Source organism: Symsagittifera roscoffensis, chromosome 4 (genome assembly GCF_963678635.1).
Source record: "Symsagittifera roscoffensis chromosome 4, txSymRosc1.1, whole genome shotgun sequence".
Lineage (NCBI taxonomy): Eukaryota > Metazoa > Xenacoelomorpha > Acoela > Convolutidae > Symsagittifera > Symsagittifera roscoffensis.
The window spans coordinates 13628403-13695719 of NC_087065.1; the positions used below are offsets into that span (position 1 = coordinate 13628403).

Sequence of the window (67317 nt, forward strand, 5' to 3'; positions counted from 1 at the left end):
AATTGCCTCGCAAAATTAAAATAAAAGATTTAGCTAGAGGACCCTTCCTAGGAGCCTTGACTGAGGAAAAATGAGAAGTGCATTAGCGTGATCATGAAACAGGAGTGTTTGTGGATTGAACAGAGTGGCTTTCTTGGAATTCTGGTTCAGGGAAGACTTGAGTGTCGCAGACAGGCCTGAACTGACAACTGATGCACGAATTTCTGGAAAAAACTGACAAATGCGAGGGAAGGATGAGCAAACTTCCCAGGATGAGTTATGGGAAGAAAGACTGGAAAAAAGAAAAGTAGCTCAGTATGTCCAGTCAAGAGTACCAACTTAGCCAAAAGGAAACAAACAGAAGCCACGGATGATCTAAGAGTGGGCGACAATCAATCGCAAGGTGCCTCAAAATTAACCAAGATTAAAAAATGCCTCTTATTCTTGTTGCCGGAAAGAATTCTGCTATTACGAAAGGGAAAATATTCATCTATCATGAAAAAAATCACTGCCCTTCGAAAATTTGTTGCTCGACAGCTCACTCATCAAATGGAAACATGACTCTTTTGCTCTTCCTATGTTTGGTTTTTGAGGACCGTCGTCAGTCTCCTTCTCTAAGTCACCCACCCTCATTACCGGATAAAAACATTCATCGATCCGTCGACCCCAAACCTGACTTGAAACTATGTTGGCGGCAGGAATGAACAATTCATAAGGATCAAATTTTTTTTACTTATAAGATGTTTCACAATTTCGTCCTCTAAGTCTGGATGGGCCTGGCGTCATCTGATTTATCTATCCCAAGACGCTCAGGCTTGTTAGGTCGTTTTGGACGACTACTCTAGCTCTATCATTCAACTCCAAATCTGGTTTCGATCGGTCTTTTATCGATGCCTAGTCCTGAGTGTCGACTATGTATACTTCCGTGACGCAGTTAATTCTTCTAGACTCACTAATTCCTCTTCATGTTTTTTGAATCTATCCTGAGTACCACGAAGTTCTCTCTATGTTTGTTTTTTTCTTGTCATACCTTTCTCTACTGCTCTGTCGCGTCTGCATTGTGATAGACAGATCCTGTTCAGTATTTTTGGGGATTTTGTTCTGCTCGCATTGTTCCAATCTTGCACAATTTTCTGTATTTTGAACAGTTTACCTTTTAAATTGAGACTAACATTCGGTTCTGTCTCTCTACTGAGCCATTCGTTTGTGGGCAGTATTTTGTTGAATGATCTTGCGCTACTTGAAAACGCCTTATCACTCCTTGGTCAGTTCACCCACAAAGACGGTGCTCTGTTCCGACAAGAGCGACCGCGGTTATCGATGTAGGGTAATCCAAACCTGGATCAAATGATCAATAGATTCTTCAAATGAGACAGCTACACAAAGAACAGCTTCTGCATACTTTGGAAAGCGTTCAATCATAGCGAGGAGCTGATTATAACCCCTGTCTGTCATGCAGATCTTTTTGATGATCTTTCTGCATCACTTAATTGAGTTACGATGACTCGATCGACTGCAATAGTTGTTTCAGCTTCCAAGATCTTCTACCTCTTGACAAGATAAACAGGCTGCTGCGATTTTTTCACATGCGTGCCTCAAACTAGACCACTCGAAGCGTTTTAAAATTCTCTGGTACACCTTATCTAGTTTTTGATGATCCATCTGATCATGTGACCTGAACAACACTTCTTTTTGGTAGGCTTGCGGCCAAACTATCGCGTTGTGCCTGTACAGAACTTTTTTCTACTCTTTCATTTTGCAGGTGACGGTTTCATCTTTGTGCAAATAAAATTGCCCTTTCTTCTCAATGTAGTTTTGTCTCAAAATCCTGTAACTAACCTCCTCAAGGTATTCTTTATCTGGATCTCCTTTTAATCCACATTTTTGGGCTTTTTCTTTAAGCCACTTGTCTGCTCTCTTCGTGAGTCTGAGAGTCTGTGGCTTGCTTCCAAAAAAAGTTTTCATGATCTTGAAGTGACAGTTAAGCTAATTTGATGGATGAGAATTGTCTTCTATCTTGACACATATATCTGTGCTAGTAGGCTTGTTTGATGCTCAAATGGTTTAAGATCGTTATTGATTAATGTCTGCTGTAGTAGTAGGCTCGTGGGTTGTTTTGACACCGCTATCAATTGGCTGCGTTGATAGCAGCCAAATTGTAGCATATAATTGGCTGAGTTGTCCAGAACCATTTTCTTGAAGGTAAACAGCTATCACCGTCAAGACTTCAATGTATCTCTCTGTCCAAGTCTCTGTTCCTAGCTTCCACTAGTAGTGAGTGGATAGCCAGTTGCGACACCTCAATTTTGTGCGCGAGTTCCAGATTGAGTAGGTGTTTCCTTCTGATTTCCTCGAGGATTTTTCACTAGGTGAGTTTTCCGTGGCGCACGTCTCCATCCCAAAACCCAACGTGCCAAATCTATTCATGCACCTAATCTCTTCGGACAAAAGCTTGTACACCGAGTGTTCTCCGTGCGTGTTTCCACTCATTCCGCTGTCCGACTCCCCGGATAAAGTTTCTTCTTCTGAGACTTTAGATGCAGCGTAACTAAGTGGTTGATCGTGCATCTCAAAATTGACGGCTTTCCTCTGGTTCGGGAACCATTCTTACCTTGTCTTGTATGATGCCCTTATCAACATGATGTGATGAACAGGTGAGACTAAATTTTGACCTACCGTCTTGCAATCCCTCTCGCTCTCTTGATGCTGACGTCGTGATGTTTTGATCCCAACATTCTCGCCGACCGTTAATGAGATTATCGCTACCGTCCAGTCTGGTTCGTCTCTGGATGCCTCTCTCTCGCTCTCTCTATCTCTCTAGCAACTGAAATAGCTAGCATCCGCATCACCTCTGGTGTGACTTCCACGTTTTTGTCTAGCACTGAAAGGGTGAAAAGGTGTTGATTTCCATGCGGCTTAGCTCCTGCTAAACCAAGTTTGAACGTAGTAGGAAGTCCAAGGGTACGGGTACATTCTTGACAAGATATTGGTTTCAGCTGCTTTCTCCACTGGTATTTCAGGATGCTCCAGTCTTGGGTGCCCCGGTTTGTCTAGTCATCTTGTCAAAGGCAGTGCTTCATAAGTGTTTTGGTCTTTGTCTAGAAGCAAGAATCCCTCCTTTATCTCCGCCTGGTTAGCTTGCTTCTCCAACGGCTCGCAGTATTCTGTCTTCGTGCTGAGGCTTTTATTGTTTTGGTGTTTGTCGCGCAACCTATGCTCAATTATCATTCAATAACTATCCAATCGCGCAACTTATATTCGATTATCATTCAATAACTATCCAATCGGAATATTAAACGCCCAATGTTCAGGAGTAGGCTTTCAACCAATATAAGGCTCGGTTGTCTACTCGCACTTAAAATGAAGGGCTCCCCAAGTAAGTGCGACATTTCTCAAAAAAAACGTGACTTCCGCTAACATATAGGCTTTTGGAACAACATTTTTTTCTCTGGTTCACTTAGTACCTTCTTCAGCATGTAATGGCACGGAGAATCGTTCTTCCAATTTCTTTTTGTTCCTGATGCATTATTCCGGAATTTATTGAGGTGTACATGTTTAGAACATAAATATCCTTTTTTTGTTGGCATGGCTACTACTGGTGCCTCGCACATCCTGTTTGAAGTTTTCAAAGAATATTTTAGCCCTCTTGTTCCAATCTACAACCTCCCTTCTGTTGCGCATCAAAAGATGCATTGTATAGACTTTGTATGCTCATCCCCCCACAAACTCTTGTCAAACTGTAAAATTTCATGAATCCCAACAAGTTTGTCATTTGTGCGTTTGACCTGGGGGCTTTCCACATCAGTATGGCTTCCAAAGCATCGGGATCCGGCCCAGGTTATCTACCATCCTGCCCAGGTACTTTATTGAAACCCTGAGGATTTCGCACTTTGAGGGTTTGCTTTTTAAGCCTGCTATTTTTGAAGTAATCAGAAAGTTGATTCAGCCAAAACACACTCGCAAAACCCGTCTACTTCTTACCCCGAGTTCGCAATGGTACAAACTATCAGACAGAACCAAGGTTCAACGTGGTGAAAAAGTTGTTAAGCTTCATGCGTCTGGCTCCCTTCTGGTGTGTAGCAGCTTCTGCTTCTAATTATATACCATACTCGACAAAATTGAAAGAACCGATGTCCGCTGTATGTTTCGAAAAAACGTCTGCGCTCTGATTTAAGACCTCACTAATCATTTCAAACTCCATATTTCTGTCTTTCCTTTTGATGGTTTTTTTCTGGCAAAAAAAATATGACGAAAGGCTTTCCGGAAACTTTGAGCAGCTTGACAAGCCATGAACTGTCTGAGACTTCATTCAAAACAATTTACTAAAAAATTTCTATTCGGAATTTATTTTTAAAACTAAGTCTCTACTGGCATGGTTAGGACAGTTCTTGAATCGATGTTTGTTGAGGTTTGAAGTCATCTCATTATCTAAATGCAACGACAAAGTTCAACCAAAATACTTGCACGCTGGTTCTGAACCGTTTTGTCCAGCGAATTAAACAACACACTCTCGCGCAGTCAGTCCGCCGCTTGATGTGACGGAAAAGCTCAAGCTTAAAATACTGAGCTTTGACTGTTAGATTTGGGTTCCAGCCAAACCTAATAACTGTCTTTCAATGCGTTTGAGTTTCTAACCCTGAAAGTTTGATTGAGAATGAAGAGTGATTTTGTCCTGAAAAGCTGACTCTTCCACTTGAGTGAGCATCCACGTCGAGCGGCTAGTTGCAGCTGGCGTTTTGCCAGCTGAGCTTGCTCTGGGATCGTTTGCTCTAATTCCAGGCATATGAGTCCCAAAAGGATGGCTAGCTGAACATCCCTTTACTCGATTGGACCCACCTGTCGTTCCCTTACCCGATGGTTCATTTTAATTTACAATAAGTTTTCTGCTTGAGCCCCCATGAGATCCTTTTACTGCTCCCTGGTCTTCTTCCAGCATTCAAAACATCATCTAGCCTATCCATTATGACTTGAGTGCGTCTCTTCATCATGGCTTCCTGCCTATTATCTTGAGTTCCGTGAGACTGCTCTTGCTGACTTCAGAGATACTCCATATGTTCTCTCAATCGTTGCTCCCTCTGCTTGGTTTTAACAGTAATTCGCGGCCAGTTCTTGGCAAGGTAGTTATTTGTCCTCTCCATCAAACATCTCCAGTTTCGGTAGTTTTTTTGTATTTATATTTTCAAATTCATTCATTGTTTTATTTAGCAAATACTCTCGCTCAAAGTGAACTGTTCTTCTTGTTCACTCATTCTGATTGAGACCTGCTGCTCTTGTTCGTCAATCCTATCTAGTATCATCGTCAAGAACTCATCCACTGATATCTTAACATTGACTAAGAGCGTTTTGAGAGGTGACAGGCAATTTGGCGCTAGTCGAAACTCGCGTCGAATCTTTTTGTCTTGAAGACTTTTTGTATTCCGTTTCCACGTCCCTCAGTGCCGTGTCTGACCTGATTGCTGACGTCATGGTTAACCCAACATGTTTACTGGAAGTGGTTGTCAAAAACTAACTTACGCCCTGCTTGAAAGGTACTGGTCGTTCTGACCCACCCAATTTGGTCTGAGGAGACACTTCCTGCTGTTACTTGTATTTCATCTTCATGGTTCAAGCTGCCGATGCTAAGTTGTGATCTACAAACCTCATTATCTTCTCCATTGTTGTTGGCCTCTGCGTCGGTGCGAATCTTATCATCAGCTCCTACTCCCATCAAGAATGAAAAAATATATCCATTGTGTTCTTTATTCTATCCGCAAAAGAAGGAAGTGTAGCCACATTTTCCAGCATCCTCTATCATCGTCCAATCTGTGGATAGTATTTCAATTGCTAATTTTTCGATGGAGATGTCGAACAACCCCGGAGTCTTTTCCGATCTAGTGTTCCGTTTGAAGTCGCGAAGTCATGTCCCTCTTTCACGGAAGAAGATTCTTTCCTTAGTCGTCTTTTCCTGGTTTCCTTAGTTCTGCGTTCTTCAGGACCTTCATCAAGGACTGGACTCCCGTGTATATCAACTTCCAGTGTTGCTTGTTTTTCCTTTTTTTTCAGAGATTTTTTCTTTTCTGGTTGAAAACTAAATCTACCGAAACTTTCTCCCTTTTTTTCCGAGCCTTTTGTTGCCTAATTACAAAATTACACTCATTGAGGTTTTCACATGTTCGCTATAAACTTCCTAGAATTTTCACTCAACTTAGGTATCCTTGAATTGTCTCGGTTTTTGCCAATTGATTTGATTCCCTTTAAAGCTCATTTGTTCTAAAAACTCATGAAACACTACGCAAAACTCAGTCAAGTACTTGAATTCTCCGACTCAAAAGGCACTTCTAAAGAGAAGTTTGCATATCTGCACCAAACGAACACGTGGAGGTCAATTTGTCACATTATCCGCAATCAATTTTGGAGCAAGAAGATGTTTTAACGTCATCTTACCAGAGCAAATTTGTCCTTGAACAAGAAATTTTTCTGGAATTCGAAGCAGTCTCATGAGCCATACAGATTGCTTCTTGGTTGTCACTAGACAAGATAGGCATAGTAGTATTGTAGCGAAAATGTTCAAAAACATAATTCAAGAACAAAAGTTCCCGAGCCATTATGATAGAGCCATATACTTGACGATTCACATGTAGATAATGATACCAAACGTTGTTTGGCAGTTGGCCAAATTACAGGTGAGTATGACTCGTTTAATTTAACAAACATTCTAGAAACAGACTTTAAGATTCTTACATTACCTCCCCAGTCAAAAAATGAGCGTATGAAAGTACCCTTGAAACTACCTCAGCCTTAAATTGTACTATTGAACAAAAATAAACGGGTTTTTCCAATGATGATTGCCCGAAGCGAATTATGGATCCTCTCAAATACAAAGAACATTATTTGAAGGCTATCGTTTCTTTGTTACGATGCTGGAGGGCTATAAATGGAACGATCCGAGCAATTAGACAGAGAATCCGTTGATGTTTTTACCCTTGGTTACATGGATTTGCCAATTTTTTTAAACAAAATCTAACGAAACAAATTTTTTAAATGTATTGTTTTTCAAACCTTGGGAAATTGTTAAAAACAATAGAGCTGAGTAAAAATCTAGCACCGAGCAATTCAACTTATTGCTGAGAATGTTTCACATAACAAAACAACTTTATTATGATTTTCGGGAAAGGTAGAAAAGAAGAGGAAAAGCTTCAGACTGGAATAGAACTATCAATTTGTTGTAAAAAGTTTTTGAAAAATGGTGGAGGGTAGCTCTTAACAGTAGCTTTTAGTTAAGTGCAAAATTTCGTTTTGGATTAAAAAGGTATGCAAAATTTTGTTGTAAAAACATCAGAAACATTTTCCAAATCTTCTTTTAAACCAGTTTTGTAGAGAGGTCCTTTCTATCTTTGCACTTCTTTTTGTCAGTGTATGTCAAATTCAATCAAAAATGATGATTTTCAAAAAAATATGTTGTTGATTTTTTATTTACACTTATTTATGGCCATTTTTTTGCCTTGAGCTTGATTTATACGTTGTGACGCAGCTTCAAAATTTATGTCAATTAAGTCAATTATAACTATTTGAGGACAGTTTGAGGCGTTGCAACCATGTTTTTGGCAAATGGTCAAAAGTATCACATTAACCCAAGTAATTGAGGACCTTCATCACATATTCCAGTCAAATTCTTAAGATTTTTCCAACTCCATGAGCGTTTTTGATCAAAGGAGATAGAAGAACTTGAAGTTCGTAGGAAAACTCAATACGGGTTACGTTTCAAAAAAGTTTAACTCGATTTGAGAAAAAAAACAATGTTTTATGTATTAGAAAATAATGTATTTTTTTTCGGTCTGAAACATTTGCAATTAAAAACTTGAACAGAAGATTAATTCTTGACAAAAAATCTCAAAACTTGTCGGCAGAAACACAACGCTGACAAAATACCAAAAATGTCCAAAAATGTTATTTTGCCCATTTGTCCAATCAAAATTTTATAACGCAAACGTTATAGCTTATTACATAAAGCGATTTTAGGTAGTGTACCATTTTTATCAACTACGTTATTATTGTGAAGTAAATAATCTTTTTAGCCAATGTTTAGTAAATCTTCAGGTTTGAAAATTGAATTAACTTTTAAACAATGATCAAAAATCATAAATTACAAAAGAATCAAATTATTACATTACATCTACTATGCAACTAATTTGTTAAATTCCTGTCAATATGTTGCTGCGTTGTCTATTTCATTTTTTTAGATTCCAATTTCCGATTGGAATAATGATGTTAAGCTCACAGTTCAGTTCACAAAAAACTGATGATAAGACGGACAAATATTCTATTTTTAAACATTAAATTCAGTATCAGCTCTCTGCTTCTAAACTCTTTTCGTGTCTTTGTCCTGACTTCTACCTAAAATGCAGAGCTTCTGTTTTTAACTTTGTTTTTATAGTTTCCATGAGATTGATTTTCGTTTTTGATTCTGATCTTAACCCATTCGTGCCACTCGACAGAATGCCGCTCAATTTTAACTAAAACGAAGCGTACGATTCAGGACGTTATTTGCAGTATGAGCCTCAAACGTTCTTCATGCAAATAAGTTCATTTGCATGGTTCGGCCGATTCCCTTTAACTGATTGATTGGTCCGATCCTGAGAAAAAAAAACAGACTGAATTGACTCTGTTGGAGACGGTTAGAAACACAAAAGACTCTACCTTGACGCTGGCCAAATTTTTTAGGGTTTAATTTTTTCCATTGTTATTTACTTTTCGGGCCATTGTTACATATGTATTTTTTTACTATACTAGTAGGTCTCGACGCTTGAAAGTAAGACAAACTTCTGCTCATTTATTTACCATATAAGTGTGTAAAGTCAAAATCAACAATTTATGTTTAACCGCGATATTGAGATGTGATTTAAAATTTACAAAGCATTAATCAGTTTTGATTGTTTCGCTTCCTTCTTGAATATACTACGATATAATAATTTCGAGCAGTTTCTTTGGTTCTGTACAACTTTTTAAGTTTTTGTAGGCAATTTTTTTGCTTCTAGAGTTTGACCAATCAAAGCCAAGCATTTCAACATTTCCCCTCAAAATACGCTTTCAAAGATAAACTTGCATATTTGCACCAAAGGAACACACGGAAATCCTTTTGATAAAATATCCGTTACCATTATTTTGGTAAGCTAAATTTTTTTAAATTTCATCTTACTAGGGCAAATTTGTTCTGGATATCGAAGCTGTCTCATGAGCCACAGTGATTGCTCCTTGGTTGGCATTGAACAAAACAATGATAATACTTTTATAGCTAACTCTCTCAAAAACCTGTTTCATGAACAAAAATTTCTGAGCCATCGACGATAAAACAATATACCCGATTAACATGTAGGTAATGACACTGAACGGGTTTTAGCTGTTCGTCGAGTTGAAGGTGAGTATGGTACGTTTAAGGTAATTAACAAACCAGAAACAGACTTTCTTATCTTAATGTCGCCGGTCAAGTCGGCATCACAGCACACAAAAAAAACCTAAGCCACTACCATGCCTTAAATAAATTTAGTAGTAAATCGTGCAATTTAAAAAGCGTAATGTTCTTTTTGCTGCATTAAAATCTCGCTTTGTTGGACTTTTGCATGCTTGACAAAGAAAAAACAATAGCAATTTTCAGCCTATTTGTTACAGATAAGACACTACCGCTCCCACTAACTTCTGAAAAAAGGAAACATCAGCTAGATCCTTTTCATCAGTTGCTTTTCTAGGGGCAGCCAGTGGTTCTTGAACTGGTTTGCAGTTTTGCTGATTCCACGGCTTAGATAAAAGTTCTAATCTTTATTGGTTTTGAGAACCTGTTTTATGTCTGTCACTAACATGAGCGCTCATACCTGAAAACCATTCTTGAACAACTTCTCCTCAACAACATCAAAAATTATCCTGTCATTAACGTAAACAGCACTTATTCTCATTCTTCTGGGTTGATAAAACAAACAGGTGCTCACAGAGCTTCTTAGGTAACTAAGTTCCAATAAAAGAGTTGCTAAAACTGATTCCAAGCTCGACTAGTTTATTTTAAAATGTAAGTACAATTATTTAGCTTGCATACAGAGCTTTCGCCAGACACAAAACCACTAAGTTTTTTTAAAGAAGATTCCTAATCTCAGGTAGAATTCATTTTTTTTACATCAATTTGTCGCAATTTTAGACTATATTGAGCTACAATCGCGAGTAATGAGCGAATAACTGGCATATTAATTGTAGGTGAAAAATTATCTTTATCTTTTTGACAATAAACTTGGTTAAACACTTAGCCAGTTAACGAGCCTTATAGCGTTCAATTGAACCATCAGTTTTATGTTTGGTATCAAAAATTTAATTGCTGGCACTTTCCTACGTCTTGATACAGCTGTAACAAGAAATGCTAAAACGGCAAAAAAACACTGCCCAAAAGACCCGCAGTGTGTTAGCTTCAAGAGTATGAAAGCTTGTGCGACTACCTTTTCCAGGAATGGGCCAACTTTTTCCAAAAAAAGAAACCGTCCTCAAAATATAAGGTCAAGCTCACAAGAGAGATATTTCGAACTGGAAAAAAAATAAATACTACTGTTTTAATACCTCTGAAGTTTTTGTTAAATAAGATAGCTTCAATTGTGAGAAAAGGAAATGCCTACCGTCAAAATGGCAGTACAAAAATTACGCGAGCGTACCCCCTTCTCCAAATTCTTTTGTGTTATTTGATTTTTTCGGAATTCTTATTCAGTATTTTTTCATTCTTTTACAAATTTTGTTTTCATTATCTAATTTTTTTTGTTTTTAAGAAATGAAAATTATTAGGAAACTTTGCTGGGACAGTAATTCTTTTTTAAAGATGAGCATAAAGCTCCTTAAACTCAAACTTTGAGTTTTTTGGATAATATAATGATAAATTGTTTCCAAGTGAAGTCATCACACGTACAGAATTACAAATGAAGAGTTTTTGTTACAAAAACATCACTTTGGAGAGTGCCGTGAAATTAAATTTAGCCTGTTATAGGCGTCTCAGAGCGAGAATCGAAATTGTTTTTTTTTCGGTGCCCTTGAAGTTAGGGTGAAAGAAAATCATGGCATGAGAGCTCAGCTTGATCACGAAAAAATAATAGCGAAAATTTTTTGAGTAAGGCCATTCAAAAATAGAAGGATTCGGAGGCTGAGTTATTTGAAGCAAAAACATTTAAAGAAGGTGAAATATTTTGCTGTCAAAAGGTTTAACCATTGAAATAAATGAAATGTTGAATGTCTTTAGTTTATCCGATGTGGTCTTGAATCTATCCGTTGATAACACCTGCTTGGTGGAAAGAAGTTTTGTCAGGCTTCGGTCGATTTTTGTTATTCAGTTTATATTCATATGAGTGGTTGGCAAAGATGTTCGATTTGTGAGTGATGCTTTTATATGATCTTGATTTTTTTTGACCAGAGTTTTTGGGTTTCCAGCTACTGCATGTTTTCTGAGGTGCAGATTTTTGTTTTGTTTTCTTCTCAGTCAAATTGAATGACTTTCCGACGCTTTGTTGCGGCACATGCAACTGCAAGGTTCCGTGTATTGATTCGTGCAATTCCTTGTCTGGTTCTTTTCTTCATTTCACATTTAAGTGTCAATTTTGAAAATTTATTTTAACGTTTTCACGATGTCATGAAATTTTGCACGGTGAACAAACTAACAACAGCGAACACATCTTTTTATTACATTGATTCGTAACTTCACGAGCTTAGCCATAATGATTTGTGAAACAACTGTTAAAATAGGAAATAGAAAAAGGTTGGAGAGAAGGAAAAGCCTAGAATTTAATATTAAATCTTCGTTGTACTCCTCGTCTGGATTACGTCTCAAATGGCATAATTCCCAAATGGCATAAAAATGAAAAATTTCCCAAATGGCATAAGTTTCATACAACAGTTGCATTGAAAAAATCGAGACCAATTTTTCCGCGAGTAATATGAGAAAATAAGTCAAAATGTCAATTCAAATGCTGATTGACATTTTATCGTGAAAAAGTTGTAGAATTTTTTATCAAAAGCAAGAAGCATAAACTTGCGGTTATTAATAAGCTTCTTGTGGTCAATTTTTTTGACAAATTTGTTGCGTAAATTTGTTTGGAAGCAATTAATTCCAAATTTTGTTCGCATGCTTTTGTTACTGACAAAATGTTAGAATAAGAAATTGATAGAAAACGTTTAAATTACAATGAAAACTTGAATTTTAGGCTCTTTTCCAGTTCCCCCCTTTCAAATTCAATTTTGAAAAGCTTATTTAACGTTGTTATAATGCAATGAAATTTGGCATGGTGAGCAAATCGACAACTGTGAACATATTTGTTCTTCATACTTTACAGCGTAACATCACGCATTTAGCCGTAATAACACGTAAATCAAACATAAAACTCGGTATTTTGAAGGGGGGAACTGGAAAAGAACCGAAATTTATGCCATTTGGGAAAAAATTCCATTTTTATGCCATTTGGTAATTATGCCATTTGGGAAGTTACCCTTCGTCTGCTATGTCATCTCCATTAGATCTATGGAAACAATAGTTAGCTAAGTTAAAGTTGCGATCAACTTTTTTTTTCAATGAGCCAGTGAATGTCTAGCCATTGTTTTGCTGTTTTGTTTTTGCTCCTCTGACTAAAAACATGATTCATATGTAAATTTAGAAATTGGAAAATAAGAAAAAAATTAATAGAAAATTTTTATAAATCATTTAGGGCATCAACTTATAATTGCGACGCCCTTTGTATGTTCGTCTTTATATCCCAGTTCCATATCTTTTAAGTTTTCAACCAACCCGTCAGTTTGAGGTTGGATCGAAACGTAGAGCCAGCCTAGAACCAGAAGCAACGCTCTGCCGATGACCAGATAGCTGAAAACGTCCAGACTTTCGTCACCAGTAAAATTATGCACTGATGAAGTTTCGGTCAAGTTTCTGTCGTAAGTATCCCCGTTTTCTGATTTGATGAATGTCAGGGAGTAGTTTCCGTACCACAGATTCGGAAAATTGTTGGAGAGCTGTATTTTGTCCTCGTATGTCGAAATGACACATGTCAGTCCCAGGGCTAGAAAATAGGCTATCGAAGCCCAAAGTCCAGCGTTGCATCTGACCAAAGTGCTGAAATAACCTCTCCTGGGTTTTTCCAGGTCCCATTTATCCAGGGTTGTCACCAAACACAACGTTGTGAGGAGGTAAAATGAGCACAAAAACGGGAGCCCCAAGTTCTCGTAAATCTTGACAAACTCTTCGTAACTGTGATCGATTAAAATCATTACAAAAATAGCCTGCATAACACCCAAACCCGCTGTTAGTCCGTACATAAACACTCCCAGTCCGTGGAAAAATTTTTGGGTCCAAACTGCAGCTTTGACTGTTGCGCCTTCAAATGTATCATTTTCTGCTTCATTTTCTTCGACATCTTCGAACGCCATTGTCTTACGAAGTCCGCTTGAGGTGAAACCAGACCTCGTTTCGACAAAAACTCGTTTAGATGACATCTTATTTGTATTCGGTTTCACGAGCTGTTCGTTTGACCGATCGGTTTCGGCAGCTTCAACTGGTTTTGCATTGGGCTCAATGAAATCATCCTGCAAGCCTTCGAACTCTTCGGGTAGCTCCCCCGAGAAATCGAACGTCTCATTGAGTCTCGAAGTCGGTTTTGATTTCCTTCGCCGCTTTTTCACTGCTGTTTTTGTTTCCGCCAGACCCGATTCATCGTTTCGTGTCTCGTCCTGAGTGTTTTCCAGGCCCTCGGCATTGCTTTCTATCGTTTCTGCTTTCGACTTTCGTTTTTTGCGCCTCGGTTTTACTGTCGTGTCTGCCTCTAATGTGGTTGTGCTATCTAACGTCGGCTGCTCGCGATTTTGTTCACGTACATCGCTCTGGTCTTCGCCGGCCTCGACAGCTGGTTTTGGCCTTCGTTTCTTTCGTCTAACTGGTTCAGTGGCTTCCGGTTCCAGAGGCAGAGGTGGCAAGGTTGGAGGCATGAGTAATTAATTTTTGACAAATTGTTCAGTTTTTTGGCACTAATTCTCAATTTTGTTTTTGTGTATCAATGTGCATAACCAGAAAAATTAGAAAAAAGAGCGGCCTAAACGTATGTTTTCGTAAGGAACGTTTTGTTGTAAAAAGCACGTGCAAAAAGATTAAATTATGAATGTATGTAAATAAAACAACATAATATCACTGATGATTATTTAAGAAAACGCATGATGTTTTCAAGTTAAAAATACGTAAATATTTTGCGTGCTAAAAACGTAAACATAATTTACCAAACATAGGCATAGGTAGCAAGGGTTCTTTTAACGCCCGCCCACCCCCTCGTATAACTTCGCAATAAAGCTGATTAACAAATGACATGGCAACTTAGATTTAAAAAATCTGCTGTTCGAATATGATCAATCTTTCACGCAGACATGTTTTATAGTAGTTTAGAATATCTAAGAAACCTCTAAATGCACTATCGAATTTTTAATTGCAGAAAAATCAAAAATAGGGAACTGGAAAAGAGCAGAAACAGGAAGTCTTTGCTCCCATGATTTCGCTTCATTGTCTCTTCTTCTTGTTGAACATCTTGGCCATGTCTTTGTCACTGCCCCCTCCCCCTCCTTCCAATGAGGATCTGCCCCCTCCCATCTCGCTGAACACGTCACTGTCCTCGTTGGAGGAGACCATGCTGGGGGCGATCGAGGGCTCCGAGCCAGACCCGAACGTGGTCAGCTTCTCCATCTCTCGTCTCATCTCCTCTCTCCTAGCTTCAACCTGTGAACAACTCAACAATCGTTAAAAATCAAACTCCTACTTTTACCATCGAAAATAGGCTCTAACTCGCCAAAAACATATCTGGAAAACTGAAGTGGAAAATTTCATTGCATTTTTACATTTAAAACATTTTTTTTTTTTATGAAACTCAAATGTGCGGTTTGCATTCTTCCTGCACTGGAGTTCCTTGGATAAAAATTGACTAAATTTGTGTTTTTTTGTCAATGTTAATAAAAGTGAAAAAAAAGTCAATTATAATCAAATTAAAAAACTTTGCTTTTAAACAAACTATACAAACGTATGGAAAGTTTGTGAAATAGATATAATCGATATAATATATCCACAGAAAACGATTAAATAAAAAAATTGAAAAAGAGAAACTCAATTTTTTTTTTCAAAATTGTTTTCACAATAAATTAAGAATTTTTTTCAAAACAAATTGTGCTAAGATAGCGCTAAATTAATTTTTGCCTCGGAAACGCTAAATACTTTTCGTTAAAGTAAAATTAATTTTTCTTAGCCTAAAATTTTCTGATAACGACGTCAATCGATTGCTTTACATGCTCAAAACTAGACTGAAACTCAAAAATTTCAAACTGGTTTTTCTCGACTCTAGGAAAATTTTAGAATTTTTTCTTAAATTCGAATCACAGTCAAAAGGGCTTTAATATGACATATCACTCGACTTATTCCGAGACCTATTAGGATTATTTGTGGTACCTGATTTTACGTGGAAAAAAATGAAACACACCCGAATCCAAAGTTACTCCTCATTTTCAATGATCGGAACAATGATTATAAAAACAGACCTTTTTCTCAAATGCCTCCATCTGCGCAGTGAGCGAGTGCTTCTTGTCATCAAAAGGCGTGGCTGCTCCACGACTCACCATCAGCATAGTGGGTGACATTTGACCTCTAGGCTTCTCGGGACCCAGAGAAGGTGTTGGCGAGATTGTTGGCTGCGGCGTGCGTGATTGCGGTGACATCATAGAATGATGCGGCGATGTGTGATGTGGAGGCGGATGATGCGATACATGACGTTGTGACGAGACCTGCAATGACTGTCGTGTCATCGGGATACCTCGCTCACTTCCGCTACTCGAGCTGTTGCTGTAACTTCGAGGCATTGAATCCCATTGTTGGCTCTCAAGAGTAGATCTTTGATGTCGATCGAGCGTCGGAATTCCTGTGCGTCGGTCCATCGAAGCCCATCTGTTGCTTTCCCGGGGATCCATCGAAGCCCATCTTTCAGATTCTGCATGGTGTCTGAATCTTGGATCCGACACATGGTAACCTGATCTTGGATCCGAGTCTCGATACCCGGTCTGGGAGGACCAAGAGACTTGGTCTATTGATACTTTGGGCGGAGTTCCGCTCGTTTTAGATCCGAACGAAGACTTTGCAGAAGGAGGCGAATGTCGAGTCTTGGACATGTAGGTTCCATAGTAGTAATAAGTGTCGTCTCCTAATTTGGACTGCGTGACTTCGTGAGTCCTGTCAAATGCAATTTCCGGTTCCTCTTCGTCTTGAAACAATGACGACATCACAGGTGCAACAGACGTTTTTTCGCCGTTCTCGAATTTTCGAACGTATTCAACCTCGCTTGGCTGTGAATTGATGGTCCCGATTCTGTAATCTTGAAAAGTGTCAGCCAACATTGCGAGGACGAAGTCTTTTTTGATTTTTGGATATCCACGCTCTTTGTAGTCTGTGAAAAGTCCAATTCCCTGAAACTCAGACAGAACATCGGAAAACTTTTTGTCCAGGAGTCAATTATTCGAGTTAATCAAATTTCCTGCTTTGAAAACAATCTCCATATTGAAAAAGATACAAAAAGTTTTGTTCAGTTTAAAAAAACAATAGCTGAAATGATGATATAGCCAAAATGAACTTCAAAACTCATTCTTATCAACAGATTGATCTTTTGCTCTTGAAGTTTTAGGACATGTCTCGACAACCTAAACAGCTTTTTTTGCATAATTTTCTATCACATAAAAGAAACCAAACTGAAATTCAAGTAATGAAAACAAGTTTTATACTGACTTTGCGATCTCTGCTGATGATGAGGGATCCTCCAGCTGTGTACTGGAAGTAGAGTCCAGTAGCCGTCATCTCCGGCTCATAGAGGTCAAACACGTCCACATGTGCCTGTGAGTCAGCAAATTCTTTTCAACTTTTCAAAATGGGGGGGTGGAGCTTTTAAAGAAAAAAGCGGCAGAAGATTGGAATCGCGTGCACTATTTACCAGCTTTTTTCAAAAAGGGCGGAGGTTTGCTAAAAGTTACAAAAATCTCAAATTCTTAACGGTTGAATAGGGTGACAGTTCTTAACTCTTTAAAAGGGTGACAGTTCGTTACCAAAGAGGGGGAATTAGTTAGAGAAATGCGAAGATTGCACGGCATAGTGAAGACTGACCTTGCATTTTGTGGTGCCCCTGATGATCAACTTCTGCTCGAAGGGGGGCTTGTGGGTGTGCAGTTTGAACACGAGGAACTTCACATACCCGTCTTCAATCCCAATCCTCACATTCTCCACTTTGCGTAGTCTGTAGTTCTCTTCTAACAGCGGATACTCTTCTTTCATCACGTTGAGTGAATATGTGAGTAAAATCAAATTTTAAAAAATACAATCAAAAATTTAGAAAAAATAAACTAGAAAGATTTTTTTTGTTCGTTAATTTGAGTGGGCAAAATTGACAGCAAAACGCAAGTAATTTTGACTTTCAAATAGACTAAAAACCCACGATCTGTAAAAAAGTTGACTTTAATGTAAGAGTGATAAAATTGAAAAATAACGCACCGAAACTTAATTCAGCGCCGATGAGTTAAATTATCGTTTGGGAAGAAAAACAATGAGAATTGTTAACATCAAGCAATCATTATTTCCATCATGCATCGGATTAACGCGGCTATTCCTACCAGCCATTCTACCGCAAAAGTTCTCCTCCTGGGTTACGATTTACAACATCGAATTTGCGCCAATCAACTCGGCGCCATATTACGCCGACTCAAAGTTTGAAATGCCCTATTATGCCGACGTCATTACGCCGAAGCTCTTCCGTTATGAAGAGGTTAATTAAAAATTTAGTCTCGATGCCGTCTATATTTTTGTGAAGTTTTCTTTCAAATAATTTTTTTTTAAATAATACCATCAAATGAGGGACTTTTCATTTAAAAACAGACAGTATTGATAATTTGTTAAAAAAATCAATTTTGAGTTTAACTACTGAAAAAAAAAGAAATTATTTAAGACTTTTTTCCGTTTTTCTGACTTAAATATGAATTTGACTCTTTCCGCATGTTGAAAGTAGCAATTTTTGACCAAAATTGAATTGCAACAGATTGTTGTTCCGACCATTGAAAATGGGGAGGAACTTTGTATTCGGGTGTCTTTCAGTATATTTTTTTCGTTTTTTTTGTTTTCCACGCAAAATCAAGTACCACAATTAATCATTGGAATGGATCGAATGATTTTTCATAAAAAAGCTTTTTCAATCGTAACTCGATTTAAATTGAAAAATTTTGAAAAAAAAATTCTCCGTGTTGAGAGAAACTGGTTTGCAATGTTTAAATTTTTGTCTAAATTCAATCTGATTAATAGCTGGTCACCGTGTAGGCTTACAAAAGCTTATTAAACTCAAATAAAGGTAGCTTTTGAATTTTTTAGCGCAATTTCGGTAATCAAAAATTAGAAAAATCAAAACATTTCGACAAAAACGTTTGAAAAAAGTTTCGAAATTTTTCAAATGTTTTTAAGACTTTTTTTTTCATTTTTCTAGTTATTTTTCTTCAAATTTTTCTGCTAATTTCCAATTCAGTTTTGTTAGTATGACTTTCAAATATTTCTATGTTTAATTCTTTTGTTCAGATCTTTCCATAACAACATGCAGAAAAAAACGAAACCAATTAAAAAAATTTTTTTTTGTAATTTTTTAAGACTGGTTGGGAATTCTGTGCTACTTGCACAGTAACCAGCTATTTTTGTTTCATAAGCCATTAGAAATCTACCTCAGATAGAAGTTATTGTTTTACTATTTAACAAAAAGTATACAGCTTTGAGTTTTTTTTTCACTTTACAAGTTCAGAATTGTATAACCTGCAAAAGTAGGCAAAAATGAAAAAAGAAGGTTCGAAACAAAGCTTTAGAAATAAATACTTTTAAGCTTGGGGAAAAGTTTTTTCAAATTCAAATTGCAGTTTTTTAACTAAAGAAAAACCAATGAGGTTGATATACACTTGAGAACAAAAGAAGGTTAAACTTACAACTTTCATTTAAGGTAACTTATGATTTTGTTTCAATTTTATTTTTAAGTTAGTTGAGTCATTTTTTTTCCATATCGGCCATTCATTATCAAATTTAGTTTACTGCGATATCAATGTGGTTTATCTAAATTGTTTTTATTAAACATTGTGACAAGACTCAATATCTTTATTTATAGCAGAGTTTTGATAAAATAGCAGAGTTTTTTGTTGGCTCAGAATTTAACTCGTTAAATTAAAAGTTCTGATCATGATTGTATCTTTTTTTCAAATTTTGCAATAAATGACTACTTGTTTTTCAATTTGAGGCAAAATTTGAAAAAAATCAGCCAACCAGATTGCAAAATTCAAGTTTTGTTTAAAAAGAAACAAAGTAAATTTTTAATTCGGATTCGTTCCATTTGCAATAAATCGATTTAAAAAAATCAGGTTGGTTGATAGGGATTGTCAGAAAAATAAAAATTTGATTCTGAGCAATAGTAAATGATTCGCTACTTTAATATATACCAAAGAAAGTGTTTTCTTTTAGGCCGATTGATAGTGTTGATTCATTAAAATTGAGCATTTTCGGAACATACCGAATAAACAACGCGAACTATTAAGTCTGCGAATCTTAAGTTTAAAAGTGTTCTTTATTTCCAGATTTGCTATATTTCTATTTGAAACATAATTTTTTCAAAAATAAAACCATGTTTTTTATTCGAATATGTTCTAATTGCAAAAAATCAATAAAATTTTTGAATTTTAGGCTAGCTAATTGGTCGTAGTAATTTCGTGCGACTCTTTTACACATTGACACTGTTCAAAGTTTATAGATTTTCAGTAATTTCTTTTCCCAAAAACTATTCGAATTGAATTAAGGGACAGTCGTAACAATCAGGGTTTTGCCCTGATATACGAGCAGTTTTGTTCTGATGAGAATTTTACTATATAGGTAAAAAATGGAACACAGAAAGCGGCATGTGAGGCCGAGGGATAAAGAGCCGATAAATTGATTGTATACTGCTAAAAAAATCCAGTATTATCAGATTATATCCATTAAACTCACAACGGGTTGCAAATTATTTACGAGCTGACAATCAATTCAGAAAAATAAAGGTGCTTTAAAATTTTTAGACGTGAAATGCACTTCAGGGTTTCGAATGGATCTACTTAAAATTTCCACCCTTTTTAAGAAAAAAGTAAGCAGATCAAAATGGTCGATTTTTTGACCAATCAGAATGCAGCAAAATTAAACTTCTCAATAGAAAGCTCAGCGCTCTTATACTCTATTTATTTATAGGGGTGGAGATTCTTAAGTAGGTACCATACAGGGGCAGATTGTTAAGTAGATCCATTCGACCCGCTGCCGACCCAAAGGGTCCCCCTTTGTACTATTTTGAGATATTCATTTTTGGTTGACGGACCCTAAAATTTTTCTAGAGGCTTCTCGGCCCCAATATATTCTAAATTTGGGGAGGGGGGAGCGCGCGCCACAAAGCGCAATTTTTTGGTCAAAATTTTCCTTAAAGTGCCTAAAAACGCTTTTTTGGCCTGTTTTTTTTTTCAAAAATTTCCCTACGGCGCAGAAAATTTGGTTAAAACGGGGGTCTTTATAGTGACTTGGAAGAGCTCCAAAAATCAGTTTGGTCCACCTAAAAGAAGTCAACTTTTTTTTGAAAAACTGCCCCCCCCCCCCTCGAGAAAAGCGTAGATCCGTCCCTGTCCGGAGCAAAAATTGTTGAAAAGTTTGGTATTTATAGAGTTTTGTGTGTGCTCAAAAAGTCAACTTGATCGACTACGAAAATTGACACACTCTTCGAACGTTTTTTCTTTCAAGAATTCGCCCTTACCTCCTCGTGAAAATCCTAGATCAGCCCCCTGAACGCACTGAAAATTTTCGAGGACAAAGATTTTTGCCCTTTAATTTGTGAGATTTTTTAAGATTTCATTATAAATGCAGGAAAATAGGCATCGGGATGTCATGGAGCATCTTTTCATTGAATGAGAAATTCCGTCTAGACATGTAATTCCTGCGTCTGCTCTAAATCAAAAACGCATTCTTTTCCAATTAAAAAACATAAAATAGATTCCAAATTTTGAATTACTGAACTCTACAATGCAAAACATATAAATGGTTTTGATTTATTAATATCAACAGAAACAGGTTATTGAACGAATAGACGATAATTTTAATGCTCCATCTTGAACAAATGCGCTCTATCCCGGTCCCATCAAGTTTACGTGAGAGGTGCGAACTGCGTTGTCATACTTTTCTCCGAACTCTTTTTGGATCTCCTCAAATTGACGCCGTGCCTCAGACGACTTGTTTGACGTCGGAGCCGAAGCTGGCGTCGCGTTACTCGGGTTTCGTTTCTTCAGAATCGAAGTCGGCTGCGACCTATTTCCGGGTTGGTTCGTATGTGTCGGACTGTTCGACGCTACGCTACTCGGGTCCTCTGAAAGGTGACTCATAAGTTGATTTTGATTGACAGGCGACTCAATACTTCGGCCACTGCCTCCGCCGAGTTCGGTGTACGAAGGGGCCCCATAAGTGCTCGGGTTCTGTTCGGTGGTGTGTGTCGGGGAAGACACCCTAGAGCTGGGCTGATTTGGGACGGGTGACATTAGGCCTCGGTGGGTGGGCTGAGAGGGGTAATTAAGGGCACCCATTTTGGGCTGCTGTGAGTTGGAATGGTTCGGCATTTTGGGTGTGCTAAGAGGAATAGCCTGGGGTCCGTTTCCAGCATACGGAAAGCCTGAAAAAATCAAAACAAATTAGAAGCACAAAACAGAAATTCTTTGAATAAAAAAAAGTTTAGTACTGAATTGATCTAGAAAGTTCTGATTGATTTACTACATATCCAAATTCAAGTTTTATTCGGATTTTTTGAGTTCAGTAAACTACGACGTCTTTAGGACGGAATTGAAAGTGCTGCCCTACTGGTGTAGCTTTGAGAAAAAGATGCTTATAGTGCTTGAAAATTCTAGAATATTCGAACTGTACCTTGAGAAGATTGAGGATAAGGCGGTGAATATTGTTGCGGTTGTTGTTGTGCTTGTTGTTGTTGTTGATAGTGATCCAGGGTATTATCGTGGCAATCGGAGTCGGTGGTCCGATGACTGCTGGCTAGTGCAGGAGTATTGCTATGGAGAGAAGAAGAGTGATTATGTAATAGTGGCTGATTGTTGCGTAATGTCGGGTTCGTGCCGCCCAGAGGAGCTGTTCTCTGCTGCTGGGTGAACTTGGCGGCTTTTTCGAAGTCCACGTAAGGACTCGGGGATGTCATGTTGTCACGACTGAAATGATTTCACAATGACTAGCGATTTATTAAATGATCCAAGTAAATCTTTGCAAACTTTTGTTCCGACCATTTGAAAAATGGGGAGCAACTTTGTATTGAGGTGTTTTAGTTTTTTTTTGTTTTCCACTCATCGGACTGGGTTGAGTGATATATCATAATAAAGCCCCTTGAATTGTGATTCAAACCACATTTAAAAATTTCCAAAAAATGTTCCCAGTGTTGAGAAAAACCGGTTTGAAATTTTTGATTTTTCGTCCTAATTCGATTAGCGAACAAAGCAAGCGAGCAGGCTTACAACAGCTGAATTATGCCTAATTTAAGTCTTTATAGCGAACTTTTAATCAGTATTACTAGTTTTTGGAGTTTTTAGCATCATTTCAGGAGCCAAATACTTCAAAAAATTCAAAATTTTTTGTTCATTTTTTTAAGTTTTTCTAGTATTTTTTCTTCAAAATTTTTGTCCATTTTGCCTTTGTTACTATGACTGTTTAATATTCTAATATGCAAAAACTATATTCTTACGTCAGATCCTCTTATCACACTACGCAGAAAAAACTGCACTAATTTGAAAAAAAAAACATTATAAACCGTAGTTTTCTAAAGACAGTGGTCGGAACATTCTGTGCTGCTTGCACAGTTACCGTCTATCCTTGTTTATCATATGTCTTCGAAGTTGAAAATTCTCGTTAAAAAACTTGTTTGGAGAAAACTATGCTTGCTTCAATCTGCTTTCCATTTGTTTTTTTTCTCCAAGCTCGATCTCAAATAGTGAAATAGATGCGATGACCAAGAAACTATTTAAATGTTGAGATAACGGTGCCAGGTCAAGTTTTTATTATTATTATTTTCCAGTTTTAGAAAATTTGCAACACGATGAAAAAGAACTAAGAAAGTTTTGAGACTCACTTGATTTGCATCTCGTGCATAAGGTGCACATCTCCACACACGTGGTCCACGTCCTTTAACTTCACCGCAGACTTATTCTGTTGAAACTAAAAATGATTTGCTTCACTTCAAACATGAAAAAAATGGTGTCTCGTTTTTCCTGATACTTTAATTAAAGAAAAAACTAAGATTTGTCCAATGCTAAGCTTTTTCTACTTTCGCCTACATTCAATTAATGTCTTTTTTACATGTTATTAAAATGAAAAAGCCATTAAGAAAAGTTCTGCAAGGATCTTTTTATGAATTAATCCCAGAACTTTTCTAAATTTTGGCATGACACGAAAACAAAATGATTTTTCAAAAATTTCATAGATTTAACACTAATAGGCAGCTAGGCATATAACTGGCCTTTTTGGTGCTCTTCCAATCATTATAGGCATTTTTTAAGTTAACTTTTGTAAATTATGGACACATTGCTTCTATCTTGAAAACCAGTCATAATGTTGTTTTCTAAACCAATCAAATCATCTTGATCCAACTTACTCTTTGAGTTAAGGTGTCACTGGCCCCACAAGAGCATTGATGTTGATAGTGTGGGGTTGAAGGTGTCATATAGCCCCCCTTCAGCTGGTGGGGGGAGGACGGAGCATGTGCAGGTGGAGTTCCTCCCCCTGCTGCCCCGGAAGCGGACACTATGGACCCATTTCTCTTCAGGTCTTCTTTGAACACCATGCGAGAGAACTGTCTCTGTTTGACAAGATTGAAGACATCTTTGAACACTTCTTTAGTTTTCACGTGCTCTTCTTTGTTCACCGCACGATGAAGTCTCTGAAAATGAGAACAGAACAAGGTGAATTTTCTAGTGTTACATTTGCTGCCAAAAAAGCCTGTTCTTATCAAATCTAGTTTACACGGTTTGATGTTTTTTTAAGTAAAATCCCAGATTAAATTGACAAAAAATGCGTTTCCATAAAAAGTCGAACCACTTCTATTTAGGAAAACCCCATCTATTGTAAGCTTTATATTTTTCTATTTTCTTGAGTCGTAGTATTAAATGCTTTAAAAAATTTAAAACTATGTTTCAAATTTGTTTGTATTAATTTGTTGCAACATGCAGTAGAAGTGAGGCAGTACCTGACTGTAGACCATGAGGTCTTTCCACTTGCTGCTGTGTGGCTTGTTGCGCATGTATGGCACCAGCCATCTGTAGGTGAATATCTCGAACAGCAGACAGATCACTGCGAATATCACCCCACAGCTGAAGAAGAAGAACAGCCCCATCGCGTGGTTCAGACCTGAAAAACCACAGAAAAACTCATTGAGTGTCATTCGCTTGAAGTCCAATGAGGTAAATTTCAAATTTTAGAGGGCAAATTGCAATCGACTGTTGCGCGAGATGAAAATTCAGGGGTATAGATTTTCAAAATAATTTTTGTAAAAAATTTCTGAACTTGTCAAAAAACAGGCGAAAAATTGCTGGGTATAAGATAACGCAAATGGGCAAACCACTTCAAAAATAATGAGCGCGCACTAGTCTTTCTTAAATAAATTGTTTCTTTTTTGATATAACCAAAAAGTCAAAGTTTTAAGTTGCATTTATGTTCCCTTCGGCTGCCTTACTGTCAAAGATGACGCCCTTAGTTAAATTTTATGTAAAGGACTATCTGTTTATCATTTTACAACTCAAAACTTTTTTTAAAAAACATGATGTTTGAAAAAAAAATTCAACCGTCTTGCAAAAGATGTCCAAGAACTTTGTAAATGCAATATCTATGCCTAGAAAGGCTGCATGGCCTTTCATTAATCCTCCGCGAATCAAAGGAACACAAATAATTATTATTAATATCTAATTAGCATGTGAAACGCATTGAATAACTGACCTAGCCCCTCTTGTTTGTTCCTGGTCGGTTTGAAACACCCTTTTGACCCAGCCCCTCGAAACCACTTCTCCGTCAACTCTTCCATAAACGTCCCACTGGTGTAGTTCTGAATCAGAGTGGATATAGCTTTGTTCAGGTGACTCCCCTTGGGTAGTCCAATCCCGTAACCCTCCCCTCCGAAGGGAGCCCCGACAGTTAGGAGTCGACAGTCCGAATCGGTCGCTACTTCGTATGTGATAATTGGGCTGTCGTAGATGAAGGCCTGAATTAGGTCGCTCCTGAAACAGTCAAAGTTGTTCTGGAATTACTTTTTAGGAAGAAATCAGGGGCAAATTTAGGGGGGGGAGAGGTTGGGTGAGGACACCTTTTCTCAGGGGTTCGACCCCCTACGGACCCAAAGTTTCCGCACTTTGTACTATTTTGAGATATACATTTTTGGCTCGCGGACCCTAAATTTTTTCTAAAGGCGCCTTAGGCGGCAATATTTACTAATCTTTAAAGGGAAGCTCGCGCCAAAATTTGATCAAAGATTTCCAAAAAGTGCCTAAAAACGCCTTTGTTGGCCTGTTTTTTTTTCGAATATTTGCCTGCGGCGCAGAAAATTTTTACCAAAACAGGTTCTTTTTACTGCTCTGGGAATGCTCGGAAAATCAAATTAGTCAACCTAAAAAAAGGTCGGCGAAATTAAAAAAAAATTTTGAAGAAATTTTAATTATTTTTCAGTTCTACATTGTGAAGTGCCAGAAAACTGATTTAAAATTTGAACGCCAATGTGCACTTATTTTGGGAGATAGAGAGGGGAGGGGCAAAAAAAACTTTCTTAAGCGTTTTTAGAGCTGGTATAATCTAGTAATGCTAGCCTCTCAGTAGCAAAATAAAAATTGAGACGAAGCATTTTTCTTATTTTAGTCTGGCATTTTTTTTTATTTCAGTGAAGAGAGGTTTTCCAATTAGGAAGCATGATATTGACAAATATCCCGTATCTATTTAAAAATAGTCATTCACAGACTAGAATTGACAGCAAGTGTGGGCGGCAGGCTTAGAAAAAAGAAAAAGAGCAAGAGGAAGACATTATTTATTAATAAAGGAGACTTTGAAAGTGAGGTTTCATTGATTAAGACGCGATAAGAAAGGGAATAAAATGAAAAAATGTACTATGTTGGGTTAAGCATGGCGTCTGTTAATATCAAAAGATTGGATTTTCCAAGGAAAATTTTTTTGATCATTATGAAGCATAAAATTTTTGCACAATTTGATACCATTATTAGAAAAGCCCACGAAAAAATAGCGAGTTAGAACTATAATGAGCGATTCATGGCTTAATAAGTACGAATATTGAGAGCAACTAAAAAAACACACAATTAAATTAAAAGTCAAGACAAAAAGAACAGAAAGAAAAATCTGTATTCTAAATAAGAGCTTATTTGAATAATTTTGTGTATATTTTGAAATTGTTCATAAATTTTTTTCTATCAAATTCAACGAAATTTTTTAAAAACTTAATCAAAAGACTATTTAGAAGAATAAATAGACATTAGCGCTTTAAAAAATCTATTAGCGAGACAAAAACTTGAATAACCCCCAACTACAGCACCAACGTATCCATATATTGTGAGGGGTAAAATGATTTTGCTGCTTAAATTTTGCTAGCATTTTTCTAAAAGTTCTTAACTTTGCAATATTTCAACTTAAATTATTTCTGTTTCATATTTTTAAAGATTGGGCAACTTGAGCCGGCTTTTTTTTAAATATTGACAAATCCGCACACAGAAAACTCGCCAAGCACAGTTCAGCCACAGACAAACTCTTGTATTACTCGGCACTTGAGTTCATTTTTAGCCGAACAATTTGGGATTAAATTGTCTCTATTTTTTGGCTGAATTGTGCGAAGTTCAAATCGGCCGAATCTTTGCCGAGTTGTCAGGATGCTTTCCAATTTCCAGCCATTTTTCTGACCAATTTGTTTTATCGAAAAGAGGCATTCAAAATGTTACATATTTGACGATAACGATTGAACATTCTAGCATGACATTAACATAAATCCAGATCAATTTGAAAAATGCCATTCACATGCTGATAAATAGACGACAAGTGTGTAAATGTGAGACAAGAAGAAAAGAAAAAGAATCAGAAAATACATGTTTTATTAATAACTGACACTATGAACACGGACGTTTTCTCGATAAAGACACCATCGGAAAAAAATCAACATTTTTTTTACGCCAGAACGAGTTTGGCATAAAATAGTAAAAACAAATGATTTTTTTTTTCAAAAATTATCAGAGTAAATCAGATTTTTTTTTGCAAAACAGCGTACCATTAAAATAATTTACCGGTATTTTCAAAATAAAAATCAGACCTGCAAAATACGGGTGTTTCAAAATTGCTTTAAAGGAAATTTGGAACATTTAAGGCAAGATATGTTTTAACTGAAGCGTAGCTTAAGCGGCAAAAATTTGGCTCAAAGCATTTTGATTTAGGTTGCGGAACAAGGCTAAATGGTCCCAATAACGCTTTCAAGGGGAGAAATTTTCACGTTTGTTTCTATTATAGCGTTAGCGTTAGATTGCTGGGTATTTACCAATAACAATTTTTGAAACAGATGACAACAATAATTTTTTTTCATTTGAATTTTCTATAGTATCGTTTTTTTTTTTTACAAAAATTGCTCCTTATACTCTAAGAGACAACCAAACCATTCAAAATTTTGTCTCCTCACGAGCAATTTTGTATTACTTTAAATCCCACGGTTGTTCATTATATTCGCACAAACTTTACATTACCTTTATTACTACTGATGAAAACATTTATGTTTCATTTATATTAATGAGACTAAAGAATAGCAAAAAAATTATATCAATTTTGAGACTTTGAAAATCGGCCGGAAATTTTTACGCTGGGGAATCAAAATCTGGAATTTGAACAAAAAAATTGAGAAATCGTTGATAAACTCGGATAGAAGATGGCGCGTTTTTCATTGCTCCGACTTCCGGAGAAAATGATAAGACATTCTACATGGCGTAACCTTTTTTCCAGAAAACCTCAAATTTTTGAATTAACAGTTATTGCTGGAATTTTGTATAGTCCGGAAGATTTCAATACTTTGAGCTCAAAATTAAGAGTTTTTTTTGCTTGTATCTCTTATGTACAGTTGTTGAAGATCTATTAGTTCATAGCGTAAGCAGCGAATTTATACGTTTCTCAAATCACTTGAACTTGAATCGAGGTAAAATAATGATCCAAGAAGTGGTTGTTAGACGCTGCATTTATCATTTTGTTTTTGTTCCGACTTTCGATACGAAAGTAACGGAATATTTGTGCTCGGGTGGGTTTTTTTTTTCTTCAGACAAATTTCGACTTTTTAACTAGCCATTTTTGACGGAATTTTCTTATATCACTCGAAAGGTATTGTTGTACTGAGCTTAAATTTGAAAAGATATTTCACCTGTGATCATTTTTCGTTAAGTTATGAGGGTTTAAAGACTGCCATTTTGGCCATTTTGACCAATTTGGGACAATTAACGCGCGATATAATTCGCGCTATTAACGCGTAAGCGGAGATTTAATCCGTCTTATAAATCGTTCCAAATTGGTTGAACGAAGCTTATTTGCCATAATTGATTTGAGGAACGAAATCTATCTTTTTGTACTTTATATGGCGTGTGGGGGGATGATTTTCATTAAAAAATTTCAAACTTTAGAAAAAAAATTTCATTTTTATTTATTTCAATTAAACTTTTAATGTTATTACTGCTGCTCCATAAACCTTAAAAGGCAGTCGGAACATTCAGGGCTTCGCCCTGATACGAGCAGTCTTGTTGACATTGCGTGTGGTGGAATGTTTTTCTGTTTTTAAAAAAAGTAATTGTCACCATTTTTTGTCAAATATTAAATTAGAAACGCTTCAAGGGGCCGTCAAAAGATACAGGGCTTTGCCTTTATACGAGTCTTCTTGATTAGATTGCCTCCTGATTTACTTGAAAGAAATCATTATAGACATTTTAGTTCATTAGAAGTTCTAACTAATTCAAAAAAATTCCTTTCATTTTGCTTTTATTTCGAAAAGCAGGTTAAAATTATCATTGCTCCGATTTTCACAGAAACAGAGAAATATTTAAGCGATCGCTGGTTTCTTCTGATACTCAGACCAATTTTACAAAAACTGTTTTGGCATCTTGGGAATTGAGCCTAGAGTTTTTGGATCCTCAGGCAGTTCTGCAAACAATAGCCTGACTCCGATTAGAAACTTCTCAGTTAATCAATACAAGCTTGAAATTGCGATTTTTTTATGCGGGCAAATTTTATCGGCACTGATAATCGTTGCAAATCATTTTGACAGCAAACTGAATTGGTCATATTAGTTCCGTATACGACTCAAAATTTAGCACGTAATGTTCAATATTGACAGTTCAAAATATATAATTTACCAAAATTATCTTTACAAAAAGTATTCGAGAACAGTTAAAGAGCAGTCGGAAGATTCAGGATTTTTCCGTGATATGCGATTATTCTTGTTTCATATAGCGCGGAAAAAGAACTTGCACAACATCATTTTATTTTTGTCAATTTGATTTGGTAGCGCTGTTTGGAAAAAGTATCGGGCCATTTAATCTTTTCATATATTTGACGTCACTCGCAGCAGTTGAGCGTGTGGAGAAAAAAGGAAATGTCCCGTAAACCGCAAAAAAAAATCCTTGTGACGTTCGAAGAAAAGACCCCAATTTTTTTTTGTTCTAACAGGAAAATTTTACACATAAATTACTTTCTAGCCCTTTAAGTCAGGAAGTGATTGCGCAATTAACGCCGCCTACTTAGTCGTTTAACAAAAGAGTTTGGTACTAGGAGAGCAAGAGAAAATGAGATTGACAAACCATTTTTTGATTTACTCAGAAACGAATCCCGTCGCTTAAATTCAAAATCGAATCTGAGACTATAAGGGAAATGTTTGTGTAGTGACGTGGTCTTATAGTCATGCAGAGATAGTATTTAGATTGCTTAGATCTCGGTCTTTTTTCAGCAAAAATGTATGAAAAAATAGTGCTGTCTCGGGGCAAAAAATGCACTTTTGCTTCTGGCTTCTGGGCGCTACTACCCCCTCCCCCAGAAAGAATTGGAAATTAATTTTAGGGTGATTTGGCCAAAAATCGTCGTCCTAAAACAGATCCAAACGGGGTACCCTTTGGGTAGCGAAGGGGTCAAACTCTGAGATAGGAACACGTTGACTTCTCTGCCCCCGCCCCGCTCCCAACCCCAATTCTTCACTGGAAGTTTTTTTTTTAAAAGTAGGTGTAAACTTTTGTGCATACTTACTTAACGCTTGCAATGCTACTCTCGATGGAGTCTGTGTTGAAGTCCTTCATGAACTTGTGCATTCGGTCCCAATTAAGTTTGATGTAGTTGTCAGTGCTGCTCCCATTCACTGTCGCAAACTTGGTCATCCCGTCAGGAGTTTGGAACTGAAGCAGGATATCAGAGTGAGTTCAATTTAATAGAAAAAGTTAAATCCAGGAGTGTTTTTAGGAGGGGAGAGCTCAGGAACTAGTCAACATTAAATCCAAAATTTCAATTTTCGGTTCGATACTATTTCACGACATAACTTAAAGCAACCATTGATCCGCGAAGAAAACGACCAACTAACCAACTTACAAATTGTTCAGCTCATTTTTTGGTAGCAGCCACTATCATTACAAGAAAAAATATTGAATGAAAACATATGATTTGTCTGTATTGTTTTAAATCAAGTTATTGCCTATTCGTCTGCCTAGGGGTGGATTTAGAAGGCGTCGAATCTGGGATTCGACCTACTGACAACTCGAAGGGTCTCCATTTAGGAACTATTTTACGGCAACCATTTTTGTCGATCAAACTTAATTTTTTTAAAAACCACCTAACTTTTTGGCAAGCCAGGGTCTTTGTAGGCTTAATATTTTCTTTATAGTTAAGGAGAGCTCGGAGACCTTTTTAGTCCCAAAAAAGTTGGAAAGAAATTTCGTCAAGAAATTTTATCCCTGCATCCAAGCTAATTTTTGGTAAAATAGGAAATAATGTAGAAAGTTGGTTTTAACACAAGTTTTTTTTGTTGTAAAATTGAGTTAAAGTTTGTGCCATTTTTTCAAACTGGTCAATAGACTTACACGTGTTGCATGGACACTTCCATGCACTTTATGAAATTCACACGTTAATAAAAGATGTTTATGAATACTTGGAACCATAAGAGTGAAGTTCTCGAAGTCATGATGTCGCATGATTTAAGTACGATTTTGAAGAAAAAACATCTAATGCTGATAGAAATTTATTTGGTAGCAAACAACATGCCACGAGGTCATTTAATTTTTATAAATGAAAATCTCTGACTTTACTTTTGGTTACAATTCAAAAATATGTTTTGACTCATTGTAACTGCCGATAATTAGGCCATAATTTTTTAATTGCAAGTTTTCCATCCAAGGGATGAAAATTGCTAATGATCACGGTTGTTTCGTACCTAACGCAAAATCGGCAGACATATAGGCGGTTTAGCTAATTAGCTTCAATGCATTAGCATGGAAAAGAAGATTTTTAAACATCAGTACACCCGTTCTCAGTCCACACTGAATATATAGCGATTGCCTTAAAAATAGCGATTGCCTTAAAGTAAAAGAATTATTGCTTAATTGTTACTAAAATTGCAATTTTCACATGTGAACTAGCCCTGAACCAGAGTTAAAAAATTGGAAAACTTTTAGCGATGAATTGCAATGATTTTTTTATCGTCGCATTACTCGCAAAAATCTCTGTTGAAATAGCACTGAATTAGCGATTTTCAGCGACGCATTAGGGATAGACTTTGAGTATGTTTTCCTGAAGAAAAACTTCCAGAAAAAGTTTACAGCGATGGAATAAGCAAATGAGTCACTGAAGGAGTAGCTGGAAGATAGTTTTTTTTACTGCAAATCTTAGTTTGTATGTGAAATAGAGATCTATGCGGTCCTGGGGAAAAAGTGAATTTTTTGAAATTTTTCGCGTATAATTACAGGTAAAAAATATTTTTATAACAGTTTCGAAACAAAAACCTACGTTATTTTTGGTAATCTCTAGCAAAAAATGCTTTTGTATTCCTGCATTTTTTTGCTGGTGACTTGAAGTGTCTACTTTAGTTCTGGTCAATAATTATCTCCAAGTAAGATTTGAAAGCATATTTTTAAATTAAAAGTGTAGGAAATGAAACCACTAAAATCTAAGTGAAAGTGCAAAGTCGCCAATAAAACACTGCTGATTCATGGCCGGCAAAATAAGCTTTGCATCGAAGTAAACTTTTTATCGAAAAAACGTGATAACAAAATTTTTTCATGCGATGTGAAACATTCTCAGTGAGAAAATTGGACTAATCAGTTTAAAACTGTGGGCTCAGATAAAGCTGGAAGTACCTGTTTGCTGGAACTACCTGTTTGACTCAAGTGTAGGAGTGGGGCAGTTGCTTAACACCCGTTTTTCGATTGAACTCAATGCCAGTTTTGCTATGTTCGTTTTCAAAAAACAATGAAATTCCCAAAAATTTGAAATTTTTGAATTTTTTATGAAGACATACAGGCTTTTCTGCAAAAAACAGCGTGTAATCGTTATGAAGGTAAAAACCTGCAACATTATCTTTCAATTGATTTGTTAAAATCAGAATTACAGAAGCAGATTTATAAAAAAAGCTTCCAAAGACGATCAAAATCTCAAAATTTGATTTTTTGTCGCAGCAAATAGCTTCATTCATAGCAGTGTTAAAAAAATTTGGGCTTAGCGACTTCTGTAAAGAAGATTGACGGAAATTGTTTGTCCGATTGAACCCATAGCTGTGAAGTCAATTAGCAGGGAAGGTTCCCATAATCAGTTTTTTTTCTCGGCTGAATCTTGGATTTGACAGGGTGTTCATTACTAAGAAAAAGAAAAATGCAAATAATACAAAAAAAGAATATTGAGAAATTGGACTTTTCCCCAAAAGCGTAACATTCTTCATCCAAATATAAGGGAGTCGCCACTTCGACAAAAAAAAAACTTATTTCAACCTGTTTTTTTGATTGCATCCTTAATCTTAGATTTGTTAGATTAGTTTCTGAGAGAAGATGAAAAGGTTTTCAAAAAACGGTCTTTTAAAATCATAAGATTGACTGTTCCGACTGCCATGTTTTTCCGCAGAAGTTAAGGCGTATCAATATATGCAGAAAAATTTCTAAAATCAGATTCTTTAATTGACCACTTCATTTTAAAACCAAAAATTCAAAAAACGTTGAAATATTTAACAAGTTGACTTTTTTGAAGGCTATAACATTGTTTTGTTTTTAAGAAACCTTGTTTATTTAAGGCCTAACTCACTGGGTAAATTTTTTTTCCACAACCAGCTGGTTTGGTTATATCCTTTATATCAGATTTAGCAAGAGGGTGTCTCAGAGGCGTAACTCTTTGTGTAGGAAAGCTTCCACCACCATTTTGAAACTTTCGTTTGACATTACTGTTTTGCTACAAAAAATTGGGCAATTTCAATTGCGCCAGGGGGGTAATGACAGTCTTCGTTGTTCTCTCAATTGAACCTTTAATCCCAGATTTGTCAGGGAATTTTTTTTTAAAAAGCCATAAATATTCAAAAATCGTTTAAAAAACCAAAATTTTGACTTTTCCGAGGACCACAACTATATTAATATAAAAACAATTACTAATAATTTTATGCAAAAAGTTTCATGAGGGAAAATATTTTTTTCCTCGCAGGACCCCAGAGATCTCTAAAATCCATTAAAATCTAAGGTTTGCTGCAAAACCCTGTCTTCGACTGACTCATTTAGTGAAATTTTAGAACAAATGAGCTTAGCCGCTAGTGCAGATGAGCCTCTCACGATCCGTTTTTCAGATTAAACGAAAAATTCAAGATATGGCCGAAGAGTGTTTTTTGAGAAAATAAAAAATAGTATGGTTGAAACAAATTCACCACAGGTTTTTGAAGGCTGTATTAAGTTGGGCAAAATAAAAAGAGACAGAGTATGGTAGGAAAAGTTACAGAAACATATGGGAGAGGGTGGTCTGTCCATTGATACCACTTTTTTAAAATCGGTTATATAGTTTTCGAGAAAAAGTAAAGCGTCCAAAACTTAAATCAAAATAACACAATCACATAAATTTTCCTAGTACCTATTTTTATGAAACAGATTTTTTGCTAAATTTAGCTATTTCGTACCTGCCAAGCGATTCGAAAAAAATTAGAGCGGATGAAGAAATCTGGTTTTATCAGAGCCGGGCTAAATTGAAAGGCCTTTAAAACCAAATGTTGAGCATTTGATAGAGTGTATCTCTGATCACTTGCTCTTGGTCTGCGTAAAAATCATGCTGAAATTCGAACTAAATGTTGTCCAATATGGACATTGAAAACAAGCTTTTTGGAAAGTAAAAACCTGAGTTTGCTCTTACTTTTGTCCAGTAGTGTATATTAACTGGTTTTTACCGCTTTACCGTAAAATTGATATTTGTAACTGATTCAGTAGAAGTGCTAAGATTGTTTTAGTGGATGGGACTTACTATGGGCGAGTATATGTTTTCGACTTGTAAGTGTTGCATGATTCCGGCCATGAATGCGGCCAGGTTGGCTGTGTAGCTGGCGATGAAGACGAAGGAGAAGCAGCCCCACACATTCACCAGCCATCTGGCACTCCAGCATTTGGGCGCCTTGGAGGGGAAGGTGTGACTGAACAACATACTCCACGTGTGCACTGCAACGCAAACGAAAAGAATATTTAATCAGATTGTTTTCCGATAAAAAATTTTCCGATCATACAAAAGTTCAGCTTGATAGTCTGTGTTTTTAGCATCCTAACTTTTAAATACTGTTTAAAGCGATGATCATCTGCAGAGAAAAGTTGTTCTAAAAAGATTTATCGAGAAAACTTTAGACCAGTTTATGCCTTTATGCCTTTAGACAATTAATTGGTGGCGTGCTTAGTTGTTATATAATTTGAGGAGCACCCTCCACTGTTTTATATATATTTTAATTTAGAAGCCAATTACTTCCGCATGAAATACTCTGAGAGGTATAAATATCGGCTCCACTGGAACTCACTATGATACTATCTGTAGGTCAGACTTGCAACTCTTCCACACAATTAGCAAAAGTATCTGGAAATATTTAAATGTCCAAATAAACAACCGGTTGTTTCAATTCGACGCAGTATGTCAGGCAGAAGAAACTAAAGAAAGCTACAGGAGTCCGTATTTGACAGGCAATTCACACAGCTCAATGGATTCAGATCCGATGTTATCTTAGATTTCCAGGGCAGTGTCAAATCGGTCAAAAATATAGTTAAATTAACAGGGCTAGTTTTTGACTAGTTTAACATTTAAATTAGAGAGGCGATAACTGCAGATAGCTACATTTTGAAATAAAATCGAAAAATTAAAATTCTATTGCATTCAAGGGCGAATTTAGGGGTGAGGGTGAGGGTGGGGGTGGTGGCGTACGCCCTCTCCTCAGGGATTCGATAACCTGCCCACTCAAAGGGTGTCCCCTTTGAACTATTTTGAGATATCCATTTTTGTCTGATGAACCTTTAAAAATTTTCCAAAAAGTGCAAAAAAACGCCTTTTTTTTGCTAGTTTTTCAAAAATTTGCCTGCGGCGCAGAAAAATTGGCCAAAACAGGGACTTTTTATTAATTTGGTCGACCTAAAGAAAAGCTCGACAAAAGTTTTGAAATTTTTTTTAAAACTTGTCCCCCCCCTCGAGAGAAATCCTAGATCCGCCCCTGACTGCATCGGTGAGAATTCTTCCGACTTTGGAAAAAAAATGATAAAATATTTGTATTTGCATGTTTTTTTCGAGAGAAATTTTGACATTTTAACAGGCAATGTTTTACAGAAGTTTTCACCTGCTATCATTTTTCGAAAAAACACCTGGTTTTGAAAACACCTGGCCAAATGGAGCCAGCTAATTGATGCAAATTTTTCCTTAATAAACGCAGAAATGGTCACTTTGTGCCTGAAGTTGCGTGTAGAGGAATATATGAACAATTGAAAAAAGTTCAAAAAACCAAAAATAATGAAACAACTATAATTTAATTGAAACATTAAAGGATATTCATCAATTTGAAACAAGCAGCCTTGAAATTAAAAGTCGGTTGTTTTGGATGTTGGCTCTTTCCAACGCATAGATTTTTGCTGATATCAGATTTTGTAAAAGTCATTTGAAACAAATTTTGCTGTTATAAATCAAGCTAAACAATGACAGTGTCATTCAGTGAAAAAATTTTTAACAAATTTTTATGCAAATTGCCGTATAAACAATTTTCTGGCTTTTTTAGAATGTAAAAATGCTAGTCATCTAAAACTGAGGAAGAGGAATTTGTCGCTCCCTTCTTTTAAAAGCTTAATTAAATGGACCACTACACGAAATGGAAAACTCTAAGAGCCTGAAAAGTTTTTTTTGCGCAAGCATGTTCATACTTTTCAAACAACGCTCGTGTGGCACCGCAGCTTGTGATATCAAACTAAAGCCCTTTCTACTTGATGTTCACATTTCCAAATGATTTTCGAAACGTTCAGTCAATTTTGACAATCTGTTTGTATAGTTTTTTCAAATTTCAGCACCAAAAAAATATGAGGAAAAAAGTATTAGATCTAATTTTGATGATTCGCACAATCAACCGTCCCCTTAAAGTTAACTGAACAAAGTCGGACGCATCTCTTCATAAAGATTTTCATATTTGAATAATAAGTCAGAAGTACCGACTGCTGTGCAAGTGATACAGATCAATCCTTTCTCCAAAATGTTTGCAAAAAATTCAGAAACATTTCTGCTTGTTCAAAATCTTAGCTTTTTTGCGTTCGTGAATGTGAAAAAAGTTTAGGTTCCCTTGTTATTCTAGTGAAAATTTGAACCACACTATAAAACGTTTTATTGGAAAAACGTGTCAATTTTCATTTCGCACTGACCGAGATGGTTTGAGACCAGTTTAAAAAACAAAAAGGTTTAGATAAAAGTTACAGATTTAAGTCAATTTCGAAAGAGTTTTCTCTAACTTTAAAGCTAAGAACTTTGATTCAATTGTATTCTCATTCGATTGAACGCCATCATTTATTCCTTTTAGAGCTTCATTTTCTTGCATTTTAGGTTGCATTGCTTAATTCATATATGTTGTGTTTGCTTAAATTACAGGTCGCATTGCCTAAAAACTTACCCATCTTGTTCTACCAAAAACTTTACAGAGATTATTTACAAATTTTTGAGCCTCGTTCGGTTCTTGATTAAACTATTTCAATAACTAAGTGCGAATAACTTCAAAACAATTAATTAATCACAATTCAATTTTAAGTTTTTTTTGTGTATATTGGCTTCAAAAAATCGCTCAAAAACATTGACCGTTAAAAAGATTTCTAGAAAACTCCTTTTAAATTTTTTTTATTACAGCGGGAAATTTCATTTGGGCTGACTTTTATATAGATTATCCCAGGAACTAGTAGTTTTTGGTAAGCAATACTCCTCTATAGACGACTGCAACACTGAAAATGATTTCTATTGAGTATATTTTTTCACGTACATTTTGGAGTACAATTATATTTCGAATACCTTGAAATTTTTTTCAGGTCTGCAGTCTTTTTACAACCAAAAAAAACAACAAATTGAAATAAAATAAATAATTTCTTTATCGTTCATTTCTAAGTCAGTAGCAAAAATTAGCTGTTACATCGAGAGAAAACTCCAAAAAAAGCGGTTAAGCCTGTCGAGTGATGCCTCTAATCTTTCTTCTAACTCTTGATTTTATATCTGAAATATTTTGATTTTTTCATATTCAAGCTTGAGTATTACGTTTTAAAAAAATACTGGTGGTATATAAACCAGCGAAGTATCAACCAGCCAAAAATACTTAAATGTTTTTAAATAGCTGTGAACCATTTATCTAACAGCTACGAAAGTTAAGCAAACTCATTCATATGGTGTAGCTTTTCGGCTGGCTTATAGAGTGCGCGCATTTCCGGATGGCTTATAATTCGGCCTGTTTAATTACTCTCGAAAATTACCAAATCAAATTACTGAAAGTTGATTTAAAGTTAAATGAATTTACTTCAAAAACGTCTTTGTCGATGCAGGAATTTTTTTTTTAGAAAAAAATTGAGGAAGGTAATTTTATAATTTTTATTATGAGTAATTTGTAAAAACGTGGTAAGCATTGCATCATTTTTAAGGTTTTTCAAGATGAAGGTTATAAGACCTAGCGTGACAGCAATAAATTGCGAGATAAATTATGCTGAAATAATAGTTTGCATATTCGGGACTTATCTAAGACAGTTATATAAACGCTAAACTTGTTATCTTTTGCACTTTGCATTTCTGGGCTGTCTGATACTTTTATACTTCGCGATCTGTTGCATTTTATAATCTCCTCCCCTCAGTATAAAGCAAGTTCTAAACATCTAAGTACTATATATTAAACTGATCATAAATTCTTCGGTCAACTTAGTGAAGCCATAAAATTATGGTTATGCGCAATTTTAACTCCCATGAATCAAATTTCTGTTTAACTTTTAAAGGTTCTTAAGCCCGCCTTTAAACTTGCCTCCTTAGTAATGATTTATATTATAATTGGTACCACGGTAAACCACAAAGCCGGTTAATATATGAATACCTAAACAATTTTGGGGCCAATATATGAGAAGACGGTTATGTTTACTTTCACAAAGGCAGAAATGGTTGATCGTTATTTACTTAAGCTTTTGATGGCTCGCTGGTCCGGCGGGTTTAATTGAAATTTATTAGCACCGTATATCAGGGAAGGGTTGGATTAGTTTCTCTTGAAACCTGTTCCAGATCTAATCTGGGTTCTTATTTATAATTGGATCATTATATCGTACCAAGTTAGCGTACAGAAGTGTTAATGAAAACGATACGAGGAAAAGTGAAATGTATACGGATAACATGGTCTGTTGTTTGGAAGATCAAACTGAGTTTTTACCATATCAGCCCGTGATTACTTCTCAATTTAACTCAAACCTTATTTTTTAAGCAGCAACAATATTAAGAGGAACTGAGATGGTAAAACAGGATAAATGCGTCTTCTTACAACTTTTGAAGCTAAAATATTTTCATAAACTTTTTCCGTAAAAGATATATGAGAAGTTTTCCGATTCCAACTTTCCAAAAATGGAGTCTAAATGTAGAGAAACTATCTGAGCCATGTTTTGATTCATATTGAACCTTTGGTAGCCGAATACTCACCGAGTGCACTAGGCCACGAGAACACCTTCTCCCTGTTTCGGCCAAGTGGAGTTAAGCCGTATGGACTGAGCCACTCGAACACAGTGATACACAGGGCCACTACATGTACACAAACCACCACCAGAATCCATACTTCCCAACTGAGGGGGGCCAGGAAGGCGTCCGCTTTCGGGTCTGGCTTCTTACGCGCCACCTTTAAACGCAATTAATTAAAAATAATAATATTGTACTTAAATAAGGCAAGTGATGAGATCAATGTCATTTAAACTGTCCATACTGACTGATTTTACAGCTCATTTTCTTCCAGATTTTCCCATAAGGAATTCTGATTGAGTTGTACATTTTTCGGACATTCGGATTTTCTGGTATGAGCTATTCCCTGCTAAAGATGGTATACTTACCATGATGGAGAAGCCTGAGTGGAAGAAGGGGGAGGTGAAGTCGATGACCTCTGACCTCTCCTTGGTGATGGAGAATGCACCTATGGCCAGGTCAGCCGCCCCATTGATCAGGTCACGCACCATTCCGTCCCAGCTGCCGTTGATCTTACTGCCTAGAATTGTGAGAACTCATCTATAGTTCAAAGGTTTGGTGAAAAAACGAAGCGTGAAAAAAAGGGGAAGTGGAATGCCGAACGTTTAAATAGGAGTAGACCGAATGTTTTGCACTCCTGGAAATAATTTAGAAAAATAATGCACGGAATAAATCGACTGAATAAATATACAACACGTGAAAAAATATATCAAAACTTTGAAAACGACAGGTAATTTCGTTTCACATTTCATGGTGTTATTCAAGTTTGAAAGTGTACCTGGTTTGTTTTTGTCCACAATGTAGAGATGGTAGTGGAAGTCCAAGTCCTGTTTTAGTTGGTTCAGAAAGTCCACCATCAGTCCACTGCAGCACTGCAACATGTCTCTCGTCAGTTTGTATCTAAATGGAAACAAAACATTGTTTCAAACCATGGGCAGATCTAGGATTTTCTAGAAAAATTTGTCCGTTTTTTTTCTGTTTTTTAGGTCGGCCAAATGGACCTTGTTAACTATCCCCCCCAAGTCCATCAATCTTAGATATCTTTGAAAAATCTTGAAGAAACTTGGTTAAATCTTAAGGAAAATCTTGGCTGTCTTGGCAAGTTCTTGCCAAAAAATCTTAGAAGATATCAAATGTTCTTCACGAAAGTTCAAAGAATCTTGGTGAAAAAACAAAGATAGCAAAGGATGATTGGCGATTTCACATTCAGGATTTTCCAAGGTTTCAACAAAATTTTCGGCCTTCTTATTTATTGAAGATTAATCTAAAATTTTCTGAAAAAAATTTAAAAATTCTCCAGAACTCTCAATTGGAAAACTCAATTGCAAAACACTTAAAAGTTAGACTAAATATGATTATAAAAAAGTCAAATGTAATTATACATTGAAGCTCTAAACAATCAATGATTTTGTGCGCAAAACTAATAATCATCAAAAAATTACAAAGTTCAAATTAATAAAAAATGATCTGCAAAAAATATGCAAAAACCATAAGATTAATCTTAAAATTATTCTTAAATAGTTGTCTCTGAAGTTTACCCTTTTTTAGTATTTTAATGTAGTTTCGGAGATGCTTGGCTAAGTGTTCGCTCGTTAATTTGCTATGAATTTTTTTTCGAAAAAAAAAATAAAGAACTTTTCTTTGATGTCTTTAAAGATTTTGAAAAAACTTGAAGAATCTTGAAGATTTTTTCAAGATTGCTCGAAAAAGGAAATTCTTCTGTTGAGCTGCCGGAGCGATCGTACATGTTTTTGAGGTGGTGTTCGTGTACCCGGGTTGACCTCCATACACCGAAAATGCTTTTTATACAATTCCATACATCAAGTGTGTGGAAAAATGCTTGTCATACAATTTTCATACAATTTCTTAAAATGGTTGAAAACTGGTATAAACTTATTTCTGTTGCTGTTTGATTCTAATAGAACAGTCTGGTGATAAAAAACTGAGATTTTAGTTTTTTGAAAAAAATGCTCATCATACAATTCCCATATATGGAAATTGTATGACTGGCATTTTTTTGATTACGACACAAAAAATGTTTCAAGTAATTTTGAAAATTTGGCCCAAAAATTTTGTTTTTTTTTTCAACCGCAAATCGAATTTCGTACGCAAACAAACACTTTTCGAAAAAAATTTTTTGCATGCAAAACTTAATATTTTGTGTGCATAACGTAGTCCTGGATACAATAAAATTGGCTTTTATTTTCTTTTCAGTTAAATTGTTTTTTCAAAAACGCTGAAAACTCATATTTCCTTTGTATGGGGTGTTAATGTATGCCTTGATCAATGTCTGATAATTTGAAAATTCAAAAATTTGAAATAATCATCATTAAAAAGTTTTGCCAAAAAATAAAAGTTTGTTACTTTTGTTAGATTAATTGTGAAAGACAGCCAAATTCAGGTCGTTTTCTAAGCACTGTAATTGCAAGACCGTCAAACCTTTGGTGTTTTGAGTAACCAAGGTCTTTGTCACTTGTGTTCGGTTGCAAACACAACCGAAAATTTTTCAGAGACTAAATTCAGAAAGAAAAAATCAAAATTTTTGGTTTATGGGAAAACACCTATCATACAATTTTCATATATAGAAAAATGTTTATCATAGAGTTTTCATACAATTTTCTGTACGTATGGAATTGTATGAAATTGTATGACAAGAAGTTTCTCATATATGAAAACTGTATGATAAGAAGTTTTGGTCAACCCGGGTAGTTTAGACTCTTAGGTACCTTGGAAAAAGCCGGAATTATTTTAACTTTTCTTTTCTATGTTTGATAAATCTTGATAAATCTTCAAGATTCTTCAAGATCTTTGCAAGATTTTCAAGATGACTGGACCTGGGTATATGCATGTATTATTTTTGACAACCATTTTTGTATAAAATATGCATTTCAAAAATGTCAATATTTAAGTGGGTTTTTCATTTTCGCGCGTTCGTATTTGTATTACGCACTGTATATATAATACCCACGTAAAAAATTTTAAATAAATATATTTTCTGAAAATTGTTTCAAGCTATTGAAAATAGGGACGCCAAAGTTGAATTTCTAAATATCGAAATAGGGGAGGAAATAGTTTAAAAGATCCGACCAAATTACTTTTCTTATTTTCTTAGCTCCCCTAAATCAACTAAAAAAGACTCTGTTTTAGCCAAACTTTTTGCGCCGCAGGCATGTTTTTGGAAAAACATGCCAAAAAGGCGTTTTTAGGCGTAAAAGAGGCGTAAGGCGCTCTCGCCTCAAAATAGTATGTATTCGAGCTAAATACGCCGGTAGAAAAATTTAAGGGTCAGCCAGTCGAAAATGGAGCTCTTATAATAGTAATAGTACCAAAGGGGGGACCCTTTGGGTAGTCATGGGATCGAATCCCTGAAAGAAAAAGGGCACCCCCTTAAATCGGCTACTGTTTCATATGAACTCAATGATCACTCACTGATTTTTTAATCATTTTGTATTTCGAAAATTTTTTAAGCAAATTAAATTGATAGATAATCTTCGGACAACCTGGGCTGTTTTCATTTAAACTTACATCGCATTTATCTGCCAAGCGTGCAAAAGAATCTTGAATAGAACTAGTCCATTTAAAACCAGACTGAACTGTTTTTTTTGAGACGTTGAATTTCTGCTAAGCTTTGGTGTATCTCACCTAGGTCTCATTGAAGGTTGACTTCCGTTTTCTTTCTTGTACGCTTCAAGGTTGGGAAGCAGCTGATCATACATCGCAGGCGTGAACTTAGACGACTCATCAAATAGCCTAAAAAAAGAATGGAGACCGAATCAAACGCAGCAATTTGCCAACTTTAACCTATCATCAAACAATTTCGTCCTTATGTACATAAAATCAAAAGTCAAAAGGTTCAGTCTTTGAAGTCGAAAGATATTTTAGACGCAAAAATTAGGATTCGAGGAGAGCTGTGAAAATCACGCTAGTGGATCTTTAAGGGAAGCATTTTTTCAACATCTCACGTTTCTTCATTTTCTGTATTTTTGCATTTAATTGTCTGAAGAAATAAATTCTTTCTTTCTTTCTTTCGTACATTTTCATTTTTTTCGAATAATCCACAGGATCCGCTGATTATAATATGCTTGCAAAGCAGACAAAAAATTAGTCTTTTCATTTTGCTGAAAAAATTAAACTCATTCCGGTGTCAGTTTATTTCAAGATTAATTTTAGCTTATCAGTCACAAGAAAACAGAGATTTTCAGACCAGTTTTTTCTCGATAGCGAAAAAAAAGTTTTCTTAAAAAAAGAATATGGGAACCCCACGGACGCTCGAGGCAAGACAACCCCTCGCCCAGACTATCTTTTTGAGGCAGTTAAAGTCCTACCGCAAAAAGACCCAAACTGTGACATAGTTACTTTCCACTCTTTCCTGATTGGTGGGAATAAAAAATAGCTTCAAGAAAGTGTCAAAAAAAATTGAAGTAAAAAAGAATGCAAAAGTGGTTTCAACAGACTTGTTGTATTGAGTGAGTTACCTGATGAGGGTCCATTTGTCGTGACTGTTGGGTTTGAGACATCGACTGGCCGAGTAGCACTGCCAGTTCTTGTCTTCAGCCTTCAAGTACTCCACAAAAGGCGCAGTCACCTGAATACAAAACATGTCATTTGTTGCTTCTGTTTGAAGTTTAGCAGTATTTTGCGTGTTGTTGGCTTTTGTTAACAAACAACTTTGAATTTTTGTGCATTGATGAAGCCTTTTGATCTGAGATTTTTTCTGGAAAAAAAAGAGTTTCACACTGAATTTGGCTAAAAATTTTTTTTGGCATGAAGTCCTAAATTTAAACTTCTGATATGAAACAGAATCTGGACAGACATTTACAAGCCGTTCTGTAATGCAAAAATAAGAGCGAATTTCTGAAACTTATGGTTGCAATTAAAGATATCTTAAAAAGTTTTTCATAGAAAAAAGATAAAACTCGTAGAAAACATGATATATAGACCATCCAATAACATATTTTTTGGCGTGTCTGTACAAAACAGTCCCATACAAAACAGTCCAATACAAAACAGTCTGGAAAAGTATGAAAATGAACATTAAAAAAACATCCAAAACAAAACAGTCCGAAAAACAGTCCCAAGTAATAATTGCTTTAACAACCCGGCAGGCCGAGAATTGCCCTTTGTTCAACAAACATAATGAACAAAATAGTGACCACCGCAGTCGCGCCAACGTGTTGCGAGCCTGCCTGCCAACAGAGGGTAGGACTTAATACAAAATTTGGAGCCGGTTATCGGGACTGTTTTGCATTGGACTGTTTTGTAAATGCACCTTTTTTGGACAAATTAGCAAACGTGGTCAATTTAGATTTAAATTTGAGTCTGTTAACTTTACCTCTTACGCTACTCGATGATAGAAACGCTGGTAGATAGCGTGCAATAGTTATCCCCCATTTGCAAAAGTAATCCAAGGAAAAAGCTACTAAAAACTGCCCGTAACAAAGTCGAAGTTTTTCTGGAGAAAAACCAGTCCGAGCTCAAATATTTTTTCACTTCTTTCGAAAGTTGGAAGAATAATTTTCATTCGATATTCACAGAGTGTAGAATATCCAGCATCATACCTCAAACATTCTCAAGAACAATTCTCTTCAATTTGCAAAAAGTATCTGAAACACCTGGTAGTCAACTCATAATTCAAAATGATAGGAAAAATTCTTTGTTTAAAGGACACTAAAATCAGCTCTGAATCTTCAATATTTAGTAATTGACACCCATTTTAAAGCACTAGACACATAAATTCAAATTTTTGAAAAAGCGAACTGAGAACAATTCATAGAAAAATAGTGGTGCATACGACTTGCGTGTACAAATTATGGTTGATGTAAACACAACCTCGAAAATGTTAATTAAATTTTTTGACAATCAGTTTAAAATTGATCGAAAATTATGCCATGCAGTTTTCTATCTAATGGCACTTTTTATCAAAAAAAAAGATAAAAACAATTTTTTAAGGGCTGCATTTATGAGGTTTCTCGCAGCAGAAATTAGTTGGTTTGCAAAAATTAGTTGGTTTTGGAATTATAATTCTCGCCAAAAAAACGTTACAAAAATGTTCAAATTGTTCAATGAGGTAGGAGTTTGCTTGGAAAACAGAAAGCTGAAGAAAAAAAATGCACGTGAATGTAAAGTTAATGCCAACCGCCAAACCTTCAGTAGTCAACAAGGATAATCGATTGATATGCAAGTAGCACAGAATTTTCCGGCCACAATGAGTTAAATAAAAAAGTTTAATTTGTTTAGAGCCTTTTTCATTTTTTCTTCATTTCCTGTGGATATGTTTGGAAAACGCAATTGAATCAGGAAAAACTACATTTGAGATGTTATTAGCGAAAATAAACCAACAGTTGAATTAGAAGTGAATTTAAATTGGGCTTCACTAAATTAAGTATCACCAAGTTGGTCGGAAAATTGAAATAATTCCGAACAGATTTTCTCGTCACTGAGGCCTTTTTTCGAAATCCGAATCACGGCCGAAATGGCTTAAATGCGATACGGATACCACACTTGACTACCCACTAGCCCTCTTTGAGATAGTTAAAGTCCGTCAAAGACACTCCACGCCATAGTTCTTTCCAGTCACTTTCAGTTACGTGGTCGGAACAACAACTTCTGCAAGATAGATTTATTACACTGCACTGACCTTGGCAGTGACCCTGACACTTCCCATGTCCGTGCCCTCCCTCGGCGTCTGGAATGAGTTGCCGGGCCACATGACACTGTGGAAGTTAGTCAGTCTCCCGTTGATGAACTCTGCTATCCTCACCCACTCTCTCCTTCTCGGCTCCTCCCTCGTTTGTAAGTTCTGCACTTCAAAACTGAAAGTAGCCAGGTCTCCGGAAGAAGTGAACACCCGTTTGTTGTCGGCTGTAGTCGCGTTTTTTAAACGACTGAAGCAGAAAAAGTGGTTTAACCGAAAAAAATGTCTATAATTTAAAAAAGTACATCATTTTAATCGATTTTTCTTTTGAATCATTATACTTTTGTTTATCAATTTTGCTTTTATATTTCTTGCAGTTATAACTTGGTCGGAGCATTATTGTAAGATGGCGTGAACTCACTCGTAGAACTCTGCACTGCTCCTCTTCACATTTAGGTTGGGCTGGCAGTTGTTGGGAAGATTGTCCCTCTGCAGATGTCTCCTCCCCTCCCCCTCCATCTCATTCAGTGCCTGTTGGATTAACTGGACAGCCTTCTGCATCTTTTCACTCTCCGTCTCCGTCTCCACGAAGCGCACTGTAAAATATTATTTCAATTTATTTTTGTAATTATACTTTTTAAAGATTCAAAACGACAATGTTGAGCTTCTTTTATAAAATTGTCTATGCTCAAAATATGGCGCAGAAAAGCGAAAACAACTCGAATTTTATTGAACAAGTTGACCTTTTAGTTGGTCTTGATTGATTTTCCGAGTTCTCCCAAAACCTCCATTACTGTTTTCGCTTACTTCAAACATGTTTGTACTTGTACCTGAAAGTATTCCATCTGGCAAGGAGTTCATTTTCTCTTGGGAAAGTGAGAACTTATTCTGCAGTTCATCTGTGAGCATCCACGCATAACCGTACGACAGAATCCCAAGGTCATCCGCCTTGTCAATCACTGTCGAGGCCTCGTCAACCTCAGTGTGCACGATGAACACCTGGATAGAATAACTCTGATTGGAAAAAGTTATGTTAAATAAGAATGAACATGTTTTACAATACGCATCTAGCTTCAGATTTTTTTTCCGAACGTGTCTTCCCAATTAAAGTATTTCATTCAGCTAGTTTTTACCCTGAAATTATACTGTTTATTTGTCATAAACCAAATTATGTAATGTTATGTTTTCAAATACGTCATTGAAACATTTCTCGAAAGCCTTCTTGATTTTTATAAAAAATTAAACGGCAAAAAAATCTAGCCCATATAACACAGAAAGAAAGGCAATTTTGCACAAAGAGTCAGTTTGGTGATGGCTGAAGAATTTATCTCATATATTCTTCTTGACAAATTATGCCATATGACAAAATATCCCATCGGAATTTTTCGCATGCAAAGAGGCTGTCTGTACCTTGTATCCGTTGTTGCGAAGCTCCTTCAGCGTCAGTGACACATTCGTGTGGTCTTGCGCATCCACTTTTGACACCTAGGAGAAAACGAAAGATTGAACAAACAAATAACACAAAATTCAAATAAGCTATTCTTCAATGTCACCGAAGAGTCTCTTTCAAAAACTATCGTACTTCATACTTTTTTTAAAGTTTGCAATAAAAAATTTTAGATTATGCGTTCTTTTTCATCGCATTTGCCGCCTCAAACCAGCTAGAAAAAGTTACGGTAAATTATTCTGAAAACAAAAGTTCATTTAGTTTACTTCAATTAAATCCATAATCAAAAAAGAAGATAGCTCGGTTCCAGGCTTGAAAAAAAGTACAAAAATTGATTGAATTAAAATGGTAAAATATCAACGAGAAAGGATTATGGTGGATATCCGACCTTATGGTGAATATTCGACCTTGAATATCCGACCTTTCGATTTAGAGGCGGAAACGTAACCCTTGAGAAGCTGAAACGTAACCCCCCTTTTGCGGGGGGGGGGGGGGGTTGACTAAGTTGTGAAAAAGTACCCGTAGTTTCCACTGGCTCCTCTCTAATGGCGAGTAGATGGTCTGTTTCTGAAGTGCGTCTATGAAGCCGTCGTTGATGACGTCATAGGTGGTGATGACTGCAAAGGAGAACAGACCGTACTTGCGGAAGAACTCGATCATGGGCTGAGACTGCACAGAGAGCGGCGCCACCAGTCGCAGGAACATCGGGTGGGTGCCCTGGAGAGAGAGAGAAAAAAAACAAATTCAAACAACTTTTTTGCAAAAATGTTGGTTGCTGTCGTTGTAGCACATGAGGTCCGGCCACCTATGATAACAAACTTAAAAGTAAAAAATGTACAAGAAAATCTAATGTTTTCTATGCATTTTGAGGCTTATTAATTGGTTATCTCTATAATTTAAATTTACAGTTTCAATTTGCTCCTACCACAAGAGAAAATAAAAGAATATGAAGATGGCTGGTTTTTTTCACGCAATTTTCAGTGCCTGAAAACACAACGTCATTTGATCAATTGGGGTGGTATCAATTTTAAAAGCTGTCACTCGTAATTCGTTTCGTTATCAGTATCAGTAAAGGTTATTGAAAAACTTTATAACCCATCTTACACTATAAATTATTCAAAAACTTTATATCCCATCTTACACTATAAATTTGTGAGTTTAAGTATTTTTTGTTTTTTTTTGCTTGATTGCTGTTTCAAAGAACACAAAAAAAATTCATTCATTCTTCAAGCATTCGTCTAATTTTTTCCGAAAAAAGGCCGTATTCAAATTTAATTTTTTGTTTTGCCAGTAAAGTAGAATATGTTTTTTAAAATACTGTATCACCTGATTTACATTTTGTGTGATTAGATATTTCGACTAGATATATATGTAGGCACACAATTTGATGTTTGTAGATCACTGGAATCCAGAGACAAGTCTGTGAACATGCTCCAACGTATAAGTGGATTCCACTAACAAAATTTGCGTGAATATCTCGCAAAATAACCGCAACGGGAGTTTTTTTTCGTTATATTAGTTTTAACGTGCATTCGCAACGAGCGAGTATAGCTATTTTTTTCCGTAACCTGCAGTTGTAAACGCATTCCGCACAACTCTCCGGATTCCGCTTACAATTTGCGGATTCAGCTTACAATCTGCGGACTCCGCTTGTAACTTGCGGACTCCCCTCACAGATGAGGACTTCACAACAAGGTTATTTTTCTATACACGTATTATTCTTTGTTTGTTGATTCCACAAATTTCTTCGGATTTGGAAAATTTTAATGCGGATTCCGCAAAACTTGTTGTGGATTATGCTAATTTGCTTTTTTAGGAGCTTTTTGAACAAAATCAAGATTCAGCTATTCGTTTGTGGAATCCGAAACAACAAAGACGATGAAAGAAAGCTTTTGCCGATTCTACGAAAAGACCGTTCTCAGCCTGTTGCGGAATCTGCTAACCGCTCACAAAAAGCAGTTTGGCTCGTTATGATGTATCAGCGTAGAATTAGCAATGATTGAATGACGATTTTCAGATCAAATATTGAGCAATTTTCTGCAGGAAATTATCAATAACTCATCGATTAATTTTGTTAAACTTGCAAGCTTTTTTGCTTTTTGAATGATCTGATGATTTCTAAAGTTATAACTTCTATAATATTTTTTCCTGATATTTTCCGATGATATTTGGGTAGATCGAAAGTATAAGAATCACTTTAATGGGAATGAATTGGAGCCAAAACTTATCTTCTAATGATGTAATACCAATTAAGGCACTTAGCAAAGTGGTAGGGAGTTTACACTCTGAACGTCGAAGTGCATGATCGATATCCTGCCATGGCAAAGATAGTGTGTGAGGACGAGCTCTCACTTGAACTTTACATTAATGTCTACTACAGCTTAACCAATTTTAGCTGCAATAGTGGTACTACGTGAAAATTCTAAGCGAAGAAAAAACGGCCTTGAAACGCAAAAAAAGCTTCGCTCATAAAAATAACTTAGTATGAAATGAGAGAAAATAGAGACAAGCCTGTTAAAGCTCAATGATAACTGCTCTGCAATTCACAGGAACCACAGTTGTTATGATTATGATCATGATTATTGAGTTGGTATATCTACTCTTGCCATAAGAAGTAACAAATTATGTTTTGAAAGTTTTCATCCTTTCTGCTTCAAGAGCCCGTAAATCAAGAAAAAATTAAAAAGATCTCCCAAAGCTCCTGGTTTGCCATGAACACAATTTTTCTCATTTAATTTTCAAATTTTTGGAACATAGTCAGTTTTGAAGGTTATTTGAAAAAAGTGTGGTTAATACAGTAAATTTTCAAAATGAAATTATTTTTGTTGAAAGAACGTTTCAACCGATGAGTTATTCTGTGGGCTTGTTTTACTGTAGCAGATTTAATTATCTCAGATAATCATCTCAGTTGACTAAAATAACTTTGTTTAAAAAAAATTACAAAAAAAAATATAAAACTCTTGATTGTTTTTGATTGATTTGTTTTAGTTTTTGAAAAATAATATTTCTATGTCATGTTTGATAACATTTGTTTTAATTTTCCTGACATGGTAAAAAGGATTAGCTAAACTCAAGGAATGAATTTACCTTTCGTAAAAATTATTCCAAATATTTGACTCGTTTGATTCGTTGGCTCTCATTTTACATTTGATCTTTTATTGATGATTATGAGTTTTGTCTGTTACAAAAAATGCATGTTTTGAGTGTATCAAGCTTCAAAATTAAAAACTGATAAGATTGCTGGAAAATGATATATACACGTTTTGCCAATAACAACTTGTTTTGGTTAAGAACCTGAAAAAGAAACGTTCAGTTTTTAATTTTGAAGTTTGAAACATGCATTTCAAAACATGCATTTTTCGAAACGTGCATTCAAACGTGCATTCAAACGTGCATTTCGAAACATGCATTCAAAACATGCATTTTTTGTAACAGACAAAAATCATAATCATCACTATAGGATCAAATGTCATTTGAGAGCCAAAGAATCAATTGAGTCAATTAGTTAGAATAATTTTTACAAAAGCTAATTTCATTCCTTGATTTTAGCTTTTAATCCTTTTTACCACGTCAGGGATTTTAAAACAAATGTTATCCAACATGACATACAAATAATGTTTTTTTAATATTGCAGTTTTGAAAAACAGTGTTTAATATTGCAATTGTTTTAGCAATTTTTCGATAAGGCCGAATGATATTGAAATCTCAACAAACTTAAACAACACTGCTCGTATCAGGGCGAAGCCCTGAATGTTCCGACTGCCTTTTATGGTTTATGGAGCAGTTATGACATAAATATCATTAACAAATTTATTTTAAAAAAACCCATCCCGAGCACAAATATTCCGTTACTTTCGTATCGAAAGTCGGAACAACAACTTGTAAGCAGTTTGAACTAGAACAAACATTTGTTATTTTCGGTTGACATAATAATAAATAATATGGGAGAACTTAATTCACCCTACTTTGAACTTATCCTTATATGAAAAAAATAGTTTACCACCAATTTAATTATCCAGAGTAAAAATAGAACGATCCGTGAATATTTTTGTGGGGCCAAATTAGCAGAAGTTATTGCTGTAGTTTGATGTTTTCAGAAGAGTGCCCACTATTTACTGTTTGTTTACTTTCAGACTTTTATAACGCCTTTTTCTGTCGAATATTTGGAACTCTGACTGTTTTATTACCCCATACAGACTATATATTTAACAATCAATAAACGAGAAGAAGTTATTCGGTAATTTATATTTCCACACCTTCGCCCGCAGATATTTAGATTGAGGGGTTGAAACGAACAAAGATTAAACGAAAAACTCAGAGGAGCGAATAGGAAAGAAGGTTGCTTTGACTTCAAAAAAACTGCTCCAAGATCTTTTTGAGCCTTAAAAATTTTATAATTCAATCGAAAATTTGAGAAAGTAAACAAGAATCCATCCAGCAATCTCAAGATAGTTTTTTTTGTTATCGAATTTAATAAAATTTGGGAACATTGACTTCTGTTTTTAGCCATTACTTTCAAAGTTTTCATAGATTGCCTAATTTTGCTTGCCTTCTTCCCGCCTTCAAGAAAATACCTGAAAATAAAACTTTACAACAGACTTCGATGAATATTTTGATTCTCCAAAATTTAAGATTTTTGAATTGACCTCTGCATGACCCATGTTTTGACCCAGTTTAAATAATGACACTATTTTCTCTCGATTGTTTTAAATTGTTCAAAAAGCGACACTGACTTTAAAATGCCGCGTGAAGTTTTCATGTGGAATAACTTCGTTAAATAGGGATTTAAATTTGCAGTTGAAGTCACACAAATTCAAAGCTAATTCTTTTCCCGTCCATTAAAGAGTAGCGGACCACAATCTGATCACAAACATCTTACTTCAGCGGAATTATTTCACGTATTGGCATGCTCACGACGCATTTCAGGTTTTCCTTCAGCGTGAATTTCCTTACAGCCCAATTATGAACACTTCGTTAAGTTGGATTAACCTAAAACTAGCCTCGAAATTTGAGCCTTGATCCAATACGTCAACGTGAAAACAATCTACCACTATTACAACCCAGAAATAATCGGTAAAACCGGACAAATGGTGAAAAGTTAAGCTTTTATGGCATGTCCAGTTGATACCTAGAGCTTGTATCAATACAATAGAACTTGTATTAGCTTGACTCACTGGCTTTCAAAAAAATACTCGACTAAATAGTCATCAGGGTGGAAAAAAACTTCAGATGGATCGTAAAAAATTTTAATGACATTATTTAAAAGTGATAAAAGCGCACATTGGGCAGTTGCAGCCATTGAAATTGCGATTTTTAATGGAAAAGCAATTATTCCCGGCGGGCTAGTTCCTGTAGAAGCGTGAATGAACATTTTTCCCGCCCATTGGAAGTGCGAAATTGATCTGAAAGCGGCCAGGAGTTGTAAGGGCGAATTTAATAGGCTTTACTAAGTAAATACTTGATTTCTGGCCAATTTAAATAGCACTTGCCCTTAGCGAAGGTGTTAAAATACCTGTCTTGGGGGACGAATTAGCCGGCTAGATTGACGCGCGGTAGCTAGCTACTTACGCGCAATTTAGAGGATTAAGCAAATCACAGACAGAAAATGAGGTCAACGAATAGCTCAGCTGAAGCGAAATGACCGGTTGCTAAAATCAGGTTAGGGTTGAAAAAACCAATTGACCAAGAGCTAAAATCAGCACGTCCTCATTCCATTTAAGCTTCGCGAGATTAAAATGGCAAATTAGTCAGATCAATTAAGCAGGACGGAGGTTGGAGACTTGCACAAAAAATTACGACCAAGCTGTCTAGCATTCACGGATAAGATTCTATCAAAACGTGTCTGATTTGCATAATATCCATTAAGCAATTGCTCGTAATAGTTTATTGTGATACTTGAAAGTGAGTTCCAGACTGGGCTTTTTTAAGATGATTATTTATAAAATTTAATTTGATGAATTTGGACCTATACTGGAAACAATTTATTATTAAGATTAGTTCCACGACCTCTAAAGAATGTTTTGTTTAGTTTTTCAGGCGTAGGAGACTGCTTGTATCAGGACAAAGCCCTGGCTGTTTCGGATGTCCTTTAGGTTTTATGGAGCAGCTTTGTTAAAATTGGTTGAAATATAGCTTACGAATTGATGAAATTTCAATAAAACTCTTTTCTTTTATTTTTTTGGAAAGTTTTCTCCTCACATGCAAGGTAAAAATATAAACTACTGCTTTGTTAACTTTTATCAGAGTTTTTCTGGTAAAACTTGTTTTGCGCAATTTGAATCAAAAATTTTACCTCCAAAATGGGTAAATTTGACTTTTTTAATTAATCAAACGTTGCCCAGTGAATTATTGAGCAAGTTATACCAAATCGAGTTTCTCACAGAGCCCAAGAAAATCAAAGCTCGGATGGGAAAATCTGCAAACAATTAAAAAAACTTTTTGAAGCTAAGATTTTGAGTTTTATACAGTAAAAATTACAATTTTTGCCATCAATCGAAAATACAACCTCTGACACAGATGTTTGGAGATTTTAATTTCTAGATGTAGGTTTAACTTTACCCTTGTTAGACAGTGTAAGACGCCCGATTGATATAACTTGCTTATCAGTTCACTCGGTAGTTTTAGCGTAACTTTTGATTAACCAAAATTTTTTTTTGTGGCCTAATTTTTTCTCCAAATTTTGCAAAATTAGTTGAACCACAATAAATCTGATAAAATGTTAAGCAAGATTGTTATTTCCAATTTTAATCAGTCTTAGCTCAAATTAAAATAAAAAATGATTGAAGTTTCCAATCTTATTCATTTTGACCAAAAAACTTTAATCAGCGCATTTTCAGTTAAAACTTTCTTCAACTAGTTTTTTCAATTTCCAACTCTTTTGTTGCAATGATAGCTAGGGTCAAAACATTTTATGCTAGTAAAAAAGCAACACCAGGGAATTTTAATTAGCATAATGCTAGTAATTAGGAATATAAAAACCATCACAAAAAATGGCATACAAATTTGACTTTGAAAACGTACCTCAAAATCTTAAAATTGGCTGCCACTAACTCCTTAAACAAGGATGCACAGAAACTCAATAAGCCAGTTTTTGTTTTTGTCTAAATCAAAAATTTATCGAAATATATGTGATCTCCTGTTTCCACATTTTGTTTTTCCACATCGCTACTCATATTTGCAAAAACAACACTTATGTTTTGCTCATTACAATTTTCTAATAGATTAAAATTTGTTTTAATTTTTTTGTCATGTTTTTTTGAGTTTGTCGTTTTTTAAAAGCCAGCTATCCTTCCTGTTTTTGCGTTTGCTTTTTAAAAATGACAAAATCTTGTGAACTCGCAATTGTTAGGAGCTTTTTTCGAGTTGGGATTGACAACATAAAATTTGTTATCAATTTTCTCTAAATTTTTTGCGCTTTAGATGATTTCATACTTTTTATTAATTAAGAATTATTCCAAGTCAATTAAAGCAAGAAAAAAGATATTTTTTGTAGCTAGTAAAAGAAGCGTATTTTAGGCATCCAAGAAAAGAAGACACAAAAATGTTTACCTTTTTTCACAGAATTTTTTCGGAAAATTTAACATTCTAAGAATTATGGGTCAGCCTAAAAAATATAATTTTAACAATTTCAACAGTGTATAATAGCTAATTTCGCACTAGTCTTCGTTCTTAGGAGCATAGTCTTCGTTCGTAGAAAATTTGGATTATTTTGATGTTTCGTTGGGAGTGAATGGGTTGAAATTAGGCTTCTGTAGTTGGTACAAAAATAGCTGAAACACTTTTCAAACTATTGGAATAAGGTTAGGGCTACTTTCTTGCATTCGTTTTCAGTAGCAAAAAATGAGAACTAAGACTAAAAAGAAAAAAATAGGACTTCTTTTTCTCGACACTTTTCACCGCTTTCATTGGGCTTTTTATTGATCTTGATTTTGACAAAGTGTGTGTGAGTGGGCTTGTATTTGCTCCCAGCTGGTATGCGTGCGTATCTCGTGTTTGAGGCGTGGGTTTGATTGATTGCAAGAGACTCAACTGACCTTGAAAGAGTAGACCCATCGTCTGTCTGACAAACTGATGAGTGGAATGTACATCTGGGAGGCGACCATGGTCAGGAAGGACACTATCTCGTGGTCACACACTGCCAGCACAGCTATCGTGTTCGCCGAGATGCGACTGTTTGGACGACAGTAGTACTGCATCACCTAAATTCACTATACTCTAGGACCTAATTGCAGACAGTTTTGGTAAACTAGGGGTCTCTATGAGGTTTTGAAGTGCTCAAAAAACAATTTAGTCAACCTAATAAACCCCCTCCTAGATATCCTTCTGGCCTTGGTATTGACTCTTTTCTGATCATTTTGGAACCCGTGCGTTGTCTATAGTTGATGGCAACTTTATGGCAAAATCGTAGATCTTGAATCAAAATTTAATGAGACTTATTTTTCCGTTTGAAAATCACAGAAATTTTTTTGCGCAGTTAAAAAGACTATTTAGACGATCAGTTTTGTTGACAATCTTTGACGAACAATTTGTATTTTTCAAAAACTTTTGGATTAAAAAAGCAGAATTTTATGGCATGAAAAAATACAGAGGTTAACAACGATCGAGTTGTTTGTTGTAGTCTCTGATTTTTTTTGTCGATTTCTAGTTTTCAACTGAGCACTTAATTTTATTGCAGTTGGAACGCAATTAGAACACAAAACAAGAAAAAAAAATTTTCATGAGTTAATCTGTCACTTTTGTTTATGTTTTTTTTTCAATTCAATGAAAAATTTCAGTAACGTCAGGATCAAATGTAGGCATTGAGAGAGTTTTTCTCGACACCCCGAGGCAATTCTTTTTGAATTTCTTCGACATCAATTTAATCACAATGGAAAGCGTTTTAAGCGATAGATCGCTTGGCATTTGTTTCTGATACTATTACCATCTGTCATTGGTTCGACTATTGAAAACGGCGAAGAAATCTGATTTCAGTTTTTTCCACGCACTGTCAGGTACCACAAATAATCATCCTAACGAGTCGAGCGCTCTAATGGATTCAAGTTTTTTCAGTCGTGAATTATGCAACATTCGAAAATTGAATAATCTGTTAAATATTTGATTTTTGATCTAATTTCGAACAAAGAAAGTGAACTTGAGCAGGCTCATTTTGTTTTTCAAACAAGAGCATTTACCGCAAACAATTATTGAAATGGTTGGAGTGTGGTGTATCATAATGAAGCCCTTTCACCCCTGATTTGATCGAATTTTGAAAATTTTTTAAAGAATTGTTCCATTTTGAGAAAAATGTTGGCCCAGTTTGCCATTTTTACTGTGACTGCCAAATATTCCGAAGTTTTAGGCGTTCGCCAGATCATATTTGTCTCAGCACTCACAAAAAATTGACACAAATTTGAAAAAAAAAATTCTAATGTTTTTTTTTAAATGTGGTCGGAACATTCTGTGTTACTCGCACAGCAACCAGCTATCCTTGATTTTTTTGGTTTATGTTTAAGAGTTGAAAAATGAGAAAAAAAGAACAGATTTTCCTAAAACAGTAAATTTGGCACATGTTTATGATGAAGCAACGTTCACTTGAACCAATTGGTTCGACACTTGGCACACAATCAGTCATTAGAGTACGTTTGGATCGGCATGAAAAAACCTTTTACAGAGGGCGCTGAGAATAAAAACTACAAACGCCTTAGCGGTATCATTATGTCTTTAAATTCAAGAGCTGTTTTTTTTTGCTAAACGTTTTCAAGATGCCATTAAGTCAATTAACACAACATTGAAGAGTATCAATTGAGTTTTAAAATTTTTTTTGTCAAAACCACTCTCAAAAAGTGAGCAAAAATTATGGCAAGTGTGAATTTTTTCAAGCATTTTAGGTGCCTCAAAATGCATCAATGTGATTGCGAGAAAACGTGGTAGCATTTCAAACATGATTCGAAATCCAAACAAAAATAGTTTCTCTCAATGTCAAGAAAGTTGGTCTGATTTCATGAAAATCACAATAAGTCACCGCTGAACTGAGTGTATGTGATGGTTTAGGGGAAAACTGTATTTGTCATTTACTTTGTTTTGGCTAAGAAAATATCGTGTTGCCCTAGTTAGTATATGTCTAATTTTAACCAGATAACCAAAAATTGGACAAATACATTCAATAATTTCAACATTTCATAATTATACTTTTGCAATATTTCTTGTTTTATTTTTCAATATTAGTAAAATCTTTTTGTTTTTCTTATGAACTTTGTTGCCCTATTTATCAATTGAAAAATTAAAAGTTTTAGTTTGGATGAAGTTTCGTACTATTTTTCTAGAATGAAAAGAATCAATCATTTTTTTCTGTTTTCCTTTTTTCTGTTGGAGCAAACAGGAATTTTTAAAGATGGCTAAAAATTTTTTGTATTAAACTAAATACTAGTAGCGATTGGTTGAAGATCAAACAAAAAGAGAAAAATTATGAAGAACATTGAAAATGATTACTAGAAAGCCTTAAATTAAAAAAGCTAAGGAAAATTTTTCTCGGAACTGAAAAACATTTTCGGGATATTCCAGTGCAGCGTGCAGCTGGAATTAGCATTTTAAGGGCTTCTATCGATTGTTTCACTCTATCCTATACCGAATGTGTTACTTCATGTTAATTGAATTTAGGAGGAAAAAAACACCTTTGAATAAGTACTCCAGTAAAAAAAAATATTATTACTGAAGGCAACAGAAACAGTCATATCAAATACCGGAGAAAAACTCAAAAAAATCATTAGAGATTAGAACTGTTTCTAAAATTATTACCAATATTATTACCAAAAAATAGCTTGTATATCACAGCAAAGCCATGCGTTTTCCGAAGGTCTAACTGGTCTCAAATTGATTTTGGTAAAAATTTTTTGATAAAGCATTAAATTTGAAGTGTTTTTAAAAATGGTTGATAAAATTTGAGTTGCAGAGGGAACTCATATAACCAATTAGCTTACTATTTTGCAAATTTCAAAGCACCAGAACGCTTCTAAAACAGTTGCTGATTGTGAAATTGTTTTTTACATTTGAGCTCGTGGGAGAAAATATCTTCATCGGGATAAAATGTCATATCTAATCTTAAATCGCTGAAGTTAGACTGAAACAAACACCCCATTAAGCTAACGTATTCCCTACTTTTTTAAAAGTTCAGAAATAAACTTATGCATACTATGTGAAAGTCATTCATTCCACATTCAACGTGAAACACTTTCTTACCATACAATTTTTTGAAAATTAATTCTGGAAATGATCTCACGATAACACTTCGACTGAATTGCAACCATGGCATTGAAAAAAAAACGAAAGTTAGACTGCAATTGATAGATAATATTATCAATCAAATCAGCATAGTAATGTTTAGAAGCTTCCAAGAAAGGCTTGAGATTCGCAATTTTTTTCTAGGCTGCAGAAAAAAGTGTTTCTGCAACGGTCTCTCTGCACAGCAGTGAAAAAATAGCTGAAGTTTCATACCTCGTAAGGATTCACACTGTCGTACATGACCTCACTTGACCCGTACTTTTCCAAGGTCACAGCCGACTGACTCGCTATACTCGAGTCCTCCAGATTGTCCAGCGCATCTTCATAACTAGTGTACACTTCGTAATGACTCCGGTTGAATATGCCGGCTACTTTGAAAGTGTACTTCGTATCGAAGTCGTCTTTGCCCAGTCGGCTCGACCCGAGAACCAGTGATGAGAGTGGAAAGATTAGCAAGAAGTAAGCCGAGATCACTACTAGAATCTTATGTAAATTCGCGACTCTTAGGTCAAAAAATTTCACCTTCATTTTTCAAACAAAGTAAAGAAGATTGTTTTGAAGATTATATTTTAGTTTAACTTAGTAATAATTTTTATATTGAACTAATCTAAATCGCGAGTAGCAACTTTTTTCAAGAATTGTTAACCATGAATATGTAGTATCTGTCTTTTTCATCAGAATAAATTTGTAAATGAGCTATAATGGTAAAATATGTAAGTGTACAACAAGAATAAATTGTTCAGGGAGTAAAGTTTCATCTTTTTTGAAGATGAATTTCAGAATAAAGTCGCGCCTGGTTGCACCATAAGTAATCTACAACATTGGCTCGAATTATTCCACCCTTCCTTCTAATGTTTATTCGTCTAATTCCGGTGTAATTTGATAATAAAACAAATCATTTTATGAACTTCAGCTGATTTTCACCGCAACATTTGTGCGCGCGGGAGAACAAAAATTCATTAAGGCTTTTTTTGGGTGCGATAAAAACACAGCAGATAATTCTGCCAATTTAGCCGCGGGTTTATACTAAAATGAACAAAGCACAAAAAATACACCAACAAAAGTTCGCTGGAGCTGTGCGCTTTTTTGTTGAATATTTATTTGCAGAGAAAATATTGGATGAAAAATTTAAAAATAACCTCTAAGTCTGTGTATCGCAAGTAACTGTAACGGAATACTATTAAATGATGGCCACTCTGAACTTCGGTCGATTTAGTTCGCAAGTGAGACGTGTCTGTTATCTGGATGGTAAGTAATGGTAACCTGGTTATAATACCTCATTTTAGTTGTCATCTGGTCAATAAATCGATGCCGTCATTGCGCAATAAAAGTTCAGTCATCTTCCTCAGCGCATGCTAAATACTAAAACCAAAAAATAAATATTGAGTGTTTTTAAGGCGTCGTTTTTTTTTCAATACGCACTCTTAATAAGTTTAAGTAAAATGTGCACTTAAAATGGAAAGCTCCACATTTTGCTCCAAAACACAAAGCAATAAAATTTGGTTTCAGTTGGCGTGAAAAACTAATAGAGCGATATAAAAACGCGTTTAACAATGCACGAGATTTTTGTATGTTTAATCAAAAAGTGATGAAAAAGGGAAAAATGAGAGAAAGTTCAATTTGATAATGAAGAATTTTTTTGTTAAAAACATTGAAGGACGAATAAACATAACTTGGTTATTATAAACGGTTAATGCAAAAAAGTTATGGAGCCAATTTGAGGTATTTTGTTGTCTGTTACGGGAACGTTTCTGAAACTGTTTGTCTTTGATTGTCAAAATTTAAATTATGTCGAGAATAGTCGACTCAATCAAACCACGAAGAAAATTGTTGTAGTGTAAAATTTCAGCTTTCAAAACAATTTCCGAGCCTTGTTCAAAAGACATTTGAAGACCGCCATTTCGATGTTAAAAGGTTCCACTGAGTTAGGTTTAATTGGCCTTTCGCCCAAAAACAGCCAATGTCAGAAATTGGGTGGCAGCGTTGACTCAAGTTGCTGCTTAATTAGGGCCTTATTTTGGCATTAGGCTGTTTGTCTGGTGCAGACATGAAATTGCTGGACAATATTTTCGAACAAACTCCACCCCTTTATTCTAATCAGTTTGATCTGGAAAAGTTTATACGAGGAATGAAAACCAATAAAAATTCAACCTTTTCTCTTTACCATATAAGCGGCGTAACTTGAGATTATTATCATTACAACGCTATGTAAATTAGACAATTTTTGGGGATATTCACAACCTGTTCTGAAAATTATTCTGCATAAACTGCCATAATCTGTTTTGATAATCGAACAGTTTTTTCGGGCTCGGTTGTAAAGTAGTTCAGAAAATGTGATCAAATTAATTTGATCTGGATTATTTGGATCAAAAGTTATAGCTACAGCCGTGTATCTGTGCTTTCGCTTTTATAAATTTAGAACGGGAAATCTTTATTATTTTTTGGTTTAACTGGCTTTGAAATTGGCGTTGGTGAAATAATCCGGGCTAAATAAACCTGGCATGGGCGATTTAGTTTTGAATTTTAGACGCCCTTTGTTGAATGTTTATGCATACATCGGCGACTGCTTTATTCTGCTGATTTACTATTTGATTGGGTTAAAGAAAAAGAGATGGAACAGACAGGTTGAGATCTCAAAGGTCGAAATGTGAAAGGTTGTTTTTCTCATCTAGTTGATTTTTTGAGGGTTGCGGTTATTTTGAAAAATGTGTTTTTACTTAAAAAGATGGACACCGCGTTTTTATTATACCCTAATTCGTTTAATAAAAAAATCTCGCTCCCATTAATACAGCGCCCACCTTCTGTACCCTTTTAAAGCGTGATTGAACATTAACTAAGGTCCAACGACTAAAAATACCTCAAAGCGTAATACACAAAGCAAAACAAAATCTGCAACCGATGTGTCATAAAATATTAATGCAGTTACGGGTAATGTAAATTTTTGATTTTTGTTGACTCAGAGATCATAAAAACTACAAAATAAACAAAACTGCTCGTATCAGGGCGAAGCCCTGAATGTTCCGACTGCCTTTTAAGTTTTATGGAGCAGTAATAACAAAAAAATTAAATGTAATAAAACAAAATAAAAATTTTTTTTCTAAAATTTCAAATTTTTTTTTTAAATCATCCCCCACACGTCATAATAAGTACTAAGTGATAAATTTTGCTCCTATTAACAACTCAATTATGGCATAGAAGCTTCCTTGAACCAATTTGGAACGATTTCTAAGACGGATTAAATCTCGCTTACGCGTTAATAGCGCGAAATATATCGCGCGTTAATTGTCCCAAATTGGCCAAAATGGCAATCTTTGAACCCCCATAACTTTACGAAAAATGATGAAAGGTGAAATATCTTTTCAAATTTAAGCTCAGGACAACAAAACCTTTTGAATGATATAAAAAAAAATTTTGTCAAAAAAGGCTAGTTAAAAAGTCGAAATTTGTCTGAAGAAAAAAAAACCCACCCCGAGCACAAATTTTCCGTTACTTTTGTATCGAAAGTCGGAACAAATACCATGCAAAATTAGTTTCCTGAATTTCAAAATCATGCTATCATCCCAGTCCACACATTAGCTTAAAACAAATGTTTCCGCGGAGAGAAAAAATTTGTCGAGAGCGACAATTGGTCCGAAATATAAACAAGACTGCTCGTATCAAGGCGAAGCCCTGAATATTCCGACTGCCTTTTAAGGTTTTATGGTGCAGTAATAACATTATAAAATTAATTGTAATAAAATAAAATGAAATTTTGTTTTCTAAAATTTGAAATTTTTTATGAAAATCATCCCCCCACACGCCATTTGTACAAATGGATAGAGTTCGCTCATTGTAACAAATCAATTATGGCAATTAAGTTTCTTTCAACCGATTTGTAACAATTTTTAAGAGGGATTAAATCTCGCTTACGCGTTAATAGCGTGAAATATAACGCGCGCGTTAACTGTCCCAAATTGGCCGAAATGGCGATCTTTAAACCCCCATAACTTTACGAACAATGATCACAGGTGAGATATTTTTTCAAATTTAAGCTCAGGACAACAAAACTTTTTGAATGATATAAAAAAATTTTGTCAAAAATTGCTAGTTAAAAAGTCGAAATTTGTCTGAAGAAAAAAAAAACCCCACTCCGAGCACAAATATTCCGTTAATTTCGTATCGAAATCCGGAACAAAAAATCGTAGGTTATTGAAACGAAAATTGGTTGAAAATAGGCGTTACAACGTAAAAATGAACTGGTAATTGATTTGGCAAAACTGAGCAACCAATAGGTCATTATTGAGCATAACAATGGCATAACTAATGACAAGACTGCTCGTAGCAGGGCGAAGCCCTGAATGTTCCGACAGCCTTTTAAGGTTTTATGGAGCAGTAATAACATTAAAAAATTAAATGAAAGAAAATAAATTGAAATTTTGTTTTCTAAAATTTGAAATTTTTTATGAAAATCATCCCCCCACACGCCATTTGAAGTACAAATGGATAGAGTTTGCTCATTGTAACAAATCAATTATGGCAATTAAGCTTCTTTCAACCAATTTGGAACGATTTTAAGTTCTCCGCTTGCGCGTTAACAGCGCGAAATATATCGCGCGTTAATTGTCCCAAATTGGCCAAAATGGCAATCTTTAAACCTTCATAACTTTACGAAAATTGATCACAGGTAAAATATCTTTTCAAATTCAAGTTCAGGACAACAATAGGTTTCGAATGATATAAAAAAATTCCCTCAAAAATGGCTCGTTAAAAAGTCGAAATTTGTCTGAAGAAAAAAAAACCACCCCGAGCACAAATATTCCGTTACTTTCGTATCGAAAGTCGGAACAGTAACTGAATCAACATTCGACAAATAGTCATTTTTTGTATATTGGACGAACTGTCGCTTCTCGAACAGTTGGTCAAATATGATAGGTAATTAAGTATCGTCAGATCAATTTGCCATTGCTTTCGCAGTTTTACACTATTTTAAGCCTTCTCCTTGTAGAACGTTTTAGTTGTATAATGTACCATTTGAAGCATAAAATGTATAATAAAAAACACCGCCATTCCGAAAAACAAAAAAGTTTTCAAAATAATCAAGATACTTTTTCAAAAACCGCTGTTGTTATAAATTTTTATGACACGTCCTATGACCGCCAAAACATAACCGGTAGCCATATATGTTGAAACACGGCGTATTGGTGCAATTAAAAAAATACTCGATCTAAGGCATAAGGCTCGTCGAGTGACCGAATGTCGTCTTAGAAAAAATTGAAAAGATAGGTAGCCGCATATTTATGGGGACTCCCGGCCCATCAGGACCCCCTCTCATGAATTCGACCCTCTCGCAGCAAAAAGGATCCCCACTTTAGTACTATTGCACCACAACCTTTTTCAAAAATTAGAAAAATTCTACAAAATACGTTCTTGTATTTTTTTCAAAGAGATAGGAAAATCAAGGAGAAAGAGCTCTCAACAGCTTTAAAATTCAGTATTTTGTTCGGCAGTTTTTTTGTTTGATAATCCTCTGCTCTAGCTGCTCTGTAAAAATATCTAATTCAAATTCGAAGTCTCGATCAAAATGGGGTAAAATCTTGTCTCGACAGAATTTTACGGCATTTTAAATTTGTTTCTGAATTTGAACAGAGCTGATTTTTCAATCTTTAGGTGACATTGATTTTAATTCCAAGAATTACGCAAATGACGGGTTTTTCAACTGCTTTTTAACATGTGATAAAAATTTTGATCCAGAATTTTTCTAATCATTGTTCATGCAATCTTCAGAATACATAATCTTGCATACGATGCGATAGAAAACTGGTCTTATCATGTCGAAAGATCTCATTGAATTTAAGTTTCTATACACTATTAAAATGGAATTCTGATGATTTTTGGTTTGATTGAAAAAGCGCCAATGCGTTGGATTTAATAGGTTAATCAATGAAAAGATGGCGCTTATGTAAACCAAAAGTTAACAAGTTAACTATCTCCATACCTCTATAAGAATGATTGCAAGTGATCGTTTGTTAGGAATCAATGCCCTAGTATTTTTAGAATGCAAATCTTGCAAGATTCTTGCAAAGAAATGTCAGTTTTGTCTCATGGAAAATTATTATCATTTTGAAATTAGATTTAGAATGACTTTTTAGTCGGATTTCAAAAAATGATAATTCGTTTGGGTTTTATAGGTTAGTCAATAAAAAGGCGCATATGTTAGTCTAAAAACAACAAATTGAACGCCAACATATCTCTATAAAATGAAATTAATGCCCCTATTTTATTGGAACGCAAATCGTGCAAAATTCTGCGTCTCACAAAAAACTAATATCAGTTCAAAAATCGACGTTAATTGTTTTTAGTCATTAAAAGGGCACATGATTTTATCTTAAGTGAAACTATCTTAGGAATTTAGTATATATCAAAGACAAAATAATTTTTTTGAAAAGAAGACACGTATAACTTCAGATGCTATAGAAAACAGTAAACTTGAGGCTCAAGAAAGTTAAGCAGTTGCTTGATCAACTTCACAGTGAAATTGCGACTCAGCAGAACTGAGCTCCAGGTGACAAACTTAAAGGTTCCTTCAATAGTTGTTTTTACGACTTTTGAGGAAAAAGAAGGAATAATTGACTCGAGTGGTATTTTTTCTCCAGACAAATTTCGAGTTTTTAAGTAGCCTTCATGTAAAAATTAATGATGTCCGAAAACAAAATTAACAAGACCACTCGTATCATGGCCGAGCTTAGAGTGCTCCGATTGCCTCTTAAGATCTATGGAGTATTGTGTGCATAAGACAACTTGATGACATTTTCAAAAAAAAATTGAAAGTTTTTGAAATTTTTTTTTGAGATTTTTTTTAAGTACAAAGTGATACGTTTTGCGCATTGCAAAGTATTAAATAGACCAAATAGCCTGCCTCAATTCAGTTTAAAACGATTTATAAGACGGATTAAATCTCCGCTTACATATTAATAAGCACTAAATATATCGGGCGTTATTGATCCCGAAACCCAAAAAACCTCTAACTCACCCTAAATCCTAACTTTTTGAAATATAATCACAGATGAAACAATTTTGAGCTCATGACAACAAAGCCTTTCTAATGATTTAATCAAATTCTATCAAAAACTGCTGGCTAAAGTGTCACAAGTTCTCTAGAGAAAAAAAGTTCACTCCGAGCACAAATATTCCGTCTCTTGCTTCAAAAGTTGGAAAAAAAAATTCAACCTCTGTTTTTTTTTCTAACGTTATGAGAGTCTCAAAAATGCCAATTTGACAAACTTGGAATAAATAACGCCCAATATGTTTTGTGCCATTAAAGCGTCAGAGGAAGGTTAAACAGTTCCAAATTGAACTGAGGCAAGCAATTTAATTTATTATTAGTGCGTTACCAGGCTCAAAATTTTGCTATGTTTTGACTTTCGATAAAAATGGCAGATCATTTGAGCTCAGGTGTGGTTTTTTTTCCAGGCAAACTTCAACTTTATAACTAGTAAGTTTTGATCAATTTCTTTACATGTGGGTTTAAAGACTGCCAAATTGGCCAAGGCGCGAGATTTTTTGTGCTATTGGCTCTGCACATAAACCGTCCCAAAGTGATCTGAGGCATGTTTTTTGGTCCATTCAATTTTTTTATATGCCAAATATAACATTTTGTATTTCAATTAGCGTATGGGAGATGATTTTCAAAAAAAAACTCAAAACTCAAATTTGAAGTTTTTTTTGAAATAATCATCAGTTTTTTAAGCATTCACTAGTTAATAGATCATAAAAGGCAGTACGAACAGGGCATTTTCCTGATACGCGCACTCTTGTTGATTATTTCATTGAATTAACTTACTGCATTACATATCAAAACTATTACTCTGTATTTGTCGCCTTCGCACTCCCGAAACTACAGACTGGTTAGCCGATGCAATTTTATTCAACCTAGCAATTTTCTGGTCAACTAATTGCGCCGCACTTCATCACTAGAATTTATGACTCATAAATTGTTCATCTCGACTTAAAGTTACAAGTTTCACCAACACTATTTTTCAGAATGATGATGGAAATTTTTTCAGCTTTCAAAAGCTTTCAACTATCTTACATCTATTTTTTACATATCTTTACTTATTCCTGTTTTTATGTTCTGTTTTATTTATTCAGTAATCAAAACTTCCAAACATTTCACATCATAATTTATTTAACCATTCTTATACTTTTTTGCAGCATATTTTGACACGTGAAATGATATTTTTTGAAGCGATCTGACCACTTAAGGGATAATTTGTCAACAGCCTGTCAATAGAACTGTTTGCTCAAATCAACTCTCCTGTTGTTGTGCCGTTACGGACTGTTTGTTTTGAAAAATTTTGAATTTTTAACGACATTTTTTTTAGGTCATAGGGTTTTTTGTCATTAGGGTTTTTTAGGCACTTTTGAGAAAATTTGAGGTTGGAAAGCGCCTTTAGAAAAATTTTTAGGTTGGTTAGCCAAAAATGGATGTCGTAACCCTTATACCAAAGGGGGGACCCGTTGGGTAAATTTGGAAACCAGAATTGAGGGCGAAGGCGGTCATTTATCAATTTTAATTTATCAATGAAAATTGTTTGGCTAGCATTTTTTCAAAAATCTTTGGAAGGACAAAAACTTTTTTCAATTTGAGGTTTGTTCAATGGGAGATTGACTGTCTCTATAAACCGCTGCACAGCAGAAATCTCAATATTTCTTTTGAAAACAAAC

General features: G+C 35.3%; 2 protein-coding genes across 2 annotated transcripts; both read right to left on the bottom strand.

Annotated features, from left to right (window-relative positions):
• Nucleotides 1-12601: 12601 nt before the first annotated feature.
• On the bottom strand, nt 12602-14109 carry LOC134844063 (uncharacterized). Its single transcript, XM_063860532.1, has one exon. The coding sequence runs from the start codon at nt 13942-13944 to the stop codon at nt 12679-12681; it is 1266 nt and encodes a 421-aa protein (XP_063716602.1). The 5' UTR covers nt 13945-14109; the 3' UTR covers nt 12602-12678.
• A 6961-nt stretch (nt 14110-21070) lies between these two features.
• On the bottom strand, nt 21071-59969 carry LOC134843851 (glutamate receptor ionotropic, NMDA 3A-like; the record flags this gene model as incomplete). Its single annotated transcript, XM_063860158.1, is given in 20 exon segments — nt 21071-21716; nt 21965-22257; nt 23169-23254; nt 23691-23975; nt 24282-24442; nt 25028-25305; nt 30338-30483; nt 34559-34749; nt 39245-39437; nt 39646-39797; nt 40056-40177; nt 42920-43027; nt 43753-43862; nt 45915-46161; nt 46333-46507; nt 46742-46910; nt 47322-47396; nt 47878-48075; nt 55392-55556; nt 58828-59969. Coding segments are annotated over 20 exon segments (4008 nt in total). The 3' UTR covers nt 21071-21177.
• Between the last annotated feature and the right edge of the window lie 7348 nt (nt 59970-67317).

Coding starts and splice junctions, on each gene's coding strand:
- LOC134844063 (XM_063860532.1), bottom strand. CDS start 13,944: ATGCCTCCAACCTTGCCACCTCTGCCTCTGGAACCGGAAGCCACTGAA.